This window comes from Benincasa hispida, chromosome 6 (genome assembly GCF_027475165.1).
Source record: "Benincasa hispida cultivar pf3 chromosome 6, pf3_genome.v1.1, whole genome shotgun sequence".
Taxonomy (NCBI): Eukaryota; Viridiplantae; Streptophyta; class Magnoliopsida; order Cucurbitales; family Cucurbitaceae; genus Benincasa; species Benincasa hispida.
Window position 1 is genome coordinate 9,097,101 of NC_143483.1, and position 72,089 is coordinate 9,169,189.

A 72,089-nucleotide genomic window follows, 5' to 3' on the forward strand; every position below is an offset into this window, starting at 1 on the left:
AACAAAATCACTCTTTTAAGGGAGCATAAACAAAATTTGTTTATGCATTAACGAGATGCTTTCTTATAGATGGATTAGTGCAAACTATCTTTTATCCTTTGATCCCCCAAGAACAAAAGGCTTCTAAACCTCCTAAAAATTAATCATAACCAATATAGACAAAATTATCCAAAGGATAAGGATAACCTCATCAACAGTTGAGAACAATAAACAAAGCTCCATCTAATCAGAGAAATTCTATTCTACTGTCAATTCCACAAGATAGATCATATAAGATTCAGCAACATAATACAAAAATCTTTAAAACGGGAGTTAAAAAATAACATCCCAACATTGTCATAGTAGATACACAATATCACAAAACAAGATCTCGGGAATTGATTTGTCAACAAAGTGAAGAATGAAAATGTGATGATCCAATTAAGCAAAAGAAGAAACACCTACTCACTATCAACACTAAAATTCTTAAATTCAACTCAAAACACTTCTAAACCAGAGCAGTTCCAAGGTTGTTTCTTTTTTACCCCTTCTTTTTACCTAATCACATCTTAACTCTTGGCAGCTAACTTTTCCTTTGCCTTCTGGATTTTCAATACCTTTTTCACAATCTTCTGCTCTTCTACGAGAAAAGCCCGAATAATCCTGCAATGTGGAAACAGCATTTATGCTCGGATACTTTGGTTACAGTAGGAAAAACCCAAGGAAACCAAAATATCAGGGTTAATTCAATGAAGCACATACCTTTCCCTCACAGCACTTCCTGACAACACACCACCATATGCTCGATTAACGGTTCTACGGTTCCTAGCCAGTCTAGACCTCTTGTATTCAGCAGGCCTCAAGTGGGGAATCTGTTCAAATGAAAGATCAAAACTAAAATAGAATACAGAGAGAAGAATATCACAACCGAGCCAAAATGATACCAATCGTTACAATCTCACGAGTATATGTTCAAGTGACTGAGAGTATACACACAACTTATATTCATGACCTCCAGCAATTAACAAAATAAAAACGCACTCCCACCCATCAGTACGACGCATGTCAGCTTCAAGTAGAATGACTATCCCCAAATGCACATGGCAATTATAAACCCCCGGAAGAATTCAACTTTGTATCAAGATAAACAACGCCTTTATTGATCAAAGATATAAAATCATACACACCCCTTGGATTCTCTTCCCCGTAACAGGACATTTGGGGCCGCTGGCTCTCTTTTTAGTGGTTTGATAGATCAATTTTCCACCTAAAACGCATCATTCAGGAAACCCATTATGCGGATTGATACTAAAATACTACAGAATGGTCAAGAAATGGAAAGGGGAAAAGAGATTATAAGAGCTGGAACTATAGTGAAGAGGGAAGAAAAATACCGGGGGTTTTGACAACGCGGTGCTGATTGGATTTGGTGGCGTAGCTGTGGCGCTTACGGTAAGTAAGTCGCTGCACCATCTTCGATTAAGCTTGAGTTGAGCTCTATGTGTCTCTGAGAAAAATCGCGGCAGTAGGAGCTGCAATTTGGCGGAGGAAGTTGGATATATAAGGTAAGGTTTTAAGCTTTTGAAGCCCTAGATCCAACGGCTGTTGTACGTTTCAAATTGACGATTGAGATTAGGGGTAAAACGGATAATTTAGGTACTCAGCATTGCAGACTCAGGAATCAAGACTTGAAGATAGGGAAGTTCAAAAAATCCGATGACCCGAAAATACCGATCAACCTAACCAAATCCAGTTGGGTTATCAACTCATTTGGATTGGGTTTGATTCAAATAAATGAAAATTTTATGAATTGAGTTGGTTCATGAGTTCACCTAATATAACTCAAACCAACTCAAATTTATTATTAACTTTAAAATATATTTTTTTATTACTTATAACACAATTATTTATACATATATTGATTTTTAATTTTATTTAATTTCAATATTTTTTTTAATAATCTATTCTTCAACAACTCTTAAAAGTAATTTATTTGCACTATAGAAAGAAAATTTTCACTATATATATTGAAATTGAGTTGTTAATCTTAATTCAATATAGAAAAATAATTAAATTAGATTTTTACATATTTATGTTTTGCTTTTTTTTAGAATAAAATTTTAAATAAATGACCCGATTAACCCGAACCAGCTCAACCCAAATATTTCATGGTTCGGTTGGGTTGGGTTCATTTTTTAATAAGGATTATGGGTTGAAAAATTTTACAATCCGAACAATTAGGTTGGGTTTAAAAAATCTTTCAACTCAACCCATGAACACCCCTACTTGAAAATGTTGAATTTATTTCCTTTTCTTTTATTTATATTGAGTTGAAAAAGAGATTACTCCAAAATAAAGAAGAAAAAAATGGGGAAAAGAGAAAACTAAATAGAGGGTTTGGACTTTAGGGTATATAAAATATATATTAAAACACCATTTAGGTTTCTATATTTTGCATAATGTTTGATTTTAATCCTATGCTTTCAAATACTCAATTCTAGCCTATTATTTATATATATATAATTTTAGTTCATATATTTTCAATAAATCTTAAGTTTAGTTCTTTTGAAGTTATTGTTGAAATAATTATAAAAAAATATATAAAAAAAATATGAACATGATAAATTTATGGTAAAAATGCTAATAAATATTTTAAAGAATTAAAAAAAAAAACAACCATAAATTAATAATAGACTAAATTTAAAATTATTGAAAGTATTGAGATTAGCATTAGACATTTGAAAGTACATTTTTAATATTAAACAAGTCTTAGAGTATGTTGAGAGTTGCCCAAGACAATGTCTAGAGTTCATAAGCTGGCCCAAACCCATGAGACTGGAAGGAGGCATAAGGGATAACCAAAATGTATATTAATGGAAAATAATTAAGAATATTTAGGGTCAAGTGCAAGCATACACGGTCAACAAACAATAAAATGGAACTATTCCAAGTATCATTTTCTCAAAGACTATTTATACAATTCATTTTTTCTAAGAAAGAGTTTTTTTAATGTAAATCAAGTGATGACCTATAAAATTAGTTGTTTTTGGGTTGTTTGCCATTAATAAAGACAAACAATAAAAGGAAACAAAAAACTCAAGTCAAGTTCCAATCCATGGATAAACTACATTACACCATGCGGTTGCATTGAAATCGCATCACTATCCTACGAACTAAGAAAAACTTCTATTCAACCTTGTTTTCAAGTATCCAAGCCTAAGTAAATTGTCCTATATTTCTATGGCTAATTAGTTCTTATATAATTTCATATATTTCTTTAGTCCTATGTGTCTTATGTCTAAGGTCACATGACAATCTATGTTTGGGTTTTTTGTCTCATATTCTTTTGCGAGATCCATTTGTATCTTAACTTTCTCAGCATAAGACTCAAATAGCATGTTTTAAGTGATCATAAAGTTAACAAGATGACAATTTCAATAAAAGAAATGGAAAGCGAGAGCAATACAATATGTTGTATTAACTAAGCCTTTTTTTCTTTTAGGGTATCCACAAGACTAAATCCCTTAAGAAAATTAGCCCATAAGTGAATAAGGACAAATAGACTTCATTAAATCAAGTGTAATGAATTACAATGGAACAAAATAATGTAATGACAAAAATTAGATAAGAATAATAGCAAAGTACCAAAAAAGAGAAATCTGGAAAATCAGCAAACAATAAAATTTGAGCAAGCCTACACTATTAGGAAGTCCTCTAAGATTTATTCAACATTTCTCATGGTGAATCTCTCTCTACAACGCAATCTCATGGGTAAAGATGACCGAAGGAAACTTATACTTCATATGAACTCGTTCTTGAAGGAAGTATAGACGAAAATATGGGGTTTTTTTTGCCAAGTCACAGATTCCACTTCTTTTGATGATTCAAATGCTTTATATCGAACGCCGTGGTTGAACTATTGGGATTTGTGTCCTAAATCTCCTGGTAGTCTCGTAGTTTGTAAACACTATGTAAACATATTGTTATTAATAAAATAAGTATTTTTTTTATAAGCATTTACTCAATCCAATAAACTAAGATCCGAGATTAGTTATGTAGCTTAAGTATGTATATAGAGACATACAAGTGGATCATGCCTTAAGTAATAACCTAAATGGTCTGTAGTAGATGGATAAAGGAGGGATACCTTATCTTGGCGATAATACGGATACGACCTACTTTGTAGATTTTACAAGTGTTGTAAAGTGCTACAAATGGTCTGATCCTGACCATTCATGTGGAGACATGCGAGCAGGGTATACTATACAAAGAGTTTGTATAAGACCAGACCACGAAATGATTAGTCTCTTTATATAACGCCATTGATAATTGAGACTTACATTTCACTAGAATGACCATAGGAGATATGACCTTAATTTTGAGTGAGTTGGGAATTTCTGCCTATGAGGATGGTCATTTAATTTGTATGGGTGAGAGTGGCCAGATTGCCAACTCAATAAGCTTACCATTTTAGGGATTCATCTAATTGGGGAGCTAAGAACTCGACTACACAAGATGAAATTCACTCCTTCCCCGAAGCATGGGTAAGTAGATAAATTGCTCCTTTAAGGGCTGATTCCGAGTCTTGAACATAGTAGCCACACCCTCTCTTGGGAAGAAAGAACTCAGTCATAGTGGGATTATGACTTATTGTTCATTGGAGGAATCAGTAGTACTTAAGAAGTTAGATGTAACTACAGGGGCAAAACGGTAAATTGGTCTAACTGTAATTACGAGCGATTTGTGAAGGGTCATCATTGAAAGAAATTGGATTTGTGATTTTCACAAGCAACAGAAGAACGATAATTTCAAATTACAATCATGAATAAACAATGCATTTACAGTCGACTTCAAACAAGCGGTTATACAAATAAAATGCAGAAATTACAGCATGAACAACAAATGCACAAAGGGCAAACTATACGAACAATGGCAGAAGCGTCTTCACGCTCCGTTGCGCATGAACGCTCGAACAATAGCGACCATGAACGCTCGATCTACACGACTGCAACACCGCAACGAACACAGCACGAACACTTCACACTCGTCCTCAACGATCGCCTCGGCCACGAACTCCTCAGCAACAACACGGCCTTAACAGCACCACGAACAACCTCCAAAAAATCTCGATGGTGTCGAGTTGAGTCTGATACCACCAATAAGGCGACCTTGATATTCTCAGTGTGAGAATCTAGAAGGTGGCTCTGTTCAGACTTGGTATGAGGCAGACAAAGAAGGAAACACCGATCGCGTACACAACTGGGCAAGTGAGAGATGGCGGAGACCTATCGTATAGGTCGATGCCCAATCGTTTAGATAAAGCTAAGTGATCGTCTAGCAAAATCTATGTGATCGTTTAGCTCGTTCTGTCGCCTACAGATACTACACGATCATTTACTTAGGGCAAGTGATCGTCTAGCAAAACTATGCTATCGTTTAGTAAATACTGCACGATCGTTTAGCTCGCCACTGCACAATCGTCTAGCTCGTCCAACCGTCGTTTAGTAAATCTGAATTTATTTGACGACTTCGTGAGTTTCTTTTGCGCAGAGAGAAAACTCAAAACCTTTTCAATCGTTTAAAAAAAACATTTTTGAAAATAGGAAAACCATTTTCCTTTTTAGCTCACAATTACCATGATTCAATAACCACCCACTAATTTGGTTATTAAAAGAAAACTAATTAATTATCCAATAATTAATATTATTATAAATATTGATTTTAGGTCTAATTTCCTTTATAACACTTATAAACGGAAACAACCACCACAATGCGAAGCTAACACATGTAAGGCATTCATAATGCTTATAAACAGCCTAAGTGTCATGCTCAATGCATTGTCCATTCATTGCTACTTCTTTTATATAACACTTATACAAAACCGCAATGAAACAAGTAAAACATGCTTCCATTCACCCTTAGACTATAACATTTATAATAAAAGGATGATACATGATAATGCTCACTGCATGCAAAATATAACTCTTATATTTCATGATGCATGCGCATGCTTTCAAGTAATTTCTTCATGCTCGATTATAACAATTATAATATATGATGCATGATTAATTGCACAACCTAAGGTGGATTTTTAACTATATGACAAATACTTTGGCATATAAGTATCATACATCACATGTATAAACAATAAAAGTTGATGAACCGGGTAAAATTGCCTTAAAACACAAAAGAAAAGCTAACTATTACAAAGACAAGAAGTCTCCGGTTCAAATAGGCGAACCAGGTCTTGAACCACTCGAACAAAGCATTGCTTCTCCAACCATCGTATATATAGCACCCTGCGATCATTTACACGATAACATAAACATTTTGCTCTATCGCGTACCCACGCTCCCAAAGTTAAATGATCATTTAGCATTTACTATACGATTGTCTAGAAAAATCAAAACAATCATTTAGTTGTTACTACACGGTCGTGTAACTTTACTAAGTGATGAAGCCTGAAGTACACGATCGCTTAGTGCACTCCGCAAAACGCCTGCCTTCTGCGATTGTCTAAGCGACTACAATGTCGCGAAGCACCATCACCTAATCGATCACTTAGCTAGCGCCTCCGTATCGCATACGCATGATCACATAGGTAGTGACTAAGCGATGAAGCTTGCTAACTACACAATCGTCTAGCGCGTGCCTCTGTACTAAACGATGAGCATCACATGCTCCCACTATGATCGTCTACTTCCAACGCCTACTCGATCGCGCAACCAACGCTACACGATATGGTAAACGATTTACCCCATCGTTTAGCATTAGCTAAACGATTGATTAGATAATACTACACAATCGTCTAGAAAAAATATCTAAACGATCGCTTAGTTAAATCCCAATGATCGTTTACCATCCGATCAACGCTTGGTCTTCTTCTTCGTTGAGAACCGCATCGCCATGCACTGAAGCTTCATCACGAACGACTCGATGAACTCAAAAAATTTGAATTACAGACTCGATTGCAATGTTAATTTCGCCCAAAAACATAGGGGCCCTTACAATTAACACTTTGTAATACCGAAAACTTTAACAAAAAGGGAATTTAAACCCAAAAGCTTTAGCAGCGGAAGAATGATAATTCCAAATTATAGTCATGAATAAACAATGCATTTACAGTCGACTTCAAACAAGCGGTTATACAAATAAAATGTAGAAATTACAGCATGAACAACAAATGCACAAAGGGCAAACTATACGAATAAGGTCAGAAGCTTCTCCACGCTCCGTTGCACACGAACGCTCGAACAACAGCGACCACAAACGCTCAATCTACACGACCGTAACACCGCAACGAACACAGCACGAACACTTTGTGCCCGTCCTCAATGATCGCCTCGGCCACAAACTTCTCAGCAACAGCACGACCTCCACAACACCACAAACAACCTCCAGAAAACCTCGACGGTGTCGAGTTGAGTCTGACACCACCAACAAGGCGACCTTGGTATTCTCGGTATGAAAATCCAGAGGGTGAGCTCTGTTCGGACTTGGTATAAGGCAGACGAAAGAGGAAACACCGATCGCGTACACGACTGGGCAAGTGGGAGATGGCGGAGACTTATCGTATAGGTCGATGCCCAATCGTTTGGATAAAGCTAAGCGATCGTCTAGCAAAAGCTATGTGATCGTTTAGCTCGGTCTGTCGCCTACAAACACTACACGATCGTTTACTTAAGGCAAGTGATCGTCTAACAAAACTATGCGATCGTTTAGCTCGCCACTGCACGACCGTTTAGCTCGCCCAGTCGTCGTTTAGTAAATCTGAATTTACTTAACGACTTCGTGAGTTTCTTTTGCGCGGAGAGAAAACTCAAAACCTTTTCAATCGTTTAAGAAAAACATTTTTGAAAATAGGAAAACAATTTTCCTTTTAAACTCACGGTTACCATGATTCAATAACCACCCACTAATTTGGTTATTAAAAGAAAAAGAATTAATTATCTAATAATTAATATTATTATAAATATAAATGATAATCAACGTATCATACTATACTTATAACTTATAGTTTTAATATTTCATCTCACGAAATATATAAACCATAGTTCTTTTTCTATTCCATGGTACTTAATGTAAATCGTATTTACATCAATCCTCCACTAGATATATCTCATACATCAAACCGATTATATCACATATAATCAAAATACCTCTTGTCAATTTGAACATTTCAAATCAACACCAATAATTGATTCTCAACTGAATCCATTAAGCTACCAAGGGGACCTCATGGACCTGTAGCTCGAAGCTCCAACGGTACGTGAATAACTGACTAAACTCTTTAGTCACGGGATCCACCATCCGTTAACTGCCAAACACTTCACTAAAGACCGACAACTAAACTCTCCTTACCACAGATATATTATGTGTTCATCTTAACTAATCAGCAGTGCAACAACCCTTCACAAATCGCTCGTAAGTACAGCTGGGCTAATAACCGTTATGCCCCTGTAGTTACATTTGTCTCCTTAAGTACCACTGATCTCTTTAATGAACATAAGTCATAGTCTTACTATGACTGAGTCTTCTCTTCCAAAGAGAAGTTGTAGCCACTATGTTCAAGCCCCAGAATCAGCTCTTAAGGGAGCAATCTCTCTACTTATCCTTGCTTCGGGAAAGAAGTGAATTCCATATTGTAAATTGAGTTCCTAGCTCCCAGATCAGACAAGTCCCCAAAAAGGTAGGCATGTTGAGTTGGCAATCTGGCCACTCTCACCTATACTAATCAAAGGACCGCCCTCAAAGGCAGGAGATCCCAAAACACTCAAGATTGAGGTCATGTCACCTATGATCGTTTAGGTGAGATGCAAGTCTCTAGTATCAACGACGTTATATACACAGTCTAGTCATCTCGTGGGCCAGGTCTTATACAAACTCTTTGTATAGGACACCCCCGCTCGCACTTCTCCACACGAATGGTTAGGATCTACTATCTGCAATAGTTTACAACACTTGCAAACCTCTACAAAGCGGGTTGTATCCGTAGTGTCACCAGGATCAAGTATCCCATCTTAATCCTTATACTACAAACCTATTTAGGTTATCACATATACATGCTTAAGTTCCCATAAGATAACCAAGAAGCTTTGTTTATTGGATATGAGTAAATGCCAGAATTAAATAACACTTATTTTATTCATTGAACAATGTGTATCTTTACAAAACAACGAGACTCTGGGAAAATTAGGATATCAATCCCAACAATCGCATTGTTGATTGGTTATATGGACATAGAAATATATCTGTAGTGCGAAGAGTGCAACTGTTGGTCTTTAGTGGAGTGTCCGATAGTTAACTGATGGTGAATATCATGATTAAAGAGTTTAGTCAGATATTCACATACCGTTGGAGCTTCAAGCTACAAGTCCAAAAGGTCCCTTTGGTAGCTCAATGGGTTCGAGTTGAGAATCAGATTTTGGGTTAGTTTGAAGTATTCAAATTAACAAAAGGAAATTCAATTATATGTGATAATTGATATGATGTATTTGATACATTATCATTGGAGGAATTAATATAAATGTGATTTATATTAAATACCATAAAATAGAAAAAAGAACTATGGTTTATGTATTTCATATGATGAAATATTAAAACTATAGGTTATAAATATAATATGATAAGTTAGTTATTATATTTATTTATAATATATTAATTATGTGATAAGTAATTATTCTTTTTCTTAATAACCGACTTGAGTGGGAGGTTATTTGCAGTTTATGGTAACTGTGAGATGACGTAAGAAAAATGGTTTTTCAAATCAAATGATGGTGATGATTCATTTTGTATCATCTCACATAAAGAAAAACTATCGAGTAAAAGAGTTTTACTAAACGATAGTATCTTACAGCCTAAACGATCAAGTATCGAGTTTACTATACAATTATTACTCATTGCTACACGATCGAGTAACAAGTCTATATGATGGGCTTCTTCTTACTACACGATTGAGTATCAAGTCTATACAATAGACTTCTTTCTTCTCACACTTACTCGATCGTTTACCTCATTCATTCCTCTAACCAAAGTCATACAGAAACCACAACACCTGGATTCTCACACCGAGAATACCAAGGTAACCTTTTGTGGTTGTGTTCAGTTCTGTTTGAGAGTTGAGGTTCATCCAGTTGATCGTTGAGATCAAGTTTTGACCGTTGCGTTTGAGATGTGTTGTTGGACGCGTTGCTGAACGAACAAGGGATACTTAAAGAAAGATTCTTCAAAGGTATTGCATACTCTATCTCTTGTTTGTTCTTAAAAGAAACATGTAATTTACTCGTTATGCATAATATGTTCTTGTTTACTGTAATTGTTTGTGTTCTTTCTCAAGAGAGTTTGGAATGATCTGCTTTCACTCACTGGTTTTCTATTTAGAATTCCTTCATGAACAAGGGTTGAAATCTATGTTCCATGAAACTCTAGTTGAATTCATGGTCAAAGATCGACTTGGGAGCGAAAAAAATAGCAAAATAAGAACGGTATGAAAATTTCATTTTTCTGGGTCTAGGGCACAATACAATCGCATTGTTTGCATGATGCGGTCGCACTAAAGCAACTTTTTCCCTAAATTTGCCTACAACATTACAACATTGCTCAGGTAATCTCAAAATACTCCTCATTCACTTCAAAACGTCATCAAAATTACCCAAATTACTCATAAAAGATGTAATAACTTATCTTGACTAACTTAGGACTTCCTTGGGCTTTAATAATGCATCATATACACACTTTTAAGATGAATTAACCATAATTTAAAGACAAAAACGTGCAAAATATGACATTTATCAATGACGGAATCCACGTTAAAAAAAAAAGAGAAATGTCAATCCATAAAGGTTTAGATTGATCAGTCGAGTTAATGAATATATACCAATCAAAAAAATATTGAGTTAGATATGGACTGACACCCTGTAACCTTGAGTGCCAAAAATGTCCTTAATACCACCGTCGTTAAATGTAATTGTAGACATGAGTCAAAGGACAAACTTATAAATAGTTTTATTTGACATCTTAATGGGGAGAGTAAGTAATTTTCGAAAGAGAGAACCGACCTTACTTCTTTTTGTGATTGATTGAATTAGTCACTCTTTATACTAGTTTAAGCATCAAAGTATAGCAAACTCAGCATAACACCAGTGTAAGGATTACTTACTCAAGTCGGCTCAAAGAATATTAAGATTAGACCAAGGGGAAGTGGACTAGAAGTCAAGGTCATTGGAAACCTATAACAAAAGCTAAGGCGGACGAGTTTTGAGTGCCAACAAGAGTACAACTACCAAAATTATACTTTAACCTAAAATACAATTAAAAATTAGGAGTAAAATACTTTCTTAAACAATTAGGTTACTCCATACCCAATAAAAACAAGGTCAATCGTTAATGAGAGTAAAATGAAAATTATATTTAGAAAGTCGGTCGTCCATGAAAATGACGGATTATATATGACGGCCACAACCACTACCATGCTCTTCGACTTTAAAGATGAGAAATAAAAATAAAGTCAAAACAAAAGTTATATTTTCTTTCATAAAATATCTTTCTTTAGGCTTAAAAATAGATTTTTTCTTTTTAGAAATAAATAATTTCCATGTTCATCAACCTGCCTTCCAAAAATTCTAAAATTCACTAAACGAGAATTTCTGGGAATCAAAAACGAAATTCAACTTTCCATAAATCGTATTGACTAAAAAGGGTTCTCAAAATTTCCGAAAATCTTCAAGATTATGTTTCAAAAACACCATCCATCTAGGTTTCAGAAACATGCTCTGTTTTCTCTTCATAAAACAGAGGAACCAATTTCAAAAGTTATCTCACGGATGAAGCTATTGTCCAATACCCAGTTTTCTTTTCCTGTTAATGAACACTTGTACAACATTTTGGTTGTTCTTTTTAAAGCATTATTGGTCTTGTTCTGTGCTCTGTTCCCACTCCTCCTCGGCTACTTCAGGTACTTCAAAACCTCCAACCACAAACAGCCTCTGTTTGAAGAAAATTGTGATGAAGCTTTACAAGAAAGTTTCAATCATAATGAAATTGAAACGCCCTTTTCAGCTTTAAGCTTTCGGTTTCCAACTTACGAAGAATTTTTGACAAATAGAGAGAATGTTGATTCAGTCAGATCCGATACTTCAAACGAAAGCGATTTTCTTGAAGAACACTGCTCGATTCCTTCCAATCCTGATCCAAATTTCAGTCTTCATCCCAAAGAAGTCTCAGAAAATGTTTCTCCAAATGGTTTGGATTGCACCAATGATGTCAGAATCGAAGACGATAATGGGTTTGACGAATTTGATGACTCTATCGAAGCTAGTAAAATTGAAGACTCTGCTGAAATCGAGTCAGAAGATGATAACTTTATAAAAGCTTTACAAATTCAGATTATGAAAGCCAAAGCCGACGCCAAAGCCAAATCTGTTCTGCCATCAATTCCCGAAGAATCAGAGTACCCAATAACAAATGAAAACGATTTAAAGCCATGGAAGAAAGAAGAAAGCTTCAATCATAGAGACTCAATAAAAGAACTCCACATATTCCACAAGCTATACATAGAAAAGATGCGAAAGTACGACACCTTAAATCACCAAAACACGTACGCAAAAGGTCAGTTCTAGTCGTAACGAAATTCCGTTTCGATAATTGAATGAATCTTGACCCAAGTAGAATTTTACAGAGTTGAGAAGGATGCAATCGAAGGAGTCGGTGGAATCAGTTTTATCGAGAGGGTTTTGTGGGTGTAAGCCAGATAAGAAAACAGGGGAAACCAGAGGAATTGATGAGGAACTGGAGTTGGTGTATGTAATGCAATTATGGGTTTCTTGGGAGTTTATTGTGTGGCAGTACAAGAAAACCTTGGAGATTTATGGCAGAGAAGGTTATGGAGGTTGCATATTCAATGAAGTCGCTGAGAAATTTGAGCATTTTCAAGTGATGATTCAGAGATTTATGGAGAATGAATCGTTTGATGAAGGATCCAGAGTTGAATGTTATGTTAGAAATCGACTTGCTAGGAGAAAGCTTCTGCAAGTCCCTCTCGTCAAACGTGAGTCAAATGGTATTTCCTTTAGCTCTAACCCGAGTTTAATTTTATTTTAATTCATAATCTTCAAAATATAACCTTTTATTCTTGAGATTTTTAATTTTTCACTAAATAATCATTTTAAATCCTTCATCTTCTTAATTGAAATTTTAATATGGTTTAAAAAAATAGTAAAAATTATTTAATTATATTTTTTTATTTTTTAAAATTAATAAATAAATATTAAAAACCATAAAATTTAAGGATTAGATTGAAATGAAACTTTAAACTTATGAATTATAACCTTTCAAAACCTATACACCAAATAAAAACTAAATAGAAAATATAAAGACCAAAAGGTACAAAAAAAAATATCCATTTATAAAAATGTTGCAATATTACTCAACTCCTCATTAATTTTTTAAAAATATAATTGCAATGTAAATTTGATAGAATAGTAGATAATAATTGGGATATAGAATGATATGATGATGACCTAAAACGAAAAATGATGTCAAAATAAAGCCATATCACACTCGTTTTAGGTCACAATTCATATCCAAAATCCTATAAAAAAAATTTATTGCAAGGTTAGTTTTGAAACATTTACAAAAAAAAAAAAAGAAAAAAAAAAAAAGAAATGTAACACTGTAACTTTTGAAATAATACAAGTATTTTTTGAAACAAATGACAATACATTATAAAATACACGAGTTTCTCTTCTCATTGTGATTTATTTTTATTGATTAGATGAAATCCATGTTTATCTAATACATTACGTATATATAGTTTGCAACCGAAGGAAGCTAACTATTTGTAAATTTGCCTTTGATGGTAGAAGATGAAGTGAAAAACAATAAGAACAAAGGAGGAACAGAAGAAGATGACAAGGAAAATGCAGTTAAAATCGATAGGCTTATAAAGATACAACAAGAATCCATAAGAATCTTGTGGCAGTTCATTGAAGCAGACAAACTTGTTCATATATCAACTTTAAAGTGTTGTTTAGAAGCAAAACAAGAATGTACAAGTCCTTCACATTCCAAGATTCAAACACAAATTCTTTTACACCTCCAAAAAGTTTGTTTTTTTTCCCATTAAACTTCATAGTTGCATTCAAGTTCTTATCATTCATTAAATTACTTAGATAGAAACATTAATTTTTTTTGTTCTTTTTGCAGAAAGAGAGAAAATTGAGGAAGATAGTAAAGAGAAAAAAGTGCATGTTGAAGAATTGCAAAGAGGATATAGAAGAAGATGACCCAAATGATGATGAACTTTGCTTCTTAACAATGGTGGATTTGAAGTTGGTGTCGAGGATGTTAAATATGAAGAGGATTACAAGAAACCAGCTTAGTTGGTGTCACCATAAATTGAGTTGCATTACTTTTCCAAATGGGAAGATTGAAATACGGCCTTCTTCATTTCTCTTTTCTTCCTCTTAAGTTTTGTTTTGCTTTTGTATTTTTAATATATATAAGCCTAGATTAGCAAGTTTTTGAGTTAATGTCATTTATGTTTGAATTGTAAAAGGAAAGTTAGCTGCTAGAGAAAGTTATTAAAAGCTTCAAAAGGGTAGGTTCTGTTTTTTTGTAACCAAACTTTGTAGGGGCTATATGACATTAGTATTCTTTTTTCTCTGCTTTTTACTTTTTGAGTTTAATCATTTGAGGTAATGTGTATGTTTGATTTCTATTAGAGTTATCCATTTTACCTATGGTCGGGTTCTATGGGAACCCACTTTGAATGGGATAGAAGATTCTTGATTGCAAGTAGAATAGAAGAGGGAGCGAGGAACATTTTTCTCTACGAGCAACATGGGGACGAGGCTTATATTCCTTGACTGTAGTCTAGTCATCGCTCACTCCCTCTTAATTTCTATCTTTCTAAACCTCTTTGTTCTATGTTTTATCCCCGTTCATAAAGGTTAATTTAGTTTAATTTAAGTTTTTAGTCCTAGAAACTTTGAAGCATTAAACCTATCGTCTATCCAGTTTTCTACATATAGCTCTTTACATTAGATAGATCATTTTAGTGCTTTTTCAATAGATGATTTTTGTGACCAATGTGACTTTTTAAATAGTATTACAGCTCATTAGAGGTTTTTATGACCATTTGGATAGATGATTTTATGACAAATAAATTTTGTATTGATTTGGATAGAATTTGAATTTGTCAAATTAGAATATTATTGTATTTATTATTAAATTTTATAATGTTTTATTTAAATGAAAATTATATTGAAAATGCTCCCTTTAAAAAATTAGAAAATAAGGAAGTGTTTAAAAAAAAAAAAACAAAAAACAAAAAGGGATGTCAAGAATGGGATTCGAACCCATGCCCTTTCGGACCAGTACCTGAAACTGGCGCCTTAGACCAACTCGGCCATCTTGACATAGCACGATACCCAAAATGTTTGTATATTTAATTAATTGTTTACGAATACAAAAAAACTTTAGGCACTTAGTTGGGTTAGTTTGTGTTAGGTGCAAATTTACAAAATTAGAAGGAACCAATTTTTTTAGTTGGAGAATCTCATATTAGAAAATTTGGTGCTGGAAATCTCATTTATGTATTCCAACCTTGTATTTTGGGTTTTGACCTCAAGAGGGCACCCATGTTTTTGGAGGAAGTGAGGAGATAGACCAATGTAGGTTAGATGGACATCCACACGTGCCGCAATCGGTCGGATGAAGCCCATTGATTAATTTTAAAACGTCTATAAAAGGCGAGACTTTCAGCAGTTCGTAATACACATAATTCATTTTCTAAATTCTCTCTTCATTTTCCTCGGTAATGGTACATTTCCGATGTTTTCATTTGGCTGTTTTATCCTAGGGACGACGTGGAAATCTTCAGACCTGCTTGCAAATTTGGACAGAGCCGCAAAACGTCTTAAAGAGAGCGAGCTCCATAGCTCAGCCTTAACGAGTTTCTATTTTGTAGATTTTGTTCTTCGCCTAATCGTTGTGCCTTGGCGATTTACTATTCGTCGTTCTGAGGGTCCTGCCGTTTCCAACCGTTTGAAGTTACTTTTTATTAACCTTGATAAAATAATAATAATAAGTTTCGTTTTAAAAAAATCTAATGCAAATATGTTTTTCAAAATTTATAAAAGGAAAATGAATAGATATTTTCATAAAAGAAAAAAAGGTTAACAACAATAAACTAGCGGTAAATATTAATTTTAAGATTTATTAAAAGTATACAGACCACAATAAAACAAGTTTCAAGATACATGAATAAAATGGTCAACATGACCATAATAAATTAGTTTAGTGTTTGTACTATAAACCTAGCATAGATTCTTCAATTTAAACTCTTAAAAAAGTATTTTCTTAACTATTGAAAAATTATAATTAAAATTTTCAATAAATAGAATTATTAGTTTTGCACGTAATATATGAGTGAACTTCCATTTTTTTAAGATATCCATTACTTTTAAAAAAATATTAGACATAAAATTACAAATTAGTAGACTAATCGAAATTCTTTACCTACATGAGAGTTACGACTTAAGGACTTAAGTTGAATTTTTTAAAATGTGTAACTCTACATACACAACTCTAAATAGAGAAGTGGTTAAATCACTAGTGAGTCCATAATTATATGGAGACTTTAACACTTCTCCTCACTTGTAGCTTGAAAATTTGTTGAAAACTCATAAGATCTTCTACTTTGATACAATCTTAAATCATCAATTAGTCAAAAAGGATAAACTTATGAATTTTAATAAATTTAATTATATCAATACTTTAAAAAAAAATGCGAAGAAAGATATGTAAATTTAAAAAACTTAGAACCAAAATCGGAATTGCCATGGAGAGAGGTAAATTAGCTTGAAATCATAACGTCAACAGAGTTTGTAAAAAGACTACATATTGGCCTAAATGCTTGTTGCTTGTATAGATTTGGAATGAAATAAATTTAGATGATGCTTTTGTGTTAACATAAGGTACCAATCTTCAATTCCAATGGTAGAACACTTCCAAATATCCTTTTTCACCATGTACTATGCTGAATACTCTCTCTGGTCTAAACTTATCTCAACCATTATTGACAGTAAAACTATAATCCCCCAACTCAGAGATTAATCCTTTTTTTTTTTTTAATTAGCGAAAAGAGAATTGGTTGATCTTTGATGGTTGGTTATGGACCATGTAAGCTTGACAGTTCCATAGAGCTTCCATGGACGAAGAGGATATATAAACTATATACGCAGTGTATCTCAAAAACCCTCTTCTCAGAAAGAGCCTTCCATTACTGAGTGGAGCTGTTGCCAAACCTAGTGCCCATTTGCTCTCTAATCTCTTCTCTTTCAATTGGGTTGTTGGGTAACACTTCCAGTTATCGCCTCTCTCAGTTTTCCTATCTCATTGTCTCTGATTTTGCTGCATCTGTTGAGATTTCATCTTCAGGTTAGTAATTTGTCTTAATGGGGGCATTTAAAATTACCTCTTTGCTTCTTTATTAATTCAATGGAGATTTGTGAGTGAGGAACCATTTGGAAATTGTGAAATTAGTCTTCCTATGCTACCTTGGATGATTTTATTATCCGTTTGGTCTTGAAATTTGCTTTATTTACTTCTAAATTTATTGCTTAGAAATGCAAGTTCTGGCATGTAATACTCCGCAACTGCGAATGGTGGCAAAATCTGGTGTTTCGACTTCGACCCATTTCTTGGGAAGGAGAGAACTGTGCTTTGATAGTGTGTCTTCTGTATGCTCTTCTTCCCAGCCCTCTACTTCAAATCCCAGCATTTCCGAATTCATTTCCATTAGAAGGTTGTTTTTCTCTCCTTTTTACTCTGTGCTACTGCATCGTCTGATCAAAATCTTTGTTCATCTTTTACACATTGATTTTCATTTAGGTGTTTTACTTCTGAGTTTTGTTGTTGGTTGTTGGTTTTGGACTTTGTGTGAAGCTCTGTAATTAGTTTAGTTGATTATTCAGGAGTGCTGATGATGACTCTGGGGATCTTGCTTCTGTAGTGAGCAGAAAATTTCTCTTCACAACTCGTCGGCGGACGTTATTTGCTAGTTTGTTTCTGAGTTTGTGGCCTTATCCTTCTAGGTACTTGACTACTTGTCTCACTATTTCAGCTTTATGCTCTACTTAGTGAACTTGGATTTAGTTCTTCTAGACTGGCCTCAACTTGTCATGTAATCTTCTGTCACGGATGAAATATCCTTGATCGCAACGGTGACATTGTTCATTTTTTGTATGTGAAAATGAAATGTTGGGTTAAATAGCAAACTTGTTAAATTTCGAAACTGAAAGCATGTACAAATCTTCCCTCTCAACTTGAAATGTGCAAATTTCTGATCTGGGGGTTCTAAGAAGCATAATTGTTAATTTACTACACCAAGTGGCTTTTATGGCTTTGTTTAGCGGCTTATACTTTGTTACACTTATGAGAAAATAACTTATTTATAACCAAGTTGTGTAGTGTATTTACAGCTCAAGCTTTGGGCGATCCATCTGTAACCATAGATGAAGTAACTCCCACTATTTCACCTTCTGGAACCCTTTTCCCTACAGAGGTTCTTTCTTCTCACTAGATACTTATATTTGCTTTCTTTCCACTTGATTTGTTTTGGAACTTTATTGCACTGTTGTTATTTATCATGGTGTGTGAATGAGAAATATGTGATTGACAGGAAAGAATTGTCGAATTGTTTGAGAAAAATACATACTCCGTTGTCAACATTTTCGACGTGACTTTGCGTCCTCAACTCAACGTAACTGGTATGGTTGAGGTAATTGGCAATAAAACTATGTTTAATGTTGTTTTAGCAACTATGACACATTACGAATTTGCATGTCCCAAGCCGTTTGTTATGGCTCCTTTTTTGATAGTCTTCATAATTACCATGCCCATTCGTAGATTCCTGAAGGAAATGGGTCCGGAGTAGTGTGGGATGATCAAGGACATATAGTAACAAATTATCATGGTGAGTGCTTTTAACGACCTAGTGAAATGGTCTCCACATACAACTAGAAACAACAATACATTGAATGACTTCATAAAAGATCATCTGAAATTTGCAATGTAGTTTTACCAAAATATGACATTTCTAATGCCAAGCCTAGTATTCACCTAATAAACCTTAGACTGTCATTTCAAAAAGAAGTGCAAAATTCCCTCATAACTTTTCTTTTTTATTACTAAACAGTAATTGCAAGTACCCTTGCAAGAAATCCGAGCGCTGGGCAGGTTGTTGCACGAGTTAATATTCTAGCATCTGATGGGTGAGGACACTTGAAGTTAGACCAATATACTACTGTGATAAACAACACGTATCTGTTTCCTCAAATTTCTAAATCTTTGAATAGGATACAAAAGAATTTTGAAGGCAAGCTTGTTGGTGCAGACCGCACGAAGGATCTTGCTGTTCTGAAGGTAAGGCTTTTCAACTTTAAATTTTCTCCAAGAATTTCCACTTTTGGATGAGTATTGTATCTCTATTCAAGTTTGGATTGAGTACTTTTCTTTTAAAGGAATTAAACGAATTTTTAATGCTGACACCGGTTTATTTGGATTTTAGATTTATTAGCTCTAACGTCAACAATCGATGCATACGTTTAGGTTTATTAGTTCAAGCATTTATGATTTATTTGATAACATGGGCATGCCAATAAGAGGAGTAGCTCATCTATCTTATAAAGAGGGTGAGACCCCTTAATTTTTTTAGTCTGAAATCTTCCATATGCTTTCTCAAAATGGTGCCTCTTTAGGTTTATGATTTTTAAATCAGATCTCTATTTATTTTTTTGACCAAGGGCCTATTTGGGCTTGATGGCTCTAATACCATATATCATAAAATCAATTGGCAATGAAAGGACTATCTTGGGTGTGAGACCCCTTTATTTTTTTAAGGTGAGATCCTTAACATGCTCCCTCAAGATGGTGCATCGTTGGGTCATTTTTAGATTGGATTCCAACTTTTTTGGGACCGAATGGCCCCCATTGTTTTTCAAGTCTAACTAAAAATGAGATAATCTCTGTCTCCTTGCAGGTGGATGCCTCAAACGATTTATTGAGGCCAATCAAGGTGGGGAAGTCATCTTCTCTTAAAGTGGGACAACAGTGCTTGGCAATTGGAAATCCATTTGGTTTTGATCATACTCTCACAGTTGGAGTCATTAGTGGACTAAATCGCGACATTTTTAGTCAGACTGGTGTCACCATCGGGGGTGGAATTCAAACAGACGCAGCTATCAATCCTGGGAATAGGTTAGTCTAAGATTCATCCTAAAATGAATTCCCCCACATTCATTCTTTCTTTAGGAAAATCTTGTCTTCCGTATTATTCCTTTCTTTAATTGTTGAATGTGTTACTTACCACTATATGTATTTAATTTTGACATTAAGGAGCTCAAGTTTTCCTGTATCTTTGACAGTGGAGGTCCTCTACTTGATTCGAAAGGAAACTTAGTTGGCATCAATACTGCTATTTTTACTCAAACAGGTACTTCTCCTGCCAAGTATCAGTTCACCATCAATGCTTAATTCAATATTTATAACACTCAGTTGCATCCTGGCTGCAACAACTGGGTAGCTGTTGCGATTTTCACATTTACCTCGTCCTACTCTTCAACGATGCCATTTGGAATGTGATTAACATTACTCTGTACTATTATGGTTGCAGGAACATCAGCTGGTGTCGGTTTTGCAATCCCATCTTCAACTGTAATCAAGATTGTACCTCAGTTGATCCAATTTGGTAGAGTAAGTGATCTTGCTTTCTAGTGAATTAAGGTGTAAGATTAAGGTGAAGTTAGAGTTTAGTCCTTAAACTTTTCATGTTTGTATCTAGTAAGTTCATGGACTTTAAAATGAACTTTAAAAAGTATCTTATAGGTCTCTAAGCTTATAATTTTAAAATTGAAGTTTTTATCTAATAGGACATTCAACTTTTAATTTTTTGTTCCATAGGTTTGTGAATTATAAAAAATATCGAATAGGTCAATAACCTATTAGATGCAAAATTGGAAGCTGGAGCCTTATTAGACATAGAATTAAATATTTATGAACTTATTAGACACTTTTTTAAAAAATTAAGGGACCAATTAGATACAATATTGAAAGTTTTCGAATAAGTTGAAAGACTTATTTGATACAAACTTAAAAGTTCAAGAACTAAACTTGTATTTTTAACTTAATGGTTAATTTGGTTGCTATACAAGATTATAAGATGTGTGTATTTGTTTCTGAAGCCAGCCTATATTTTTAGTTAGTTATGTTAGCTTGCTTCTTTTAACAGTCAGATTCTACCTTTACTTTATACGGTGTAAACCATTATAAACCATTACAAAGGCTCTAAACCATTCATGATCAAGATTCTGGGTTTTCATACAGGTCGTGCGGGCTGGCATAAATGTAGATTTTGCTCCTGACCTAATCGCAAATCAACTCAACGTTCGTGATGGAGCTCTAATTCTGCAGGTAGACTCTCCCCAGACTAATTTCATCTTCTTCATTATTATTCTTTACCTTCTAACATGTATCAAGTAATTCTCTTTAAGATTATTTATAGCCTTTTTATTTTTGGCTTTTACTCCTTAGGTTCATGCAAATAGTCCTGCAGCCGAAGCCGGACTTTTGCCCACCACCAGAGGTTTTGCAGGTAATATAGTACTTGGGGATATCATTGCTGCCATCGATAATAAGCCGGTATGCCCCTTTTCTTTCCCAAAAAATGTTGTATTTCCAGCCGCTGCATTAAACAGGGAGAACATTTCTGTATAAGGGCATGAACAATGAAATGTCCCTCCATAATATTTAAGAAAGTTGCCATTGTTTCTTAAAGATATACGGTTTTCACATCTGTTTACAGGTAAAGAATAAAGCAGAATTGTACAAGTTATTGGATGAGTACAACGCAGGAGACAAAGTTATTTTGAAGATAAAGAGAGGAGGGCAAACTTTGGACCTGCCATTGATATTAGAAGAAAGTCGGTAGAAAATTCTTCAATAACACGATAACTCTTTTGACATTCTACTCAGATCAAATGAAGAAGAAGATTAAACGGAGCAATGGAAGCAAAGCAAAGCTTGAGGTAAAATGAGTGATCTTTTGTCATAAAACCAAAGCTTTCCATGAAAATTGCTGAGTTGCTGTGAGATAATTTGAATTGTTTTGTCTGAGTTGCATATTTTATATTATAACAGCAAGCCTGAAATGTGGTGAGTTCTCATGGGGGTGGATTCAACTTTTGAACGTGATGCCTTGATGGTAAGGGAGAGATGGAAGAATCAAATTTGAACGTGATGCCTTGATGGTAAGGGAGAGATGGAAGAATCAAATATTAGCTTTTGTTAGAATTGATGTAAATGTTTATGTAAAGATTAACTGTCACTGATTAATCCGATTCCCATGATGGATTCAATTCAAGAGTCGATATGTGCTTCTGTAATCTTGCTTAACTACTTCATCTGCCCTGTTTTTGCTCTTTATCTGCTCTGTTTGTTGTTCTGGAATTATTACATGAATATCATTTGTAAAGTGCTCAAGTAACAAATTTTTTTAATCTTTTGTTACTTTAACATTGAAATATGAATACAAAAAAGTTGGGTTTAATCAGTGTGTAAACTTTTTTTGGGTAAACTGATTTATGAGGTATCTTTATAAGTAGTTTCCGTTGATGAATCGAACCGATGTAAATTTCTTGTTTGGTTTTATACTTTAAATGCATTTTTCTTAGTATTATAATTGTTTTTGAATGATTAAAAATATGTTTTAAATTAGCGAGTGATTATTCTCACACGTTACAACATAGTTATCCTATAATAAACTTAAACAAAATAACCTCTTACGTATGATATTTGGCGTATCTCTTAGATGCCAAATTTGTTTAGGCCATCAATTTTTGAATTTACAAAAATTAAAGTTGGCTTAATCAAAGATGAAGGTGGATGACTTCCAAAGATGATCCACCAACAAAAATGGATTTCAATCAGTGATGTACTAAAGTGAATGTTAAATCTTCCTCCTAATTTTATTTGTTTACGTGAAAGAATGTCAATACCATCATATGATGATGTTTACAAACTAAAGTGATCTAACCCGGATATTTTTCACAATTATTCCTTTTTTTTAAGAAAAGAAATAAATTTTCTTGATGAATAAAATAACAATGTAAGCAGTTCGATTTTTTTTCATAATTTATCCATTTTTCTTAAGAAAAATAAATAAATTTCATTGATAAATAAAATAAATAAATAAGAACTCCGAACATCTAAAGATGAATTACAAAAAGCCTTTCCTATTTGAAATCAAGGAAGAAGAAAAACTATAATAATACTTTGCACAAATATATATCCCATAAATTTAAGCTTGTCCAACTTTGGACTCGTTGAGGTGCGGCCCTGCCCTAGAGCTTTCTGGTACTCCATGTCATTTGTAACAAATAATGTGTGAGTGTGACAATAAGAAAAAGTAATGGGAAGTGGCATTCTGCTGATATCATCTACGTATGATTTTATCACTTCGTCCCTGAGATGCATCCCACGTAGCTGGGCCTATCAAGGAACTCGATCCTCGATTTTCCATCACTTGATCCTCGATTACTCATCACATGATCCTTGATGCACGGTCACTCAATACCCGGATGCATGGTAACTCAATACGTGTGCAATTAAAATGTGTATACTCGATTATAGCCACGTCATACTCGATACTCGATTAACGTATACTCGATCATTTTGAATTTTTTGAATTCTTAACCTATTTGAAGTCCATTATTTTACCACTTCAACTCGTATCTCAGACTATTCTATCTCATCTTTTGATTTTATATCCCTCAACGACTGCACCTCTACACTCGAAACTCTCTCGATTCTCTCTACATCAGGTAACATTATTCTCTTTGTTTATATATTGGCATTATTCGTCTCTTTGTTTGTTATATTTTGTCATCATGCACTTGCATGTTCCTCGATACTTGACCAATACGATTTTCATTTCAGTTTTCATATCTTGCATGTTTGGCTAGAGCTCGATTTTTTTTTCATTTTTGTTTTCATATTTCTGGTATTTCGAATCGTCTAGAGTTTAAGATTTAAGTAGGATAAGTCATGAAGGTGGAAAATCAAACCGAATGCTCGATAACCGACCATTTAGTCACATGTAATGTAGCAAGTAAGGGTCACTCTGTAGCATATATCCTGTATCGGGTATTGAGCAATCACGTATCGTGTATCGTATATCGAGTATCGAGTATCGCGCATCAAGTATCATACACTGAGTATCGAGTATTAAACAAAATGCTTAATTTCTCGTGTTCTTTGTTATTCAGTGCAGTATGACTAGACAATTCAAGATTCCTCCTTAGGATCAATTTTTAGGCCAAGCGACCAGCCTATCCTCTCACATTGGGATGACTAACAAGATTGTGAAAGAGAAACTTACTCCCACTCAGCTTGCCTCTTCAAGAAGATAGTATTTGGGCGATTCGTGGACATGAATATTATCTTTAGCAGTTCATTAATCCACTGCATTCTATTGAAGAAGGTTGTAGATGATAGGAATAATTCAATGACCTTTGATTTGAATGGTACGATTGTTACATTCTCCAAAATCAAAGAATTGGTTAAGGTTCGTGAGCGGAATGGGGATCATACCCAAATCCCAATTTTATAGAATCATTATGCAACAAAAGAAAAAAAAATTAGAGCGTGCTAAATGGAAATTGAGAAAAGAGAGATAAGGAGGACTCACCCTTGAAAATTCGATCTTCACGTATGATTCCTTCTCCAAAATGGCCACGAACTCGAAATCCTAATTGCCACCACCACAAAAGCTTCCCCTGTATTCTCTAGGATGAGAATCCAAGGAGTTGTGGACTTTTGGTATTTTGGAAGAGAATGAGTGGGATTAAGAGAAGGAAAGGGTGAGAACTTGAGAATTTTTTCTGGATTTCTTCTATCAGTTTTTCACAGAGTTCTCTGTAAAAACTCAAACATGGAAGAAATAGAAAAATCAACATATATGCTCACCACTCACACACGCACGTTGTACAGAGAAAAGGGGCGAGGACTCTCAAGATAATTTTTCAAAAAATTTAAAATAAATAAAAAAATATATTTTGATAAAACATTAATATATATTTATATGATAAACACTATATCATATAATATATATTAAACTATATGATACGTCAAATATAACATATAACCTATAGTTTAATATCGTACCAAATACAATATAATCTATAGTTTAATTCTCTCATTAATGCATGTCATTTATACTAAATTTAATTATATGAATCCAATTCACATAATTAATGCTTGAATCATATTCAAATATTTATTTTCTTTCAGATAAACTTTATATTATAACGTATCAAATACATTATAGTAATTATATCATATATAATTAAATTAAAATAAAATATATCACATACAATTAATTTCCTCAATTAATTTGAACAATTCAAATTAATCCAAAATTGATTCTCATTTAATCCCTGTTGAGCTACAAAGGGGACCTCATGGACATGTAGCTTGAAGTTTCAATGGTACTTAAATAATTAATTAAACTCCTTTAATTATATTATTCAACATCCATTAACTGTCGGACATTCACTAAAGACCGATAATTACACTCTTCGCAGTACAAATATATTTTTGTGTCCATTGTGTTGGGATTGGTGTCCTAATTCTCTTAGAGTCTCGTAGTTTGTAATATATACACATTGTTCTGAATAAAATAAGAGTTATTTCATTCTGGCATTTACTCATATCCAATAAACAAAGCTCCATGGTTATCATATGTAAACTTAAGCATGTATATGAGATATACAAGTGGATCACACCTTAAGTGATAACCTAAATAGGTCTGTAGTATAAGGATTAAGGTGGGATACCTGATCCTGGTGACACTACGGATACGGCTTGCTTTGTAGAGGTTTGCAAGTGTTGTGAACTACTACAGATGGTAGATCCTGACCATTCATGTAGAGACATGCGAGTGGGGGTGTCCTATACAAAGAGTTTGTATAAGACCGGACCACGAGATGATTCGTCTCTGTATATAACGCCGTTGATACTAGAGACTTACATCTCACCTAAATGACCATAGGTGACATGACCTTAATCCTGAGTGTTTTGGGAACTCCTGCCTTTGAGGGAGGTCATTTAGTTAGTATGGGTGAGAATGACTAGATTGCCAACTCAACATGTTTACCTTTTTGGGGACTTGTCTGATTTGGGAGCTAGAAACTCAGTTGCACAAGATGGAATTCACTCCTTCCCCGGAGCAAGGTAAGTAGATAGATTACTCTTTTAAGGGATGATTCCGGGGCTTAAACATAGTGGCCACAACTTCTCTTTAGAAGAGAGGACTCGGTTATAGTAAGACTATGATTTATGTTCATTAGAGGGACCAGTGGTACTTAAGAAGTTAGATGTAACTACAGGGACATAACGATTATTGGCCGAGCTATAATTACAAGCGATCTGTGAAGGATTATTGAACTGTTGATTGGTTCAGATGGACATATAGTAAGGAGAGTTCAGTTGTCAATCTTTAGTGGAGTGTTTGGCAGTTAACGGATGGTGAATCCCGTGACTAAAGAGTTTAGACAGTTATTCACGTACCGTTGGAGCGTCGAGCTACAGGTCCATAAGGTCCCCTTGGTAGCTTAATGGATGAGTTGAGGATCAGTTCTTGGTGCTGATTTGAAATGTTCAAATTGACAAGAGGTAATTCGATTATATATATATGATCGGTGTGGTGTATGAGATACATCGAGTGGAGGATTTATGTAAATGAGATTTACATTAAGTGCCATGAAATAGAAAAAGAGCTATGGTTTATATGTTTCATGAGATGAAATATTAAAACCATAGGTTATAAATATACTATGTTAAGTTGGTTATCATATATATTTATAATAATATTAATTATTGGATAATTATCTGTTTTTCTCTAATAACCAATTGAGTGGGAGGTTATTGGTGGTTTCATGATAACCGTGAGATAAAAGGAAAAATGTTTTCCTAAATTTAGTAGTTGTTGATTTGAGATTTCCATTCTCCAAAAGTTTTCACGGTTAGCTGTCAAGTAAATAAGATTTATTAAACAACAACTTGGAAAGACTAAACGATCGTGGAGTGTTTCTGTACGGTAGTCATTCAGCTGGCCAATTAGCTAAACGATTGCATAACTTTTGTTAGACGATTAGGCATCGTCTATACAATAGACCTTGTCATCCCCCACTTGCTCAATCATTTACACGATTGTCCTTTCTCCATTCTTTGCCTCTAACCAAGTCCACACAGAGTCCACACTTCTGGATTCTCACACCCAGAATATCAAGGTAGCCATTGTGGTGTCATACTCAACTCGACATAGTCAAGGTTATCTGGAGGCCGTTCGTGTGGAGTCCGTTGTGTTCGTGATTTTGGAGATCGTAGTGTTTGGTATTGTTGTGAACGAGCATTCGTGATCAAAGATGTTAAAGTTGAGTCTTCAAATGTATGTATAATTATATCCCTTGATCTGTAGTAAAGCATGCTGTAATTTCGTTTTGTGCATAGCATGTAGTTTCCGTTTCTTGATTGTAATTGTTAATGTTCATATACGAATGAAATTTGGAACGATAATTCCACAGCTCATGGAAATCCTCATGTCTGATTTCCTTCACATTTGATATAACCAATCAACAGTGCAATGACCATTCACAAATTGCTCGTAAGTATAGCTAGGCCAAAATTATCATTTTGCCCCTGTAGTTACATCTAAATCCTTAAGTACCACTGATCCCACTAATGAACAACAAGTCATAGTCCAACTATGACCAAACCCCTCTAGGGCCAGGAGAGGGCGTGGTGCCACATTGTTCAAGCCTTGGAATCAGCCCTTAAGGGAGCAATTTATCTACTTTCCTCGATGTTGGAGAAGTAGTGAATTCCTCTTGTGTAGCTGTGTTCCTAGCTCCTCAATCAGACGAATCCCCAAAATGGTAGACTTGTTGAGTCGACGATCTAACCACTCTCACTCATACAAATCAAAGGTCTGCCTTTATAGGTAAAGTTTACAAATCACCCAGGATTCGGGTCATGTCACCTATGATCATTCTAGTGAAATGTAAGTCTCTATTATGAATCGTGTTATATAATGAGACTAGTCATTTCGTGGTCTGGTCTTATATAAACTCATTTGTATAGAATACCCATACTCACATGTCTCCACATGAATGATCAAGATCATACCACTTATAGCACTTTACAATAAGTATAATATTTACAAAGTTGGTCATACTCGTAGTGTCACTAGGATAAGGTATCCAACCTTATCCATCTACCACAGACCATTTAGGTTATCACTTAAACATGATCCACATGTTTGTCTCTACATACATGTTTAAGTTACAAAAGATAACCTTGGATGTTAGTTATTGGTTTGTGGGTTTAATGCTACTAAATGTCAAATAAAACATCTCATATTTCATTAAATAAATAAAATGTTTGTACAGTATAATTACAAACTACAGGACCTTACGAGATTTAGGGCATCAACCTTAATACAAACAAGACTTCCGATTAGTGATGGGATTATGGCGGTCACCTAATCCAATAGTTGTGAGGAGGGGTGAGACACTTGGATCATTGCGTAGTAGGTACTTCAAGAATGATTTTGTGGGGGACATTCACATTGGTACCTTAGGGACAATGTAAAAAGAGATGGAGTTTGATAACAACTTGGATGTTGTGAAGATGACATTGGTCTATTACACTGAATTGGGTATGATGGGGAAGGAGAAACGAGCGTCAATGCTAATAAGATATTATTAATTGATGTGGAGGATTTGGATTACTTTAATTCCATGGATTGGGAAATCGTCCTATGGGAGAGGACTTTACTTGGACTACAAAGAGGATTGAGTTGCAAGACAGATAATTAAAAAAAAAAAAAAAGGTTCAAGAACAACAAGAACTACATTGTCAAGTACAACCTACCGGAGTTTCCTCATACATTCTAGGTAATATCCATTCATTGGCCATATGAGATCTACTTATTTTAGTTACAATATGACTTATTGTTTATTCTTATTTTATAATTATTTATGAATTATGGTAGGTGAAGGCATACGAGATCATATCAACGTTTGTCGAAAAAGTTGCAACCTGATTGAATAGACATGTCGTACCTTAATTCCTGAGGTAGGAGTGTGCATACTCACGGTCGACCAAAACAATACAACATCAACAACATTAGCTACACTCTATGTAGGGATCGAATCCCGAGCAAAAGCGTATGAACGTCTTACAACTCGAAAACTTATTTTTGAATAAACAAAAATAGTGTTCTAAAACCGAACATATGGAGGATAAACATATGAAATAACATGCTTTAGAGAAAGGAAACTAAGAGGGAACCATTCTTATCTTTGAAGATTCTCGAGCTCCACGAAAAATCCCCTCTATCTTGGCACGAACTTCTTCTCGATCGAACTAGAACACAACCACGAGAATAACCTTGTTATTTTCAAGAATTCTAATAAAAGGATAGATGTTATCCAACTAATTGGAAGAGAAATAGGTAGAGCGATTTCTCTTAGAGAGTAAAGAGAGGATTTGTGTTTTTGTGGCTAGGGTAAATTTCACTCAAATGAAAATCTTACCTTAAAAGGGCTATAAGGTAGAATTTATATGGAGAATGGTTAACCCTTTCTCCAAGTCGTTCCATATTTACCCTTGTGCTTGATTAATTAAATAACGTTTATTTAATTAATTAGCATATTTATTAAATAACCATCTATACATTAAATCCAATTTAATGTATATATTTAATTAACATAAATAAACATCGTATGTTTATATGCATCACCTCTCTATTAATTTAATTAATTAATTCTTCATGAATCTAATTCACTCGAGTTAAATATTTGAATCTCATTCAAATATTTCTCTCCAACTTAATTTAAATTATAGATCACATCCATAATCAATTACATATTAATCACATTAATATAAAATTTCCTCAAATTGATTTGAACAATTCAAATCATTCCTCTTTAATATTCTTTAATGAGCTACCAAGGGGACCTGGTGGATCTGCAGATCAGAAGCTCCAACGATATAAGATTAATTAGCTTAACTCATTAACCAAATTAATCAATATTCATTAATTGCGGGTACACTCCACTAAAGACCTACAACTATACTCTTCTCACTACATATATATTTCTGTGTCCATGGATATAGACCAATAATAGCAAGTTAGTTCTTCACGAGTGTCCATAACACCAACTGGATCAAATTATTGTTTTACCCTTGGGTTACATCTGTATCCTTAAGTACCAGTGCTTCTCTAATGAACAACCTCTTTATGGTCCAACCAATAAATAGAAATCCCTCTTTGGCCAATGAGAGGGTAGGGTTCTTTGTTCAAGTCCCGGAGATACTACTTAAAGGAACACTCATTTACTTACCCTTAATTCAGGAAAGAGTGAATTTCATCTTGTATTATTATGTTCCCAACTTCTCACTCGGTCTTGTACCCAAAATGGTATGCTTATTAAGTCGAAAAACTGGCCACTCTTACCTATACAAATCAAAGAACAATTCCTCGTGAACAGGAGTTCATAATACACTTAGGATTAAGACTAAGTTACCTAGTCATCCAATTGAAATAGGAACCAAATTAGTTAACGGTGTAACATCTAGTGGTTACTATTTCACGGCCTGGTCTTATGCAAACTCATGGCATAGGACACCCTCATTTGCGTGTCACCTACATGAACGTGTTGGATCATTGCATTTGTATCAAATACAAAGTGGGCCGTATTCATAGTGTCACAAGGATAAGGTACTCAACCTTATCCCTATATTATAGACTCTTTAGGCTATTTTTTGAACATTGATCCTTATATGACTCCACATACAATTCAAGACTCATAAGACAACTTTTGATATTAGTTTATTGGATTTAGGGTCATTTAAGACAAAATAGAATACAACATAATCAATAATATTTATTGAATTAACATCGATAACTCTTTATTGATGATGGTCAATTGATGACATTTACTATCTACAAGTTTTAGGGCATAAAACCCAACACTCTGTCCACGTTCTGAGGCGAATACGGGGTTAGGGCATTCTCCAATTGTTGTTTTAAGGTTCGTCATGAACCACTTCAGGGCTTGGTCATTCTCACTATAAACAATTACATATGCCAGTGGACACAGTTGGTTGTTACTATCCATTACAACACCAACTAACATTGTTCCCTTGTACTTACCCTTTAAATGAGTACCATTTATAATGACCATGGGTCGACAACTCTTAAAACCTCTTAAACACGCACCTAGTGTTGGGTTTTATGTCCTAAAAACTCGCAGTTTGTAAAATAATAAACATTTTCTATTATCAATATACTTGTTATTGATCTCATAAATTGCATAAAAGCCTAAATCCAATAAACTAAGACCCATGACTATTGTATGAGTACTTGAAATTTATGTGGAGACATAAGGGTAGATCGGGTTCGAGTAAATAGTCAAAATGATCTATGGTACATGAATGAGGTTGAGTACCTTATTCTAGTAACACCATTGGATGCGGCCTACTCTGTAGTTGTTACAAAGAGTTGTAAAGTGCTACATACGATGTGATCTTAATTCATACATGTTATGACATGAGGAGTGGGGGCGTCCTATGCAATGAATTTGCATAAGATTAGGACCAAGAAATAAGTCACTCTTACTTTATAACGTTGTTTATTGTTTAAGACTGACTATTTCACCTAGATGACCTAGGTAACTCGATCTTAATCTGAGCTAACTATGAACTCCTGTTTATTCGGAATTGCCCTTAGATTTGCATAGTTGAGGGTTGGCTCAACGGCGCCAGCTCAATAAAACTCCCATTTCAGTACCGGATAGATAGATGGGTACATAGGGTGTAAGATGGAGTTCACACCTACTTGATTTAGGGATACGAGAAAGGTTGTTCTCTCAAGTACTGGATCCAAGTCTTGAACAAGGGACCCCACCCTCTCACTGGGCTGAGAGAATTTGGTTTGATGATTGGATAACAAACCAGTTGTTCATTAGAGGATCAATAGGGACTTGAAGAATAAGACGTAATCTCGGGGGTAAAACATATATTTGACCCAGCCGTTATTACGAATAATCTGTGAAGGGTCGACCTGCTGATTATGGTTAAATCACGTGGATATAGTATATCTATAGTGAGGAGAGTGCAACTCTGGGCTTTAGTAGAATGACCCATTAGTTAACGAATGGAGATTAATCTGGTCTAATGAGTTTAACCAATTAATCTCGGATCGTTGGAGTCCATGATCTGTAGGTTCGCGAGGATCCCCTACTAGCTCGTAACAGACTAGCTCTAGAATAGCGTGATAAGTTAATTTGAATCATTCAAATTAGAATTAAGAGAATTAGTGATTATATGAGATATAATTACATGTTTAATTTGAGAATTAAACGGAATAGGAGAATTTTTATATTTAAATATGATTTAAATATATAAAGATGGATATGTGTTAAAATTAATTTAATATTTGATATTAAATTAATTAAGTTTTATTTAATAATTAATTTATGAAATTAATTAAATTTTCATTTTTAAAATCAAAATTTGATTTTATGATAAAATTAGGAAAAAAAAAAAAAAAAAAACCAAAACACTAAATGGAAAAAAGAGTTTTTCCATTATTCATCTTTGTAGTTACTCACACAAGTATTTGCTTTGGCCTTGTTTTCTCCAAGCATGAGTTGTAACTCATGCAACTCTTTTCTTTGTATGTTGATCTGCAATATAATGAAGAGATTGGAGTGAAAATCGGGCATGCAATCTATAGAGATTTTAAGAGACATTGGGTTTAAAGAAAGAGTTCTCCAGCTAGTTTTTTGCAGTAAGCATTTCTCCTTCTACCCTTGATTCAAGCTTGTTTTGAGTCCCACAACTCAATCTAGAGCACCAAGAGAATAGTGAGAAATATCTTGAGGTGGTCTATATCAAGTTTTGGAGAAGATAGCAGCTAGTGAAGGAGTTTTGAAGAAGTTCTATAAGAGGTATGTCTTGAAACTCACTTGTTTCTGCAAAAGCATGCTTTATATTTTGCCAAAATTAGTGAATTTGAGTGCTTAAATGATCCTTATGCTTCCGCTACTGTTGATATAATCCTACACGTAGTGCCATAAACATGTATTTGAAATATTTTGATTATTCAAGCTCCATCTTAAATACAGTTCTAGGATTTTCTATCTTCAAAGCTTCACCATATGCATGCAAGTTGACATATGATTCCTCTGGCGTCCCCCTTACAAGAGAAAAAGCAGTTTCTCTCGCATGTCATACCTTGTCATAGCTAATATTGACACCGTACTAATGCCATATATCCTCAATAATATGGTGTAGGTTGTCCCCCCGACAATGTCAAACTTGTCCTTCATCAAGTGACCATAAAGAATGTGTTGGCTTGCCTGTGGTCATGACTCAATACTTCAATCGAGCATGTGCGATTGGACGTGCATTTAGTAACAACCCGAGTTTAGGAGGGGTATATGAATGACCGATATCACATCTGAATGAGAGGGATCCTGAGGACATGAAAGTATGGTTAAGAAAGGCTTAAAAGAATTGAAAGTTACTACCTATACCAACAAGGTACACCTTCCTTTTCGGTGGCTCAATCATAAGAACTCCAAAGTTAAGCGTGCTTAGCTTGGAGCAATCCTATGTTGGATGACCTCCTGAGAATTTTTCCAAGGATGCATGTGAGTGGAGGACAAAGCATGTTGAAAGGACTCGTGTTGGTTTATGGGGACAACTTTCACTTCTAAAACGCATTCAAGGTGAGGGAGGATGACATAGCCAGATCGCAGGGGACGCAGGGGAATGTCAGCATTAACCACTCCCTAAAACAACCTAGGTTGGTTGTTCTTCATTCTCAGTCTTTTCCTCTTCTATTGTCATAGTTGGATGTAATACATTTGCTATATTAACATTAATATTGTCGTCTTCCAGTGAGACACCCGATGGACAAACATCATGCTCATTGACATCCGCTCCACACATGGGTTGGTCTTCTCTCTTTGGGTAATCAAATGTTGTCTTGCGATGAATTTCTTCAATTTTCCATCTATTAAGCATACTGGAGGAGAATTAATATCTATTTTATATGTAACCCTCATTATAATCTTCAACTTTGTCTAACTAACTTGCATGATCTCATATACTAGATTTACCAACTCATTATACGTCAATGTGCTCGAAACTAGCAAACCCTTCAAACGGCCTCTAATATAGTGTTCTTCTGTGTCATCTCATATACCACTATAACATAAGAATATATACTTCTCCATTCTTCAAGAAAAACAATACACAAAGTGAGCAGTTAGAAAAATTGGTTACTGTTAAATACTCACTATACTCGATCCTCATTACTCGCTTTTCGCTACTCGTCCCTCAATCCATAGTATTCTTAACTCGATGCTTACTATTTCATAGCTTTCTCTCCCTCATCTTCGTTCACTAAGAGCTACTCGCATGTCTCAGTGTACGCTCACAAACTCACACTCATCTATTCTCTTTGCTACATTCGTATGTCTCACATAACATCGAAAGAGTAAAAAACATGAGCAAAAATGAGGGGGGGGGGGGGACTAGTACATTTACTTACTTAAGGTGTAAAACAATATAGTTAAATGATTTGATTATCTTTATAACTTGATCTCTGTCAGAAAAAAACAGGTTTTGTGAAGTGGGTTTTTTGGAGAGAAGGTAAACTAGATTTTCTCTTTTGTGTTTCAGTTTTGTTTGTTCTTAATAAAAAAAACTACTTCACATTTTAGGAAATTGATTTGAAAGAATAGTGAGAATTCTCAGAAAATTCTCCAATTTGTGTATGTTCATACATAAGCATTAACTCTAGAACAGGTCCTTTAACGAGCGCGAGCAATTCAAAATGATCGAGTATACATTAATCCACTATTGAGTGGCTATGATCGAGTATACACGTGTCGATTGCACATGTATCGAGTGACCATGCATCCGGGTATCGAGTAACCATGCATCGAGGATCATATGATGAGCCAACGAGGATCGAGTGACGGGTAATCGAGGATTGAGTTCCTTGGTAGGCCTAGGCGCACGAGGTGCATCTTAGGGGCGAAGTAGTAAAATCACACGTGGATGTCATCAGCAAAATGCCACTTTCCATTACTTTTTCTACAGATGACCATATTTCATTTATGCCCCCCCAAATGAAGCCATTCGTACAAAAATCCAAAGAAAACGAAGTGACTTGCTAGACTTTTTAAAGTGTTTTGTCTTTTTGGGAAATTGTCAGAAATAACATGTTTAGGTTCTCACCTTACAAAACTAGCACACTTTTTGAAAACTCGTAAAAATAGTTTTTCTCGATCCATCTCGTGCGAGATCGACTACCAAGAATTAGTTAAAAAATCATTTTTTTTCTAACTTCTCGATTGTTTTGGACCTTCTCGATACATCTCGCCTGATTACACACCGAAATTTTCTAATTTTTTTATGTAATATTCCCAAATCTTATATTATTTTCAAATTTTCTCCAAATTTGGTTATGTTTACTAAATATTATATCAAATTATTACATTTTTTTTTTTAAAAAAAAAAATAGCATAATTATGTTTTCACAATTATATGAATTTCCAAAATTCTAAATGGGTTTTCTAATTATCAAAATAGATTTTTCAAATTGATTCAACATTTTTAAGTTTTGGGAAAGATCAAAATTTTCCAAAAATTAGACAGATTTGGGATATATATAGAATCTCGATTTTAATTTTGCCTAAGATTCCATTGAAAAAGCTCAAATATATGAATTTTAGTGTTAACTATGCCAGAAATTTTACCGAGAAATCTCAAATATATAGAATCTTGGTATTATTTTGCCCAAGATTAATACCCAAGTGCACATAATCTTGGTGTATAATCTAGCGAGATGTATGGAGAAAGCACCAAACAATTGATAAGTTGGAAGAATTTGATTTTTTAACTAAAATCTCGTGGTCAATCTCGTTCGAGGGACCGAGAAAAACTATTTTTACAAGTTTTAAAAAAGATGCTAGTTTTGTAAGGTAAAAACTTAAATGGGCTATTTCTGAAAATTTTTCAATCTTTTTCTAAAACTAAAAATAGTGAAGTTCTTTTATATTGCAAATTCTTCTTGTAATCTTCATCATTTTAATAGACATTGTAGTTAAAGATTAAAGGTAGCCCTAACTTTTGGTTAACATACCATATCAACTTTTGTCTCATCCGTTTCAAATAGGTAAAGATCTATTAGAAAAAAGATTGAAAGTTCAAAGATTTATTATATTTTTTTCTTTCATGAAGCCGTATCAAATAAATCCTAAATTTTGTAAATGTACAAATTTATAGCCTCGATTGTATTCGTTGTGCGAATCTTATGAGTTTATTAATTGAATCCTAAAATTTTCTACGCAAATAAGTTTGGACTCTTAGTTAATATTTTCTTTGAAATTCATCAATTATAATCTTTAATTTTATTAATTAGATATTTGAAGAAGTATACATGATGCATTGAAGATTTTCAAATGTAATTTTAAATAAGAGACTAAATTGAATCGCTTCTAAGAATTTATGAGTTTAATTAAAATGATTATAAGTCTCACATAAAAAATGTCAAACAAAATTTGAAATTGTTACACTTATAAAAGTTTATGGTTTGTAAATTGATACTATTATTAATTCATGATTTGAATTGATACAAAGCCCAAAGTTTTAGGATTTAAATTATAAAAGAAAATGTCCTTGAATATTGTACTTTGTGTAAAAAATACTCCTGAATTTTCAAAAATACCCTCGCCGCCGTTAGTTTTGGATGAAAACCATTAATGTTTTGTTTCAAAAATACCTTGAAACTTTCAAAAGTTTAAAAAATACCCTTAACTTAAAAAAAAAAGTTAAAAAATACCTTTACTATTAATATATGAACAAAAATCGTTAATATTTCGTTCCAAAAATAATTTTAGAATTTAAAAAAAAGTTTAAAAATACTCATACCATTAATATGATGATCAACTTGTTTGAAGTTTTCTCAAGTTCAAAAAATGCAATTTGAAAATAAATTATATAGATATCATCATTTTTTTCACATAGATACTTTTATTTTTCAATTAAATTTTTCATTCTTAGCTTATACCAATTCTTTCCACAACCAAGATTTTAAGTTAAATAATAAAATCCGACAAATTCACACAAAATTTCAAAGACAAAATCTCCCTTTAAAACATATCAAAATGATAAATAGTAAAAAAAAAAATGTATTTAGTTATTAACAGACATTCAACTACTAACGTACAACTTTGTTAAAATATTTAAGTTCTTACTATAGTCCATACTTATATTTTCTTAAAAGAATAAATGTTGACAAAGAGGGGACTAAGTGATAAAAAAAATGAACCTTCACATATCTCCACAATGGTATGATATTGTCCACTTTGGGTATAAACCCTCATGACTTTGCTTTTGAAACCACCCCAAAAGGTCTCATTCCCAATGAAAATAATTGTCCTTATTTATATACCCATGACCATTCTCTTCTCTACTAATGTGGGATTTTGTTCGTACTCCTAACAATCCTCTCCTTGAACAAAGTACCACTTTGAGACTCCCTTTGAACAAATCCGTCCACTCCCAGCTATGAGAACTTGCTCTAAATCCCAAGGCACCTCCCGTTCATCTTAAGCAAATTGTTCTTCATCTCGAGACACACCAGTCCCAAGTCAACTTGGTCTTCTATCTTGAGGCACATCTCATTGCAAATAGAGCACATGAGCACGAATGTGGATCACACTTGCTATTATCAAGGTAGGGAAAACCACAAGGTTACCTAGATAGAGCACGAACAAAGCTCATTAAATTTTTTTGTTCATTATTTGAGGATTTCACCCATATAGCTAGGTTTAGACCAAGACTCTGATACCAATTGATAAGGACAACAGACCTCCACATATCTCTACAATGGTATGATATTGTCCATTTTAGGCATAAATCATCATGACTTTGCTTTTGGAACCACCTCAAAAGGTCTCATTCCCAATGAAAATAATTGTCCTTATTTATATACCCACAACCATTCTCTTCTCTAACTAATGTGGGATTTTGTTCGTACTCCTAACAATCCTCTCCTTGAACAAAGTACCACTTTGAGCCTCCCTTTGAACAAATCCGTCCACTCCCAGCTATGAGAACTTACTCTAAATCCCAAGGCACCTCCCGTTCATCTTAAGCAAATTGTTCTTCATCTCGAGACACACCAGTTCATCCCAAGTCAACTTGGTCTTCTATCCTGAGGCACATCTCGTTGCAAACAGAGCACATGAGCACGAATGTGGATCACACTTGCTATTATCAGGGTAGGGAAAACCACAAGGTTACCTAGATAGAGCACGAATAAAGCTCATTAAATTTTTTTGTTCATTATTTGAGGATTTCACCCATATAGCTAGGTTTAGACCAAGACTCTGATACCAATTGATAAGGACAACAAACCTCCACATATCTCTACAATGATATGATATTGTCCATTTTAGGCATAAATCATCATGACTTTGCTTTTGGAACCACCCAAAAAGCCCCATCCTGGAGATAATCGTCCTTACTTACATACCCATGACCATTCCTTAACCAATGTGGGGCTTCGTTTGCACTCCTTATAGTAAGAGGATATTGAAGAAGGGATGAGAGAAAATATATGGAAAATAGAGATGTAAGATGGTATTAAAGATTTCTGTTCATATAAAAGTGATGTAACATAAAAGGTATTTATGCCAAATCCATGGCCAAGCAAGAAAAATCCATCCCTAAAAAGGAGAGATCACTCTCTAAGAGAACCAAACATTCTATATTGAAAGAAAGATCAAAAGCTTACTATTACAACCCTAAATTGTCCATTTATAAAGGGAAATTATTTCAAATGGTAAAACTGTTGAAAATATAGACATCAGTGTCTATCAGCGTCTATCATTGATAATTCTAAAATTTCACTATATCTTGTAAATATTTTTTTTTAATATTTAAAAATGGTCCATTTATAAATTTACAAGAAAATAAGAAAATTAACTAATTAAATACTAATTAATCTAAATTAACAACTACACAAATATTAAACTAATATATATTAATTATTCTATAACTATCCTCATAAAAAAGTAAAGGTATTTTAAAACTTTTTTTTTTAAGTTTAAGAGTATTTCTGAAATTTTTAAAGTATGTTTTATACAAAATACTAACTATTTTCATCTAAAATTAATTGTATTTTTAAATTTATTTAAAAATTTTAAGAGTATTTTTGAAAGAAGAGTACAAAATTTTGGGTATTTTGTATAATTTAGGGGAAAAGAAAAATAGAAAAGAAAAGGAGAAAGGGAGAATATAGGAATGAAAACTGTAACAGAGTCGTCCCTTGTCCGTCCAATATAAATACAGAGCAACTACCACTTCTTCATTAGCCGATTCCAGTTTTTTTTTTTTCCCTTTCTTTTTGGCCCCAAAAACGTATTTATTTTATTTTCTCTCTGTTTTTTTCCTTCGCTTTCTCTTCAACTTAGGGTGTTTCCCTCCCCAAAACTAGGTTTCCGCCCCTAAAATGGTCGCCGATAAGGCTAAAAAATCCAAGTCCGCCGACACACTTGACGTCGATGAAGCTGACCACATTGACGTCGAGCTCGTCCATTATATCGAGAAGTTACAGGAGGTTCAAGACGAACTCGAGAAGGTCACCCTCCCTTCCCCCCCTTTTCTCACTCTTTACTTTCTGCATGCATTTTTCTGCTATTAATTCTGTAGCTGCCTTTGCTGAACTTGAACCTCATTTCCTTGATGGATATGCTATGCTAGCTCAATTTCTTCGGAGGATGTCTTTTTCTGTAGTTTCATATTTCTAATTTTGCTTGCTTCTTTAACTGGGGTCAATTCAAGTTACCTTTTTTGAATTTCTTACATGTTTAGTGTGATGAACATAAGTTGGTTATTCAACAGTATTATACTACCAAGGCTTAACTTTTTATTAGCTTTCTGAGTTGAGGTCCCCCACGGATGGAATCGTGTGATTAGAGCTAATTTTCTTGGGTTACGATTCTTGTATGGAATGAGGGTGGTTTAGGTGTTCTGAAGTATACTTGTGTTAAATTGACTTCAGTCCTAGTTTTTATAATGTGTCAAGTTTTACCCTAAATTCTCTGGGCCAGAAGTATTAGGTTATGATTCACTTGAACAATTTGGTAACTCTTTATCATAAAATTTGACATTTTATGTTAATTATGGATGCCCATTGACATCGACAACTAATTTATTTAGGAAGAAAAATGTACATTTTTTTTTTTTTTTTACTAGGATTTCTAGTTAGGATGTGTCTCGGTGTTTTTAAAGCTCAAGGTGCACTAAAGCAGGGCTTAAGCGCAAGTCACCAAAAAAAAAGTGCGGTTTTTATTTTATTTTATTTATTTATTTTTTTAATTATGAGGTAGACACTAGAAAAATGTAAATAGTAATATATATATATATGAAGGAAACTAGTATGATAAATAATAAGATACAGAAAGCTTAAGAAAATAGAGTTTCTATTTGAGATTGAAAGAACATTCGTGTGTTTCTTTCTTAAAAATTAGGCCTCTATTTAAAAGAAAAAAAGAAGATAGGAAGTTGGACTCAAGGCTCTAAAGCATGCCTCACAAGTCCTAAGGCTTGCGCCTCAACTGGGCTTTATTAAGGGAGCCTCACTTTTTGAAGCGAGGTGCAGAGGCCCGACCTTGGGCCTAAGCACCCCTAGGCACACGACTCAGTGGACTTTCTGAAACACTGAGGCACATTTTTATTTTATTTTATTTTTTTTTTTTGTAAAGGAGTGGTATGATGTTTGCAATGTTCAGATGTAGATTTCCCCTGCCCCACCTTGTTTTCTTGTTGAGGTTTTCGTTCTTTCATCATTTACCTTTCGGTCTTGCTTCTTATCAAAATACCCTTAGTATAATTTTATAATAACATTTATCAAGAATTTGGTTCGTTTTCTTTTTCTCCCTCATTTTTAATATTATTTTCCTGCTTCCATCTCTTGCGAAGTACTTAACTTGGTTAGTGTGCTTGCTTTATGGCTAGATTTTTCTATTTTTGCAATTTTTTTTAATCTTTTATGCAAAACAGTTATGTGTGCATTATAACTATTAATGATTGGTATGATTCCCAAGTTCGATAGAAGTTCTTTCCCGTTCGAGATTTTAAGCAGTTCAGTGTTGGGTCAAAAAATCTGAGTTCTTGTTCTAGGCATGTAAAAATGAGTATAAATCTAGGACTTGATAGGCAGTGCGTACAAGGCATTCATCACCATGGCTATGTTCTGCCAATGTTATGGAAATAATGCAATTTCTTATATATCATTCAATATCTAATAAATAGACTTGTACTTGGCCTTGATTCTTTGCATTCAACAGGTTAATGAAGAAGCAGGTGACAAAGTTTTGGAAGTTGAACAGAAATATAATGAGATAAGGCAGCCTGTCTATCTGAAACGGAATGAAATTATCAAAACTATTCCAGACTTTTGGTTAACTGCTGTTAGTGCTCTGTTTATTTATTGGCGTTTTATATCTGATCTCTGTGCACCTACTTAGTTTATAATTTATTTACTTTTCTTTCCCCCTTCGATGCACTTGACCAATGCTTGATTTTTGCAGTTCTTGAGTCATCCTGCACTTTGTGATCTTTTGTCCGAAGAAGATCAGAAGGTATTTTGCTTTAATCTATTTGATATCTAATTGTGGGTTGGGTGAAAAATGGATACTTTTCTATACTCAATTTATTTTGAAATCCTAATTCGAAGAGACTTCCGTTGTTGTAATAATCAACTGCGTACAAGTAACCAAATATATACTCTCTTAACTGTTGGTCTCTTATTATTGGTGCAGATCTTTAGGCATTTAGATTCTCTTGGAGTGGAGGATCAGAAGGATGTAAAGATGGGCTATTCCATCATGTTTGTAAGCTTCAGCCAACTTGTTTGATTTATGCCGTGTCCATCCATTTTCATCATTCATATTGGCCTATCTGATATCCTTCCCTCAATTGAAGAGTGTGATAATGATCTGTCACTAAACTGCTTAAAATTACAGAATTTCAATGAGAACCCTTATTTTGAAGATAGGAAGCTAGAAAAGACATATACATTCTTTGAAGATGGGGCAATTAAAATTACTGGAACAACAATCAAGTGGAAGGATGGCTCGGTAACAGTTATTTCTATCAAAATAATAATTCTTGTGGTGTTTTATATCAGATTAATGACTGATGGTAATTTTTGTAGGGTGCCTCAAACGGAGTTAATGGTGAGAAAAAAGGAAAGAAGCGACCCCTGGCTGAAGACAGGTTCTTCCTTACCCCTTACATTTGTTATTCCATCCATCTTGAACAAAGTCATAGAACCTCAAGGTTTGACAATGACCTTGGTGCCTCTAGCGAAACTGGGCTTGAAATTATTGTAGTTTTGAAGCTCAATATTTTGAAGATTTTTTTGTTATTTTAAGTTCATAATGATATGATTAATGGATGAACACTTTCCTTGATTGGAATTGATTAAATGTTTGACACATTTAAAATACGCTGCCTTTTCAGTTAATGCTTTTCCTTGAATTGTATGGTAAGATTTACTTTTATGGTTAAGAAGCCACAATTATGATTATGTTAAGAAATAATATCTTCAGTTCAACCGCAGGGCTAAGCAGAAAGATGGGAAAAGGGTGGTTTGTGGCATTTGTTTTTCTTATACATTTCTTATTTAATGTTTACCTAAAGATTCCAAAACTTAGTTTCATTCAAGTCTTTATATCTAATTATTTAATATCGTCCTTCAATTCTATGTTTGAAGGGGTTTGGTTTATTTTGGTTTCTATACTTTCAAAATGTTCCATTTGTTTCTTGTACTTTGAACTTAAGTTCATTTTAGCCTTTATACTTTTAAGAAGTGACCATTTTGTTCCCTTCATTTTCATTTTTATTACATTTTCAAGGGATAAAAATGGTCACTTTTTGAAAAGGACCAAAAGGAACTAAAGTTGAAAGTTGAAAGTTCAAGGACCAAAATAAACATTTTGATAGTATAAGGACTAAAATGAACAAAAGTTGAACGTATAGGGACCAAAATAAACATTTTGGAAGTATAGAGACCAAAATGGACTGTAGCTAAAAATACAAGGACCAAAGTAGTATTTAAAGAAAAAAACGAATTTGTTTTATTCTTGACAGGTGAAATTTATTACACTGTACTAAAAGAAAATTATTCAAAGCTATAATAGATTAATAGTTTTCTGTCAACTATAGTGTAGAATAATATCATTTGAAAATTTTTATATCCATGTATTCAACATAAAGTTTATTTAGTATATTAAAAGGGTATTTAAGGAAGAAACTTCTGTTTTTCCAATAGGTGCTGATGTAATGTGTTACCTAGGGTTGACAACGGGACCGGGGCGGGGCGGGGGGCATCCCCCGTCCTCGGCCCCGTAGGGGAAATTGTCCCCCATCCCCGCCATTTGAAGGCGGGGACAGGGGTGGGGAGTCCCCGCGGGGCCCCATTCGTGGCAGACTTCAACGGAGGGGAGGGATGAGCGAGAGGGGAGAGATGAGCTCGCGAGAGCGAGAGGGGAGGAATGAGCAAGAGCGAGAGGGGAGGGATGAGCAAGAGCGAGAGGGGAGGGATGTTTTGTTGCAGATTGCAGAGAGCGAGAGGGGACTGGGGAGGGGATAAAAATATATATATAAATTCGGGGTTGGGGATTAATCGGGGTCGGGATCGGGGCGGGGATACTGTCCCCATCCCCGCCCCGTCCCCGGACGGGGCCCCGAATAAATTCCCCGGTTTGACCCCATCCCCGGTCAAACCGGGGAATCCCCGCCCCGTCAGGTTTTTTTGCCAACCCTTGTTATCGTTATGTTGTTACCCTAATACAATGATTTATTCTTTCATATCCTCGGTGATTTTTCTTTGTCAAATAGAAACGTCAAAGTCAGTAACAGCTTACTCCACTTTTCCTCTTGTGGTTTCTTGTTTTAATTTAAATTTAGCATATTAATTCTCTGTATTGCTCATCAATATTGATGTTTGGCAGCTTCTTCAGTTGGTTTGGTGAAACCGAACAAAAAGATATCACTGAGCTTCATGATGAAGTAAGTTTGAACATCTGTCTGCCCCTTAACATAATTATATAAATGCTCGGCTTGTAAATGCAATAATGTCTTGTCTGTTGGTTTCTTTGTGTACTCCTGTTGAGTGTTAACTGGTACAGTTCCTTTTCTAGCCATTTAAATTCCTGCTCCAATTAGATATTACTATTGTGCCAACCTTGTGGAGAAAAAAGCTAGATATATATAACTCAGTTGCTTTAGTTTGTACTTACGTGCTTGGTTTCTTGACTTAAAATGCAGGTAGCAGAGATAATTAAAGAGGACCTATGGCCCAATCCCTTGAAATATTTCAACAATGTAATCTCCATTTACTTTGCCTTATATCTCTTTTCCTATTCTTTGAGCCCATTCATTTTATTTCACTTGCAGTGTTCTGAATTTCACTACCTTCTTTGGATTACTTCTTCTTCCTTGTTTCTGGATGTTCCTCTTTCAATTATAGATAATTAGATTCCTATTCATAGTTGTATTTTGGGCTCTTTCTTCTTCTTCTTCTTCTTCTTCTTCTTTTTTAAAGGGTTATTGTCTCTTGTTGTTTTAATGGAAGTCTTAGTTCCTCCAAGCAAGAAAAATGAGGTTTCTTCTGATTTCTTTTCAGGATATTGATGAAGATGAAGACAACGACTCTGAGGCAGAAGATGAGGTAAACAAGATTAAATTTCACTTTAACCATTGCACTCAAATACATCGATGTGTTTTTGGGTTTTATCTCCTGCTCTCTTCCCATTCCTGAGTCACCCCGGCATACATCTTTTAGGCAATCATTCCTGAGCCTTCATCATCTAGTAAACTAAAAGTGATGAGAAAGTTATAAGTTTCTAAAACCTGTTGAGTGTTAAAATATTGTACTTGGTTGGTCCAAGTCCAAGTCTATGTTTTGCAACTTCATTGTTGCTTAAAACTGTCCTGCATATCTAGCCTAGCTAAAAGTTCAAAAGTAATCATTCAACTTTGGATGATGCATGTATAGGAAAATGGAGATGAAGATGATGACGAAGATGGTGAAGAGTGAAACCTAGAGGACAAACCCATGTTAGACACCTCTTAGGTACTTTTTTTTTGGCTCTTTTCTTATTCCTGTTAACATAGGATATCAATTGTTCCAATCTGTGATACTTGTTAAAGCACTATTACCATATTTATACATCAATGTACTATTTATCTTTTAGGCTATTTTAGCCTCCCATATCATTTAATACACAGCCCCATCATTTCATGAGACTTTTACATTTCTTCTCATACCATTGTTGCTGGAAAAGGACTCATCACAAAGCCCCACCTAGTTGGCCTAGTGGTCAATAAAGGCAAAATAACAAGTGCTTAGAGAGAATGAGTTCTAGCTTCCAGTGATCATCTCCACCTACCTAGGAAAGCCCTACAAAATTTAATTGGCTGCCAAATGTAGTTAGGTATGGTGGTGATTTTTACGAGTATGGTCAAAGTACACGGGAGCGAGATAATTAATAATAGACATTACAGTTAGTAATTTTTCAGTATTCTGCCAAACACTCCTATCATTAATGCAGGTATTTTATGGTACTTGCGGATAATCCTTTTATTGTGTCCTTTTTCAAATTCCATTCCAAGTCATTTTTGATAGGTAGGTGGTATCTGAGAGCTTAGACAATTCTGCTTTGACTATTTCCCAGCAGTATAAATAACAGGGCTAATACCGTTGATCCTTTAGGAAAATGGTTACCTGTAATTGGTTGCACATTTCTTTTTTAAAAAAAATGTTAATATTATTTTTTCTTGATGACTTAGTAATTTATTAATCGCACTGATTAGACTTCTCTAAGTTTTTCTCCATTTTTATCAAAGAAGATTAAAATAACAAAAGTTTACCTTATTTTTTTATTTTTTAAAATTCCTCTTTTAAAAATGTTACTCCACTAAATGAGTCTTAGTCTGGTTGAATGATGGGCTTGGGGCATAATATTCAGGTCACTGAACTTTGAAGTATAATTTTGTTTAAAAAATCATTGAGCTATTTTCCAATTTTTATTTAAGAAAAAGGTTATTGGTGAGTTAAAAACCAAGTAAGAATTTCCGAATCTAATTTGAAAAAATTCCATGTTCAAGTTCTCACGGTTAAACTACAAAATTAGTTTGAATTTTCTTAATCTATTCGTTGAATTTATTTAATTTTTTGGTCATTGAAATCCTTAATCATTAATGCGAGATAATAATCTTCTGATTTTTGTTTTTTATTTTGAGATAAGCAATCGAAGTGCACGTACCAACTCATTCTAAAATTAATTTTAATGGTTAAATTATAAGTTTTTGTTTTTGAAGTTTCAAATTTGTATCTATAGGGTTCCTATTTAAAAGTGTCTAATGGGTTGGTAAAATTTTAATTTCGTATCCAAATTTAAGTTTTGGTTGACGATCTAAATTTTGTTTTATATTTTCACAATTCATATTTCATTGATTTCAGTAAATATAAGTAAAGATGAAAACGTTTAAAAATATAATATAATATTACAAGTACAATTTTTCTTAATATAAGTCATGTTTTAAATTTTCAGTTGTCACCCTTACCAACTCCTTTTTAACAGTTGGAGGTCCATGATTCTATTAGAAATATTCAACTTTTCATAATTTTAAATTCAATAGGGCCTTATAGGTCTTACGAGATTTGAAATTGAAATCTATTAGACATCTAATCTAAAAAATTAGAAACTAAACTTATAACAACTAATTTTAATTCATTACGCAGTCTTGTTCACCGGAAAAGCATAAGATCCTTGGGATTTTTTTTAATGAGCGCACCACAGTGAATTTATCTCCTATTTTTTTTTGTTCGATTGAGAAGAATGTCAATTTGTTCAATCAGGTTCTTACACATCTAAATCCACTAGTTAACTGCAAATTTGCCATTCAATATTTGAATATCTCTTTACATTAATAAGTGAAAGAAGTCAAATTAAAATATTGAGATCTATATAATAAAAACCTAATAACTTTTTATCAGTCAAATCAAAATATTGAGATCTATATAATAAAAACCTAATAATTTTTTATCAGTCTTTTTCATTTAGATATACACACGGATTTCTTTAATATTTTGATCTAATAAAATAAGAATCATAAGATCAAAAAGAAACTAATGGTAAAACTATGTATTTTGATTTATGGATCTCTTTAATTATATAAATACATAACAATCCGAAAATATCCAAGCATTACCTAACTCATTAAAGTAATTATAACATCGACAACAAATACATATTCGTGAACTCAAAATACACAAAGAGGCCTCTTTAATATTTTGATCTAACAAAAACTATAATCATAATTATACATTAAATATCTTGAACTAGAAGGAAAAAAAGAATATAGATTTTCATTAGTAGTGCCAAAAATAGATTATAATATGTTTTTAATCCTTACTAGTTGGGCCGTACGAGGTTGGTACATATAATGCTTATTAATAATGCATAAATTTGGTATTTGATTAAACAAAATGTGTAAATGAAAGTACATGACAAATTGAATTATCTTACCAATATATTATAATTGTACAAAAAAAGAAAAAAAAAACACAACATATTTTAATTATTCAAAGAAAAAAAAAACCTTCCAAACAACTAGAAATATAATAAATAAATATTTTAAATCGTCTTTTTTTTTTTTTTTAATTATGAAAATTTCCTCACCATCAATTTCTAAAGAGAAATGTTTTTTCTAATAATTTGCTTTTATAGTACCCTCTCTACCAACATCGCTGTCAAGATGGTTGCGACAGAAGAATCATCCAAACGACCTTCTAGATTTTCATATTGCCATATCTTAATCATCCAAAGAAAAGATAAAATAAAATATTATTATTAAGAAAAATTATTTTAAATGATAGAAGTGTTTAAAATATTTTTAAATATAGTAAAATGTCACAGTTTATCGGTGATAGATATTGATAAACACTAATAGACATCTATCAGTGTTATAATATCTATCAATGATAGTAGTCTATCGATGTTGATTATTGATAGACAATGATATTTTGCTACATTTGTCAATATTTTGATTTATTGTTCTGTATTTGAAAACTGTCCTATTATTAATCATGAAACGATGGTGATATGTTTTGAACTTGAGAGTATTTTTTTCAACCCATATCTTGAATATCTTAGTTGATTTTGATTATTTGAAGGTATGAATTTGCTCAATGATGTTACTATTGATTTTTCTAAAGTCTCCTTTATTCCAAAGGCTAAAGAACGGGCCGGTGAGCTGGGGATTGTCTCTTTTTTAGTCAGAATGCACCGACGTATTGTGTTGCGCGTAAAGCTTTGAAAGATTGGGAATCTTCAATTCTTCATACTCTTATCTTGAATGGTTTACATTGATTGTGTCTCGTGATATCCTAATGTAGTTGTTTAGACTTTTGTTATTTCAATTCTTGTCCTAGAAAAAAATAACAAATAAATAAATAAAATTAAAGAAGTGCATTAAATGAGGAGACCAAAATTTTATATGGATCATGAAAGTATTGGGCCCACAGTCCACTAAGAAATGATCCACATGCATTATTGAAGGAACAGTAGTCCAAGAAAAATCTCTATAATTTTGCTTTACAAATGACATATGGGCCTCATCTTTCCCACAACTTTGGGCCCATATTGTTTGTTGTTAAAGCTACCCTAAGCATCAACAGAAGACAGCCTTATGTACTTTCATTTGTTTTCTTTTCCCAAATTTTTTTAACCCTATTTTTCTCATGAAATTGTAAAAATATTCCCTTAATAGTTTCATTTTAGTCATTGCCGCCACTATTCTATTCTAACATCACTTATTAGAAGCTTTATATAAGTTATAGCGTGGTTTGTTCATGTGTCAAATGATAAGTAGATGTCTGTATAAATAAATTTGTAATTAATTAAAACAAGTTTTTTTTTTAAAAAAAATTGAGGCTAAAACAAAACCGTTCAACTATACAGTAAACACTTGAAGCTCCTTTAGATATACTCATACATGTATATATAAAAATATATAATAACTTAAGAAAGATGAGAAGATTCAAATCTAAAGTTGATATTTCGAAGTAATTGATTTTTTTCGGTTTTAGTTGCTACAATCAATATTTGAAAGTGCTTATTTTTTCCCTTTTAGATTTTTTAAGGATTAAAGAAACGCTAGATTTTGTATAATATGATAGACAAAAGTTTTTTTTTTTTTTTAATAACATGTGGGTTGGAAAATCGAAACTTTAAATTTAAGATTAATAATATAAACTTTATGTCAGTTGAATTATAATTATTTTGATATCAATGACCGATAGTAATTAGAAATATAAAGGGTTAAATTCAAGATAAAAAAACTAAATTAAATTAATATTGGACATGGACCAATAAGAATTTTTTGAATATATATATAGAAAAAGATGATTGAAAAAGGGGTTTGAACATGCGCGTAAAGAAGTTGCAAATTTATGATGATAATATCGCCGCAAACCTAAAAATATTTTAAGAACAAAAGTTTATTAAAGCCCAAAAAGGAAACAATTATTTTAATTTGATAATATTACATTGAACAAGGGAGCATAATTACGATTAGTAGGACATATTTTTTACTTAATATTATTTTAATTAAGTTTTTTTTTTAAATCATATTTAATGTGTCCAACCTTTGCTTTATATCCATGATTTTCAGGAAACTTTGATAAACCAAAGTTCAATTCAAGTTCATTACATGAGTTTGTATAAATAACATATATTAAAGTTCGTAGTTTATAATATATTTCATCTTACAAGCTCAAATGTGGAAGGCTAATCATTTTTAGTTTCCTGGTTTTCATATCAACATAATGATCATATATTAGTTGGAGGATCCCCCATATAAATAATCATTGTGTGTATAAAATATCATTTTACAAAGGATAAAAAGGGAAAAAAAATTAATCGAATTGTAACTACTCTACGACCATAAGCCTATAAAGTTAGAAAATATAAAGAGATGAAAACGGTATCGTTTACCTCTTCGTTGTGTACAATCGAGTCGCGTTGTTAAACGATATAAGACAAACCTTATCGTTTATCTTGTCGTACTAAGCGATGGAGCCTTGAAGACTAAGCGATAGTGATATCGCTTACCTTATCATCTACCTTGTCGTACTAAGCGATGGGGTTTCGGAAGACTAAGCGATAGTGATATCGCTTACCTTATTGTCTACTTTGTCGTACTAAGCGATGGAGCCTCAGAGACTAAGCGATACCTCCATCGTGTAGTGCCAACATCCTATCGTTTAGTACGACAAAGGTAAATGATATTACTATCACTTAGTCTCTGAGGCTCCATCACTTAGTACGACAAGGTAGACGATAAGGTAAGCAATAAACGATAGGATATTAGCACTACACGATGGAGGCTGTCATCTACCCTTTCGTTGTACACGATGGACTCTAGACACTAAACGATGAATGATGTATTCAATCGTTTAGCTGATTGTTGTACACGATGAAGTCAAATTTACTAAGCAATAGACAGAGAGATTTTAACTTTGCCTCCTCATATTCTGTATTTTCATTGAAAATGGGCAACATGCCCGATTTATATACTGTTCCCTATTTTAGAGATTCAAAGAATTAAAAAATTATATACTAAATAACTAATGAAATGAGGACACATGACCCAATACATGAAGAAAGAATATTTGTTTGTTATCACCAATCCTAACAGAAATTTGGAGCACTAAAGGGAATAATTCTTCATGACCCTCCACGACAAGACAACCTTCAGCTGAGATGTCTTCTTGACTCCTTCGTTATTGATGTGGCATTTTCTCTAATATATAATTATCGTTATATATTTGTAAATTTTAAAAAAAAATTGGAGTGTTGAAATTACGTCAGAGGATCCAATTTTTATAATTTTGTGACTTTGAATCAAAAGTTTATTTATTTTTTTAACCGTAGGATAATGATTAATAATTATTAGAGTGAAGTGTAAAAGTTGTCTAAAAATTATATTTGATTATCACCCATAAACTGACATTGTTGATTTTTTTTCTAAATAAATTTATTTCTATTTTTAAATTTTGGGTATTGTCCTTAAAATTTACCATGCATTTAAATGGTATGTCACACCACATTAATTTGAGAAATCGATTAATATGTCATTTACGTGCATGCATATATACGTATTTATGTATTTATATTTGTGTGTACGTATTTTTAGTCTATAATACATATTTGATGTCAATTATATTTAAAATTTATATTAAGATTGACAATTTTCTTATAAAAAATTATTATTGCCAATAAATTCATAGTTAAGAAAGGAACGAATCTTTTTTCAACCGCTAAAAAAAATACAATACTCTAAAGGATAACTATATGATAATAAATATACAACCTAGATCCATAGATAATGTATTAATTAATTAATTAAATGAGAAGACTAGATATTATGATGTAATATAGATATCATTAATGCAAAGATAGTTCGAGCTAGTCAAACATATGCTACTTTATGCCTGTATTTATTATAATTTTTTTTTCAAGATATCATTGAAACTAAATAAAATCATTAGAATTTAATTTCTAAATTTCAATACAAATTTTTTTGGAAGTCCCATTAAATTATCAAAAGAGAAATTTAAACATTATTTCCATTATTGATCTCTTATCCCAATCTTACCAAATAAATTAAAAATAAGATATCATAGGTGTGTGAATCCTCTATATCTAGAAGAAAAGAAAATTATAGAATGATAAAATAAGGAGGAGAAAAAAAAGGTCATTTACAGAGATTGTGGTCCATTAATTAATTAGAGAAAAAGCCAGAAATAGAATCCAGGGTTTTGAGATTATGGTCATTTAGCATATAATTGCTAAGAACACCAATTTTACAACTAATTGACACCCACATGTGCCATGATCATCATGTGGCTCCTAGTTATTTTTTCCCTTCACATCAATCTTTGATTATTATCACAATCGGAGTAGTTCCGTTTGAATGCTTTGAATATGTTATTTGATGCTTAGAACGACCGAACTCAGGTATCACTAGAGTTTAGGGGAACGCATTATATAAACTTTTTTACTCTACTGATGTCTAATCCGATATTTTCTCTCTAATAATAAACCACTATCTCTCTTTACCTGTGGACATAATTAGTATACTGTTAGTGAACCATGTAAATTTTTATGTCGATATCTCTATTGTTTATGTTTTTTTGTTTTTTCTTTGATTATCAATTTCCTAATGGATAAAAGGTCTCTTGAATATTAAACTTCATGTATAATGAGCAATAATTCAACAATAAGATAAAACAATTACCAATAATATATATATATATTAGTTTTCCTTTTCTACGTGCATGTACGTATGAAATTTTTTACTGTGTTCATATATTTTACCAGAATGAATAGAAAATCCTTAAGAGAGGTGTTCGACCCAAGGAATTTGAGTAAATGGGAATGAAGTTGTGTGCTCCAAGACTAAAAAAACATTGATTTTATGATTTATTAACTCTTTACATTGTGAGCTCTACGACTTCACAACTTCGTTCCTTGCCTAAAAGTTTATAAATGCTCAATATGCTTCTTCTATCATAATTAGAAAATCTTTTATTTACTCATTTAGCCAAGATGTCACATATTTTTTTGTCTCTATACAAAAATATAAGAATAAGATAAGTCATTTAGTACATGACACAAAACATTTTTGTGCCACGATGTTTAATCTGATCGTGGTGGAATAAATTTGAAAGAAGAGTATGATTTCTAGTATCGTTCGTTGTTGACTCTACTAGACTCAAGTGTAGGGCTAACAATGGATCAAATTTTTTGAACTAAATAAATTTTATGATAGGACATATCATATTAGATCCAAGCATAAAAAAGAATGAAATATAATTAGAAGCAAAAAGAAATTATATAATTAATCCAAATTGGAAGGGGCATACCACATGGAATGAGAAAACATGATGGTGAGAAAGATATTAAGTTATGTTTAAATTACTTTACCAAAACAGATCTTTATGTTCCCAAAAGTGAATACAAAGCTGTCTAATCCACCCTCTTCTTCTATTTTAAAATCCATCCACAAAACATTTGGGTTTTTGTGAGTTTTGGATTTTAATTCTTCTAATTATTTTTAATTTTCCTAATCTCTTAAAACCACCTCACCAAGTACAATTGGGGTCTTCTTATGGACTTTTGAACTTACTTTTCCAAACACAAACCATTTTCTTAATCATTCAGATTAATTTGCCTTTTAGATTCTCATTAATTAATTAATCAAATTTGGTAAACATTCTAATATATTTAATGCTCAATCAATAATGTGCTGTCACAGTCATAAACACTTTGAAAAGAAAAATTCTTTATGAGTTGTGATTTCCAAAGAGAAAAAGTCATAGAACTTGATGGGAAGGCTGTCTTTTAAATTTTAATTATGTCTATATGATGGAAATTGGCATGCTCAAATGCTTTTTATATTTTTCTTTTCAATTTTCACTTATCAATGCCATTTAGCTATTTGTTTTTGTTGGATTTCAGTGGAGGATGGGATTTTTTCTTATTACTAATATCATTATTTCACTCTATTGTCCATTAGCTAACCCAAAATATGAATTTCAATTATTATTATGCTATTAGGTAGTAAAGTTTAATGTCAATATTATTATAAGGGTAAGTAATTATGACAGAAAATGACATAACATTATGATGTAAAGAATCTACCCTTACATGACAAATGAATATGAATATGAAATGTCATGAACTTCACAATTATTAAACCCCACAATATCTATCAAATGTCATTTTTGAAATGTAAATTTTTGGTCTATTTGTTTGTTCAATTGATTCAGTGTAGTCAATTTTTAAGTTTATATGGTTGATTTTACATCAACAAATGCTACGTTATGATTTATGAATTAGTAATTATATTTGATCCCAAAAAAATCCCACATCTTTTTTAGAAAGAAAAAAAAAATTCACTTATTTCGAACTTTCTCTTTTTACTGTGAAATATTTTTTTTTGAATCTTCGTGAATAGGATCAAACCTTATTAGAATATTGTGAAAAATAATACATTTAGATTTTTACTTTACAAAACTATCGTGCTTTTTGAAAACTCATAAAAATAGTTTTTTTCGACTCATCTCGGACGAGATCGATTACTGAGAATTAGTTTAAAAATCAACTTTTTTCTACTTATCGATTGTATTGGGCCCTTCTCTATACATCTCGCTTGATTACACATGGAGATTAGCTAATTTTTTTGTTGTAATCTTCCCAAATTTTATACTATTTTCAAATTTTCTCCAAATTCGATTATGTTTACTAAATATTATATCAAATCATTACGTAGTTTTTCAAATCTATCACAATTTTATGAATTTCCAAAATTCCAAATGCGTTTTCTAATTATCAAATTAGATTTTTCAAATTGATTCAATATTTTTTTAATTTTTGAAAAGATTAATTTTTTTATAAAAAAAAATGGATAAAATTTGAGATATATATAGAATCTCGATGTTAATCCTGCTCAAGAATCCATTGAGAAAGCTCAAATATATGAATTTTAGTGTTAATTATGCTCGGGATTTCACCAATAAAGCTCAAATATATAGAATCTTGGTGTTATTTTGCCTGATATTAGTACTAAGATGCACATAATCTCGGTATATAATCTGGCGAGATATATCAAGAAAGCCTCAAACGATCGATAAGTTGGAAAAAATTGATTTTTTAACTAAAATCTCGTAGTCGATCTCACCCGAGATGGATAGAGAAAAACTATTTGTTACAAATTTAAAAAAAAAAAAAAAAAAAAAAAAAAAAAAGATGCTAGTTTTGTAAGGTAAAAACTAAACGTGTTATTTCTGACAATTTCCAACTTTATTCCATAGTGTTTATATAAAGTTCCTCTTTCTTAAGTTTAAGCAAGTCTCCACGAAGACTTGATTTAATTGATCCATGATTTATGTTTCATCTTTTCGTTTTGTTTCCTTTTTGTTTGTTTCGAGAAATATATAGATTTTTTCTATTAACTCCTTTCTAATTGAGATGTATGGATTCATAGCCTATGTGTGTCTATATAGAACTTATTCATGGATTAACGAAAATGTACAACATCTCTATTTACTTAGAGTCTATTTCCTTTTACGTGCGGATTAACAATCTAAACTTTAAAATAGATTTTCAACATAAATTACTTAGATTCAATTTGGCCTAGCAGCTCGACCATATACATAATTGGGCTGTATAAAAGGTAGGCCTAAAATGTTGGGCTTCTAACGGCAGACCTAGATTTTATTTTGGAAAAAAAAAAAAAAAAAAACAATTTATACTCTAAAATCGAATAATTAAAATCAATTTAAACTCTAGGCTTTCCTAAATTTTTATTATAACTTTATCTTAAGTTCGTTAATTCATTACTTTTTTTTTAATAAAAAAAGTATACAAGGCTTCTTTAAATATAAAAATTATTGTAAATTAGAGAAAGATGTATGAATTCGATCGATAATAGTTGTTGTTTTTATTAAATATAAGCAAATTTTCATTCTATCATCTCCATGTATTTTTTTTCTACTTATTTAGAAAAATTTTCATGATTTTTTTCTTGCTACTTTCTTAGAATTATTTTGGAAGAAAAATAATTTAATCTAGGCATTTTTTTATTAAATCAAGTGAAACTAGAAATAAATTACTATCAAAGGATTTTAGTTGTTACACTAGTCAAAATTTAAAGTTAAATTGATACAACCTCAAAAGTTAGTATAAATTGATTTTTCCTTTCTACTTGCCCAGTTCTCCAAAATTGAAATAGTAAAAGAAAGGGTAATTATTTTAAATGACAAAACTTCTGAAATTTTTTTTAAATATAGCAAAATGTTATTGTCTGATAGACACTAATAGACACACTGATAGACATCTATCAGTATTAGTGATAGATATTATTAGCATTTATCACTGATAGATAATTTGTAAATAAGTTGGCTCATTTAGCAAAGACATTTCATGTCACACACATCAATGCATTCCAATGGATAAAATTCACTTTGTTTAAATTATTAAGTGAGAGAATTGAACATCCGACTTCAAGATTAAAAATTTTACATATGCTTATTTTGGCCAAATCTTTCCGGTTACATTAAGCTCAATAGTAATTTACGTGCGCTCTCTCTCAAATAAGATCAATCCCAACAATTACAAAATCTTCCCACTCCAACTATATATTATTATTTTATATGCATATATGTGATTTCACCTTTCATCACCTTGTTATTTTACTTTGAGAGGTAAAAAATAAAAAAGTGATAATTAATATTTTGAAAAAAAGAAAAAGGAAGAGGAAATAAGAGATTGAATGTTGAGCAGTATGATTTTTAGAAATTATGACATTTGCTATGCATGCCTAAGCATAAGTGCTAAAGGATCATTTATGCTGTCACCTAACTTTTTGAATTTACCCACCTTTTTTCTTTTATTTTCTATTTACTTTTTAGTTCCATTACTCTCCATTTATTTCTTTATACGTTTTAAGTAACAACCCAAAAAAAAAAAATAAATAAAAAAACACCCGTTTTGGTCCTTAAATTTTGGATATAGTTTCTATTTGTTCCTTATGTTTTCAAATGTTATACATTTTATCATTAAATTTTGAGTTTTGTTTCGATTTAGTTTCTAAGTTTCAAAATGTTATAATTTTACTCTTAAGATTTGAGTTTTGTTTCCATTTGATTCCTAAGTTTTAAGATTTTACATTTTTAATCTCAAATTTTCATTAAATACTCACTTTCAATCATTCACGTCAATTTCTATTTATTAATTAAAATAATTGTGAAGTGAAATTTTAAATTTAATTTTAAAAGTGATAAAAAATAGTGAAACTTAATTAATTATAATTCTTTTAATGAATTTTAATTTACCTAAAAACAGAAAATAAGTATTCAGTGAATAAACGAGATTAAGAGTGTAAATTTGAAACATAGAGACCAAATTGAAGCAAAACTCAAATATCAAGGGTAAAATTGTAACATTTCGAAATCTATGACAAAATTGAAACTAAATTCAAAATTCGAGGACAAAAGGTATAATATTTTAAAACCTAGAAACTAGATCTAAAGTTTAGATATTAAAAAAGTATTTTTTTTTTTTTTTTTTAAAATTTTTATAATTGATAACGACCCATACTACATTTTTATGCAATTAGATAGATTTTTTTTTTCCTTTTAGACATAAGTATTTATTTAATGGCAGGTAGACTGGTAGAGTGGACATATTTTTCAAATATTTTATATATTAAAGTAAACATATTAAAAATATTGTGCAATAGAAAAGATTCAAAATATTTAAATTATATAATAAATAAATAAATAAAAGGTTTATCTTCTGAACAACTGAGCAGCTTCCATTGAAAGGGTTGGTCCTTGACTGACAGTAGACCCCATTGGTACTGTACTTAAAAAGAAAAAGAAAAAATGGAAAAAAAAGACACCATTGCTACTATTCATTTATTATGAGAAGTGAAACAAAGAGGTACAAATTCTATTATTTTCAGCATAATTCTTATATTATGTTGTTAAAAAACTAATCAAAATATTAAAAGAAGATTTATTTCTTTAAATTTATAATTTCATAAGTTTTAAATTTTAATTTATTTTGATTTCTTGGATCTCATTTAGTGACCATTTCGTTTATGATTTTTTTTTTTTAATTAAGTCTATAGATACTACTCCTACTCCCAAATTTCTTTTTTTGTTATTTACTTTTTATCAATGATTTAAAAAATAAAACTAAAATTTGAAAAGTAAGGTCCTGTTTGGTAACAATTTTATTTTTTGTTTTTGTTTTTGAAAATTAAGCCTATGGACACTACTTCCACCTCCAAAATTTTCTTTTGTTATCTACTTTTCACCAATTGTTTAAAAACCAAATTGATTTTGTTTTAAGAGTTTGACTAAGAATTCAATAAGGTTACCAAACAGGGTCTAAAAAAAAGTAACTTTTAAAAACTTGTCTTTGTTTTTGAAATTTGACTAAAAATTCTTTAAAAAGATGCAAATCATTATAAAAAATTAGGAGAAAATAGGCTTAATTTTCAAAAATAAAAAATAAAAATAAAATGATTAACAAACGGGATCTAAAAATGTAACATTTTGAAATCTAACAACTAAATTGAAACAATACCAAATATTTAGAGACAAAATATCCACCCTTTGTTTTTTCAAGGTTTAAACTTCATTAGGCTTTGTCCATCTTCATTATTGGAATTTTTAGAAAATATTTAAAGATTAATATAATAAACATTTCAAAAGGTAAGGTCACACTTTGTAACCATTTCGTTTTTTTTACAATAGTTTATATATTTTTTAAGTACAAAAGTTGAATTTTTAATCAAATTCTAAAAACAAAAACTACTTTTTAAAAACTATTTTATTCAATTTTCAAAATTTGACTTAGTTTTTGAAAATATTGGTACAAAATAAATAAGAAAAAAAAAATAAATTTAGAGATGAAAAGGGTGTTTATAGACTTATTTTTAAAATTTTAATAAAAAAGTCAAATGATTATCAAACAAAGTCTAATGGGGCATTTAGGACCAGGACTATCCTAAGACTATAATAATTACCTCTTACTACATTAAATATTATTTCAAAACCTCCAATTAGCTACAATAAATATTACTTCCCGTTTGTTGCTGTATTTACTATTTTACATTTATTATTTGTTACAACTATACCTCAAACATATACTATTATAATCTAAACTAAAATAATGTACATCCTAAATACAAATTACTATAATCTAACCATAATAATCTAGGATTATGATAATCAATTTCTTATCTAAATGAATCCTAAAAGTATAACATTTTAAAATTTTAAAAGTATATGTATAGTAAAACGTAGAGATAAAAAAATGTATATATATATTTTTATTTTGTTGGTTAAATAGCCAGTTATGGTGGCATGGAGGTCAAGGTGTGATTGACAGTATGGTCACTTTATCAAAGCACATAATTTTTTAGCCATCTTTTCTCTCTCTATGTGTATTTTACTAAGGAGAAGGATAAGATTGGGTAGAACTCAACTTTGTTTTGTCTTGTTTTTCTAAGAAAATTTGAACCATAAAAACCACTTTACTTGTGGCACTTTAGCTGAAGTTCATTCCAGCAATTGAATTTTATATTTGAATCCTTTATAGTCATTTTACTATGAGTAAAAGTTGTTATCGATTATGAAATCTCATATTAATCATCATAGATTAATCTAATAATAAATAAGGAAATATCGATAAAAGATTAAGAGGTCATGTATTCAATCTAAAATTTAATATCTTACGAGTATTGTAGAATCACACAGGTTGTAAAAAAGAAATTATGTAAGATTATACAAATTTATTTGTTTTTATCACGAATTGGTTTGAATAAAAAGATATGTCATAAATATTTAAAATTTTAATTAATTCAACTTTGCCTAAAAAAAAAACTGAATTTACGTGTAATGTTCTGATGATAATTATTATAATTATAAAAATAGTAAGAATACATTCAATTTAAGATAGAACTTTTAATATCATTAAGTCAAGTCTTTAACAAGAAAGAGCAACATTTAGGTTAAAGATTGTGAGTATTGCAATACCCTTTTGGGTTTATATAAAGTGAAAAATAGTTTTATAGTAAACAACTAATAACACAAAGCCTTTTTTGTATAGTAACATCTAAAGCAAAAAAATAATTTAGTTAACTCAAGCCTAAAGTTGAAAATATTATGGGGGTGTTTCACCCATGGATTTGGAAGGAGGGAAATTTGACATTTGAAGTCAAACCTGTATTGGACACTTGGAATAATTTCCAGATTAAGAAACCAAACCCAAATTTGGAATATGTTTTTTTAATGAATGTCATAGGTTTGAGAAAAATTTCCCTTCATCTTCTACTTCTTATCAATGGTCGTCGATGACTGTTGGTATCAAACGTCGGCAACCTATCGTCTTGATCGTTACTATTGACTGGTGATTGTCTTGATTGCTAACAACCAACCGTTATGACCATTAGCAACCGAACATCCGTTAAACATTCTATTATGGCTAGAGGAGGAGCGTATATTTTATGGATGCTTACGATTGTTTTTCCTTTTGTTCATGTGATTATGATTCAAAACAAGACATATATTTTCTCTCTTTCTTTTGTTATTTACCATGAACGGTAACTACCACTTTTTTTATTTTAATGTAAAGTTTGTGAACTTGGATTTTGGAGATAAAACACATAAATATAGTTTTTAAATCAAAATTGAAACAATATATTTTCTTCTGCACTTCTAGTTGTCTTGTTAGCACTTATTCATAAACAAATTAAATGCTATGAGCTTTTATGAGTAGATGGTATTTTTTTGGAGAAAAATATTTTGGTTTTTATTTCAATTTTATCAAATTTCATCCTAAACTTTTAATTTATCAAATTGGACTCTAAATTTAGGTATGTGTTAGAATTTATACCATGTATTCAATTTTCATTAATTCACCATGTATCTTTAACAAAATAATAATAATAATAAACAATACAAAAGTCTCTATAAACTAAAAAATATCAAGTTTGGCACAAATCTACTATTCAATAACTTTGCCAAAACCTAAAAGTTCAGAAAATTTCTTTGCTCTCATGTCACTTTTCTTTTAAATTCTACCAACTTTATATCATATAGAAGTTTTATAATTCCATGAGTGTATATTTAGAATAATCTTTTTGTTAATATTCGACGGTGTTTAAAATTGAAAATTAAAAATTGCAATACTTATATACGTTTGAAGTATAATTGGATGTAATTAAATGTTTAGGATAAAAATTAATACAATTTGACCTCTCTAGAAGTAGTAAATGAATTTTTCTTACTTTATTTAAATAGATAATGACAAAAGTAATAAAATAAAATAAAATAAAAATAAAAATAAAAATAAAAATTGAGTATATCTTAAACTGCATCAATCTTTGAGCAACTCAATCTCAAGTTGTCCGAAGCGAAAATTTTCTTTTTCTAAGAATTTTTTTTTCTTTAATATTGCATCCCATTGTAATTGAAGGATATACATAGAGATAAAGGTCCATTTACTAACCCACAATCCTAGCAAATGTAGTCCAATTCATGGAAGTGGGATCCACCTGATTACTTTTGTGGTTGTTTACCCAGTCCCATAAACATAAAGTATTAATGAGACCCACGTTTTAACATTACCCCATTCTTGCAATTTGATTGCTCCCACCCGAAGTGTCAATCTAATTACAATTCACAATATGAGACCCACCTGGATTTTGACGTACTTTGCCTCTGCCTTCTTTTAGTATGTACACCTCGATCGGAGCATAAACACACAACTCTTTCTTCTGAATACCAAAAAATTCAGAAATATCAAACTTGATACATATTTTTTTTCTCTTCATCCTAGCACTTTTCTTGGATCCCTAATTTTTTCTTTGCATTTATTTTGCTCTTGCACGTGCTTGATCTTGCTCTCGCTCTCATTGGGGCTCGATCCCACTTTCGCTCTTTCTCCCGTCCTTATTATGTGGCCAAAACCAGATACATTAGGTACTTCTCGCTCTGGTTTAAGATTGCAGAGTAAGATTATTGTTATTTTTTGGGCTTTCAAACTCAAATTTGAGTTCCAGATAAGTGATTTCATTGATAAATTCCTCTCTCGTTCTTGTTCTCATTCTTACTCACGTTTGATCTCGCTCTCGCTCAGGCTTGTTTAAAAATATATATAATCATCTAAAAAACATCTGTTAGAAATATTCTATCAGTTAAAAAAATATTTTGAAAAAATAAATCTACAATCAAATTAAAATGTGAATTTAATTAACGAAATTTAAAATAATTACCATTTCTTTTCTTATATTCTTGGTTTAAGTATTAGATTTTTTAAGATTTTTTAGAGTATTATGGTAAAACATACACATTTTTACTAACGAATCAACGATTACACAAGTTGGTAAATACAATTAAAAGTGTCCTATTACATTTGAGTCCATTATTTCTACACGTTCATGAACACAATCAAATGCAATCTATTTATTATGGCATTTTAATTACTTTACCGTTCAATCTAATTATAATTACACTCAAATCTCAGACGGGATAGTAAACGAAACCTAAGTGTAATATCTGAGTATTGCTGAAAAGTAAATGTAATACTAAACATAAAAATGGAATATATTTATGTTAAAACCAAAAAAATAAAAAATAAAAAAATAAACGACATAAACAAAAGTACATATTTTTAAAATTTTAGGTTAAAAAGGTCACGACCTTAATGATTTGGGGTCGAGAAAGGGAAAAAAGGAAACATATTTGCGGTTGGTTGTGTAATAATCTTAAAGAAAGAGGCCTTGAATGCAATTCTCCAGGTACTGTAAGTAAGCGAACGTCCCTGTCGTTTACTGTTAATCTCGATTGCTAACCATTCAAAAACAGCCACGTGGAAAAGTTTTCAATTTTTATTTCACTTTCTGTTCTTGGACGCATTTTATATACAACCCACAAAGCGACATAGAAATAAAGAAAATAAAATGACAATTAATTAATAAATAATAAACTACCGTACGGAGAAATCTCAAAAAGGGGGAAAAAAAGGAGAAGGGAAAAGCGTTAAAAAGACATTTTCTTTTTATATTAATTTTTTATTGTTACTAAAATTATAAATTCTTCTCTCCAAAATTGTGAAAATAGAAAATAAGAATCGAGCCACGATATCACACACAGAAGCCATTTGATTAAAGGATTTTTTAGATAGAATTGAATCAAGTATCTTCAATACGTATAGATGTCAGTTGATGTAGTTCTCGTTAGCCGTGAATTTTCTCTTTTTCTCCCTTCTTTTATTTTCATTTATATATGGATTTATTTTTAATAAATCATAAAAGAAATTATTAAATAAATGCAATTACTTAATGGCATAAAATTAATTAACTCAATATCTTAAAAATATACTTAATTAGTAAATTAGAATTAGTTAAATTTAGAATGAAAATTCATTTTCTAATCACTATAATTTGATTGCTTATTATTTTTTTTTATTTAAAACAATAAAATTAATTTTTTACCTAGATTAATTTTAATAAGATCATGTATTGTTACCATATCATGATTTTCAAACATTTTTCTAATATTTCTTATTGATTTTCATTTTTAACGTATCATATTTTTTTTCCTTTTTCTTACATTTAATTTTTGTATATAGTTTATTAATATATATTTCTTCATGTTATTTAATTAAAATTAATTGGTTCAAATAAAAATTGTAATTAATAATATTGAACTCTACTTAACTAAAATTAAATAGTTGATTGTAATATATATATAATCATATACTAATTTAATTAATTTCTAATCATAAAAAATATAATAGATTAAAGTAATTAAGGATACTTAACAAAAATACTAATTAGTTAATTTAGTATTAGTTTCAAATAAAAAATAATTAATATTAGGTATTTTATATCAGCATAGGTATTCATTTTTTTTATAATACTTGTAATTAATTACCCAATTAAAATGATTTATGATTATTATTATTTATTGGTCTATTAAAATTATACGAGGTTATCAAGATTAATTACTTAAAATAGATTCACACATAATTTGTTCATTCAAATCCTGATAACATTCCTATGCACAATCAAATACAGTAATCTTTTATAACATCCAAAACATATTATTTTCAGGCTTTTTTTAAACATTTACAAAACCTTAATAAATTTTCTATTTTGATATATTTGTAAAAGCATATTACTTTTGGCATATTTGAAAATATATATTAGTTGATTATCATGTCATTGAGTAAAAATTTCTCAATTTGAATCAAATTTATTTTGCACTTTAGGTTAATTAGATCAAAATATCTAAAACTTCACTCATTTGAATTTTCATATAATTCAAAAAATCGATCATCTTGTTAAACAATACCATATTTAAATTTGTGTTGTTTTTGCCTCAATATTTTAATTGAAAAAAATGTAATATATAAAGTAGGGGAAGTTGTATGAATATTTATTTTACAATAAATATTAGAGTTTATGTAGTAAGATAGAAGTATTTACAAATATAGATTTTTTATATTAAAGATTTAGCCCAGAAAAACGAAAAGACTAAAATGGACATGGGTCCATATAAAACTGTTTGGCCACCTCATTTCGACCCTTCATCTTCTTTCGGAAAACAAAAAAACACTTCCAATCCTTTCGAGCTCCGACAGTGCCGTCTCCTTCCGATTTCGACAGTACCGTCTTCTACCTCTCCGAAAGTGCCGTCTTCTTCCCCATCGATTTCGCTCCAAACTTCAAAAGGTACGTTGTTCTTCTTCGTTTCTTCGTTTTTTTTCTTTTTCCTTTGTTCATCTCTTCATCATTGATAGTAAGAATTCGAAAACGTAGGGCTTCGTTCTTCTTTCATTGACAGTTTATATAAGAAGATAAATAGTTATTTCAAATTAGGGCTACATGCATTCTCCATTGACAGTTTTAGGTGTTTCATTTTATTATGCATTTTGGTCATAGTGTAGTCATCACGATGTAGTCATCACAGCATAGTCATCAAAATGTTGATTGTGTGAAGATTATTTGTAATGTTGATTGTAATTTGCTAGTTTTTCGAGGAATATGTAGATAGTTTATTGTTGACCGTGTTTGATTGCTAATTATGTGAAGATTAGTACTGTGTTTCGTTGTGATTTGCTGATGTTTCAGTGAATATTATGCTAATTTAGTTATTTATTGTTGTTTAACTGAAGTTATCACTGATGCTTTAACTAAAGTTATCACTGAAGTTATTTATTATTGAAGTTATCACTGAAGTTATTTATTGTTGTTTAACTGAAGTTTTTTCATTAGGCAATATGTTGACAATTCATTGATAGTTTGTTGATGGATTTTTCTATCAACAAACTATCACTGATGGATGCTATCATTGATGCTAATTTAGTTCCTTGTACTGTGATTTGATGATTGTTTATTCATAAGAAAAGTATCTATCACTATTATTGCTATCATAATATGAATGTAATGGTTCCACATGTTTGTTTTTAGGATAGAAGTTTTCACTGATGCTTTAGGGAATATGTTGACAGTTCATTGATAGTTTGTTGATGGATTTTTCTATCAACAAACTATCACTGATGGATGCTATCATTGATGCTAATTTAGTTCCCTGTACTGTGATTTGATGATTGTTTATTCATAGAAAAAGTATCTATCACTATTATTGCTATCAATGTTATGAATGTAATGGTTCCACATGTTGTTTTTAGGATAAATGGAGAAAGAAAATAGAAAAATATTGGAAGGATCAACATCTGGGAAAAAACACAAGAAGATCAAGGTCACAATCTAAATGATATTTTATAAATTTATATAGATTTGTGGTTACTTTTTTCTTACATTTATGTTATTGTTATATATACAGGAAAATGTAGTAATTGTTCCAGAAAGTGAATGGACAAATCCATTAAAAGTCAGCTTCTTCATAAGTTTAGATGTCCTGTCTAACATAGAAAAATTAGATGAGCCATCACTCCAACTATTTAGAGAAGGTCCTTTTGGGCACTTCTTAGGTATGAAAATGAAAAGGATGCCCAACCAACTCATATAACACCTTAGAAGGCAATGCACAACTACCAAGCAAAATATATTGGCCTTTAATTTGGAAGGACATATTTCAGAATTTGGCCTCAAGAATTTTTATTTAGTAACAGGTTTGAATTGTGATGATTACCCTATAGATGGTATCCATAGTGAACAGAAATCAATGGACAACACAATTAGGAACTTCTTTTTCGAGACAAATAAAAAAATTATAAGAAGAGAGCTCTAACCTACTTTTAATTTGTTAGGTTCTGATGCCAACATACCCATTGATATAAAGGTCAAACTTGCACACTTGTATTTTATAGAAAGCTTCCTAATTCCTACACAAGGACATAACAAAGTAAGTTGGAAGCATCTAAAAATGTTGGATGACGAAGAAAGGTTTAGATCTTATCCATGGGGCAGGGTTTCCTTTGAACTAACTATAGAGTTTTTTAAGAAGGTTGTCATCAATAAGGCATCTTCCATTTTCCTCCAAGGATTTCCACTAGCTTTGGTATATTGGGCTTTTGAAATTATACCAAGATTATCCAACCCCACTATTGGATTTGCACGAAGAATAAAAAGCGATAGACCTAGACTTACTCAATGGGAGTCTCAAGAACCTAATGATTGACAACACATCAACAACAATATTTTCAAAGCCACTGGTGTAAGTCTTTTATCACTGTTATTTCCTTTATTTATATATATTATTAGCATGCTATCAAATGATAGAAACTATAACTGATGTTTCAACTTTTATGACATAGAAGATACCACTATCAGTGATAGCTTCTATCAGTCATTTGAAACTATTGTGATATCTTCTATCATTGATAGCATGTTATTGTAGATAGAAGCAATCAGTGATAGCTTGAAATCAGTGATTGTTTCTAAGCTGTATCACTAACATCTTTATTAAACTTTCAGTTTACTATTGCTTCATTTGTTTCAACTGAACAAGAATTGCAATCCAACTATTATGCCTATTTTGCGGAGGTGGAAACCAGGGAGATGGATATTGAAAAAGAAAAAGAAGGAAAACAAATATCAACCGGGGAGGAATTGCATCATTACAAGAGGCAATTGAAGAATTAAAAAGAGGACAAGAAGATATTAAGAAGGACATCAATGAAAAGCACAAGGAGATTCTTGATATATTGGGCCACATAAAAGAAGCTATCAGTGATAAACTTCCAAAAAAAGATGAAGGTGGTGAAAAGCAATCTCAAGAATCTCTTTAGAAGAACAAAGCGCCATCATCTAGTTTGGAGTTTTTAGATGCAAGTTTGGAAGTTCTAGAGGTAAAACTTGTGTTTTCTTTTTCTGTAAAGAAGTATAATAATAAAAATGATATATGCATGTAGGCTGAAGTTTACATTGCTAAGGACAATGAGGCTCAAGATGATCAAGAGAATGACCAACAAGAACAATTGTATGATGATCCTGAAGATCAAGAGGAAGATCAAGAAGAAAAAGATAAAGAAGATATGACGAAAAAGAATGTAAGTATTGATTGATTGATGATCTTAATTATAACATTAGCATACTATCAGTGATATCTGAAATTAGTTTGTTGATAACCAACTATCAGTGATAACACGCTATCATTGATAGCATTATTGATAGTTTGTTATCAGTGATAGCATGCTATCAGTGATATCTGAAATCATTGATAACCAACTATCAGTGATAACATGTTATCATTGATAGTTTGTTATCAGTGATAGTATAAATAATAGGAAGCTTTATTTACTTGACTGATACTGATAGCACATTAATGTCATGTTATATTTGGTTCCATGATTTCAGGTGATTGAAAAGATTTTTAAAAAGAGTCCAAAAAAATATTGACCAAAGGTTGTCGTCGAAAATATAGAGAACAACAAGAGACCAAAAAGACAAGCAAAACCAACCAAGAAAATTTTGGAGAACGCAAAACAAAAGAAAGACAAAAAGAAGGTCTCTCCAAATGTGTCTACCAAGGTGTCTCCAAGCAAAGCTACAAGGCAATCTCCAAGGTGGAATGACGACGCTCCAAGCTTTGATCTCAAAATATCACAACTTTGATTGACAATAGATAGACTTATTTATTGACAATAGTTTGGAAATTATTTTGACAATATACAGTGATTGTTATGATTTTGGAAATTACATTGTTATTTTACAAGATCAACGATAGTTATATTGAATCAATATGATCCTTCATAAATGTGATTAATATAGTTGCAACTTTCAATTTATTTTAGAGGTTGTTTGGTTGGAGGGAAAAGAGGGCGATCGTATAGTATAAATGTGACTGATTCATAAATGTGATTAATATAGTTACAACTTCGTATAGTATTTTGTTACTAGCGAGATCATCTAGAGCGATACTGGCGAGATCCTCTAGAGCGACACCAGCGATGGAAGATATTAGTTCCATTATTTTCATGTTATCGATGATGGAAGATATCAGTAATAGACTCCAATTAGTGATAGAAGCTATCATTGATAGATCATATAATAAGTCAGAAACAAGAAACCTGGATTCTTTTATTTTAACTTCATAAAAAACTTTGGAATCAAAGCATATGATTCACGTGCATTGCCTTTCAAAGACTTCATTATTTGCTCTTTTGCCCTCCATGCTTTATAATAGTTAATAGTTACTCCTCTAGAGCGACACTGATTCATAAATGTGATTGATATAGTTGCAACTTCGTATAGTATTTTGTTACTAGCGAGATCCTCTAGAGCGACACCAGCGATACCCTCTAGAGTGACACCAGCACACTAGCGATACCCTCTAAAGCGACACCAGCGATACCCTCTAGAGCGACACCACCGATACCCTCTAGAGCGATACCAAGCACACCAGTGATACCCTCTAGAGCGACACCAGCGATACCCTCTAGAGCGATATCAAGTTTTTCCTGTGAAATTCTTAGCGATACTCACCTCAATTTCTAGTGAGATTTCCTCCAAGAGCGATATCCTCCTTACAAAATCCTCTAAACACAAGCTACACAACTTCTATCACTGATAGTATGGTATCAGTAATGCTATACGATCGTGTAACATTTGGTTGGCGATTCTATCAGTGATAGAATCTATCATTGATGGATCTTCTACAAAAATGCTTATCTACTGTCAGTGATAGAATCTATCACTTCATTGTATTAATTGCTGACCGAAGCTATTACAGATAGCTTGATATCATTTCTTTCAATTATTGTGGCTAAAGGAAAACGAAAGCTTCATAAATAAAAGCATCATATTATGAAGCATCATATTGACTAAAGAATGGATATATCAACAACAAAGTCTGTTCCACTAACAAAACATTAGTAACAAGGTCTCTAATATATTTATGATAAACATCAATAACAAATTGTCTCACTATCTAATGATTAAATTGATGACAACAAGCAACAACTACAATCTAATTGACAAATTGGTGAAAAACATCGGCTGTCTCACTATCATTGATAAATTGATGACAAACATCAATTACAAAACAAGCTGCTTCATTACAAACATCAATTACAAATCAAGCTTCTTCATTAAACAACTGGTGAAAATTTGCATGTCCTACAATTATGGCCACGACGGCGACGTTGACTGCACTTCGAGCTCCTTTTCTTTTCACCAATTGATAATATTTTTTGTTTACATGATCGTCCAGTCGAGCGTTTAACTATTGGAGGTAATACATTCACACCAACATTGACCGATCTCCAATCATAATAATTTCTAATAGGATAAACTGATTCTTTATAGGTTGATAACAATGTACTGCAAAAATAGTAGTCTGACACAAAAGTATATATATCTAAATTTAGCCCACGAATAACATCACAAGAATGAGCACATGGAATCTCCACCAAATCCCAAACACGACAACTGTATGATTTATAGGCCAAATTTACTAAAAGGTGATTGTCCCCATCAACTACTTTATATTCTTCATTGTTAATAGGATCAACCTAAAAAATAAAACAGTCAACGAAATGTAATCAACTAGGTGAACTAATGGAATGTCAATAAAAACTAAAATATAAACAAAATTGTAAGTGATACTATTCTTACCTGATTAAATATTTTCAAGCTATCAGTGAAAACAAAAAATATCAGTGAAAATAAACTATTAGTGATAGAACATGTTATTAATGATATTTTTCTAATAGTTAAGGTATTTGTACCTTGAAACTTCTTGACTGATTGTGTTGCTCTCGCAACTCAGACTCTGCCCAACTAGTCAAAACAGTCTTCATGGATAATGCTGATTGACCTTTTTCATAAAACCAATTTTGAAGTATTTCTCTAATATAATCAAGTAATGATGCAACGGGGAACTCCCTAGGCTCTTTCAAAATATTATTCAAGCACTCTGAAATATTAGTAGTCATCATATTATACCTTATTCTCCTAGAATGTGCACGTGCCCACTTCTCAAAACCAACTTTACTGAGATATTCCCGATTTGTAGGATATATTTATTCCATCCATTTCATATAAAACTCGAACTTATCAATTGTATAAGCTTTTGCACAACTATAATATATGTCATCAATTAAAGAATCCTTATAAATCAACTTCATATTTTGCAAAAGGTGTCGTAGAAAAACACAATACTCAACATTTGAAAAAACATTCATAACACCTTTCGGAATGCTAAAATGCCGATCAGAAATAAAGACTAATCCTTCTCATTCACCAAAACTTTTCTTTAAATTCTCAAAAAACTATCTCTAGAATGCATCATTTTCAAAGTCAACAATACTAAAAGCAAGAGGAAAAATCTGATTGTTACCGTCAATTGTTGAAGCCGCCAAAAGAGTCCCGACATATTTACATTTCAAGAACGTCCCATCAACTGATATATTAGGCCTACAATGCTTCCAAACCTCAATTGATGCTCCAATAGCCATATAACAATACTTAAAATGCCCATTTATGTCAGCTTTATAGGCAGTAAATTTACCTAAAAGAAGAAAATAAACAGTTAAGCCAGATTACAAAAGGTATATAATTGATTGATACCTACCACCAATAGCTTCTATCACTGGTTGCAGTCCATCACCAATAACTTCCATTATTTTCATGTTATCAGTGATGGAAGATATCAGTGATAGACTCCAATCAGTGATAGAAGCTATCATTGATAGATCATATAATAAGTCAGAAACAAGAAACTTGGATTCTTTTCTTCTAACTTCATCACAAACTTTGAAATCAAAGCATATGATTCACGTGCATCGCCTTTCAAAGACTTCATTATTTGATCTTTTGCCCTCCATGCTTTATAATAGCTAATAGTTACTCCATATTCCTTACGGACTTTATTCACAATATCACTAGGAGTTGAGGTATGAGAAGAACTAAATCTAAAATCATTTCTCAAACATTCAACTATTAAGGACGAAGAAGCTTGCCTATGACAAGATTGAATACTTTCTATAGAACAATCATGAATATCAATAAACTTCCTAAGCATCCACAAAACACTCCGCTTGTAACGAGATGCCCTCACATACCACTGACAACCATCTTGAACACATCGAAACACAATTGCTCTTGAATTTGACGTTATAGTCTTAAATTCAAAATTCTTCTTAACCGCTATCAAGTAAAAACAATTTGATAAAATTTCTTTATTAACAAACACATCTTTTTCTTTCAAATCATGAGCAATATGTATATCCATAATCACTTGGAAATCACCATCATCAATCATAGGTTTAGAAGAAGGAACAGTAGACAAATAATTCTTAGCTCTACTAGAAACAACATTAGAAGACACTTCCAAACATGAACTACTGACATGAGCAACCAAAGGATGTCGTGTATTGTGTTTCTTAACTAAAGCCAAAAACCAAGCTATATCCTTATCTTCACGAATTTGAACTATATTTTGAACCTCATTCATAACAAAATCTAATAAAACTGAAAGTTCTATAGAAGAAGTAGACACATCCAAACAAATCTCCTTAACTATTAAACCCATAAAATCTTCAAAAACCATTGTATCATCTACTAAAACTCCAGTAGATTTGTAATTCACATAACAATGTTTTTCATTCTATATTCCACTATGAAACACAACTATTGGAATAACCATGTTTTAAAATTCCTGCAAAAGTAAAACAAAAACTATTGAATAACAATATCAATATGTTCTAATAGCTAGCAAAAGCAAATATAAATCTATCAATATCATTGAAATCGAAAGATGAAAAACAAGAACGAACAAGAAAAAAAAAAGAACGAACGCTAAAAGGAAAAAAAACAAACTCCCAATCAAAGAT

At 32.0% G+C, this 72,089-nt stretch overlaps 3 protein-coding genes and 1 non-coding gene across 4 annotated transcripts; 2 read left to right on the top strand and 2 right to left on the bottom strand.

Annotated features, from left to right (window-relative positions):
• Nucleotides 1-271: 271 nt before the first annotated feature.
• Nucleotides 272-1,603, bottom strand: LOC120079475 (large ribosomal subunit protein eL34). The gene is made up of 4 exons (XM_039033675.2): nt 1,374-1,603; nt 1,167-1,246; nt 742-851; nt 272-642 (listed from the first exon to the last, which is right to left on the bottom strand). The coding sequence occupies exons 1-4, from the start codon at nt 1,450-1,452 to the stop codon at nt 549-551; spliced, it is 363 nt and encodes a 120-aa protein (XP_038889603.1). The 5' UTR covers nt 1,453-1,603; the 3' UTR covers nt 272-548.
• Nucleotides 1,604-15,314: 13,711 nt separating this feature from the next.
• On the bottom strand, nt 15,315-15,395 carry TRNAL-CAG (transfer RNA leucine (anticodon CAG)). Its single transcript has one exon. It is a non-coding gene; the product is annotated as a tRNA-Leu (tRNA).
• A 1,701-nt stretch (nt 15,396-17,096) lies between these two features.
• DEG8 (Trypsin family protein with PDZ domain-containing protein) lies at nt 17,097-22,421 on the top strand. The gene is made up of 15 exons (XM_039033242.2): nt 17,097-17,418; nt 17,605-17,785; nt 17,955-18,074; nt 18,451-18,544; nt 18,662-18,760; nt 18,889-18,955; nt 19,178-19,253; nt 19,338-19,404; nt 20,021-20,238; nt 20,406-20,473; nt 20,654-20,733; nt 21,364-21,450; nt 21,571-21,678; nt 21,842-22,064; nt 22,177-22,421. The coding sequence occupies exons 2-14, from the start codon at nt 17,607-17,609 to the stop codon at nt 21,965-21,967; spliced, it is 1,389 nt and encodes a 462-aa protein (XP_038889170.1). The 5' UTR covers nt 17,097-17,418; nt 17,605-17,606; the 3' UTR covers nt 21,968-22,064; nt 22,177-22,421.
• Nucleotides 22,422-39,382: 16,961 nt separating this feature from the next.
• On the top strand, nt 39,383-45,396 carry LOC120079041 (NAP1-related protein 2-like). Its single transcript, XM_039033225.2, has 10 exons — nt 39,383-39,766; nt 41,478-41,600; nt 41,721-41,771; nt 41,952-42,023; nt 42,156-42,269; nt 42,347-42,408; nt 44,148-44,205; nt 44,464-44,520; nt 44,822-44,866; nt 45,194-45,396. Exons 1-10 carry the CDS (start codon nt 39,638-39,640, stop codon nt 45,233-45,235), a joined length of 753 nt encoding a protein of 250 aa, XP_038889153.1. The 5' UTR covers nt 39,383-39,637; the 3' UTR covers nt 45,236-45,396.
• Nucleotides 45,397-72,089: the final 26,693 nt, after the last annotated feature.

What these genes read in the sequence shown, in the direction of transcription:
- LOC120079041 (XM_039033225.2), top strand. Translation starts at nt 39,638, where the DNA reads ATGGTCGCCGATAAGGCTAAAAAATCCAAGTCCGCCGACACACTTGAC. An exon ending in TGGGCTATTCCATCATGTTT is followed by an intron (nt 42,024 to 42,155) that starts GTAAGCTTCAGC and finishes TTAAAATTACAG; the next exon opens with AATTTCAATGAGAACCCTTA. An exon ending in TCAAGTGGAAGGATGGCTCG is followed by an intron (nt 42,270 to 42,346) that starts GTAACAGTTATT and finishes TAATTTTTGTAG; the next exon opens with GGTGCCTCAAACGGAGTTAA.
- LOC120079475 (XM_039033675.2), bottom strand. Translation starts at nt 1,452, where the DNA reads ATGGTGCAGCGACTTACTTACCGTAAGCGCCACAGCTACGCCACCAAA. An exon ending in CCGCGTTGTCAAAACCCCCG is followed by an intron (nt 1,247 to 1,373) that starts GTATTTTTCTTC and finishes GATGCGTTTTAG; the next exon opens with GTGGAAAATTGATCTATCAA. An exon ending in GGAAGTGCTGTGAGGGAAAG is followed by an intron (nt 643 to 741) that starts GTATGTGCTTCA and finishes TCCACATTGCAG; the next exon opens with GATTATTCGGGCTTTTCTCG.
- DEG8 (XM_039033242.2), top strand. Translation starts at nt 17,607, where the DNA reads ATGCAAGTTCTGGCATGTAATACTCCGCAACTGCGAATGGTGGCAAAA. An exon ending in TATAGTAACAAATTATCATG is followed by an intron (nt 18,956 to 19,177) that starts GTGAGTGCTTTT and finishes ATTACTAAACAG; the next exon opens with TAATTGCAAGTACCCTTGCA. An exon ending in TGCTATTTTTACTCAAACAG is followed by an intron (nt 20,474 to 20,653) that starts GTACTTCTCCTG and finishes TTATGGTTGCAG; the next exon opens with GAACATCAGCTGGTGTCGGT.